The sequence below is a fragment of the Neofelis nebulosa genome, chromosome 13 (assembly GCF_028018385.1).
Source record: "Neofelis nebulosa isolate mNeoNeb1 chromosome 13, mNeoNeb1.pri, whole genome shotgun sequence".
NCBI classification, from domain to species: domain Eukaryota; kingdom Metazoa; phylum Chordata; class Mammalia; order Carnivora; family Felidae; genus Neofelis; species Neofelis nebulosa.
Window position 1 is genome coordinate 9,632,184 of NC_080794.1, and position 72,089 is coordinate 9,704,272.

The window sequence follows — 72,089 nt, forward strand, 5'->3', positions numbered from 1 at the left end:
CTATTGACCAAGAACAGTCCCAGGTTCTCCACCAGACCCTTGGACTTGTGCCTACAGGGGAAGCAGCTATACAAAGACAATGGTTTTCGCTAGTCCTCTTTGCAATCTTTTCCACTGTGTCCCGTCTAAAGTGGCTGGACCTGGTTGGTTTCTCAGATTTTCTCATTATTCAACTACTGAAAGCCAAAATAAAGGGCAAATCTTGAAAGCAGCAAGGGAAAAACGTAACACTACAAACGGGAACCATGAGCAAATTAGTGGCTTATTCTTCATAAGAAGCCATGGATATTAGGTTAGAGAAGAACAACTATAAAATACTAAAAGGGGGGGCGGTGCCTGAGTGGCTCCGTTAGTAGAGCAATCAACTTCAACTCAGGTTATGATCTCATGGTTCATGAGTTCGAGCCCCACGTTGGGCTCTGGGCTGAGCGCTCAGAGCCTGAAGCCTGCTTCAGATTCTGTGTCTCATTCTCTCTCCGCCCCTCCCCCTCTTGCACTTTGTCTCTCTTTCTCTCAAAAATAAATAACCATTACTTTATTTTTAATGGTTTAAGAAAAAACAATAAAAGAGGGGCACCTGGCTGGCTCAGTCAGTAGAGTGTACAACTCTCAGGGTCATGAGTTCAAGCCCCACATTGGGCATGTACCCTCCTTAAAATTAATTAATTAATTAATTTTTAATGCTAAAAGAAATACCCAGAATTCTATATTTTAATGAAAATATTCTTCAAAAATTAAGGCAAAATAAACATTTTTTTCAGATAAAAGAAACCTGACAAAATTCTTTGCCAGCAGATCTGTTTCATATGAGATGATAAAAGAAGTTCTTCAAGATGGGGGCGCCTGGGTGGCTCAGTCAGTTGAGCATTGACTTCAGCTCCGGTTATGATCTCCAGGTTTGTGGGTTCGAGCCCCACATCAAGCCCCACATCAATCTTTAAGTCAGGCTTTGCAATAACAGCACAAAGCTTGCTTTGGATTCCGTGTCTGCTTCTTTCTCTGCCCCTCCCTCTCTCATGCTGTCTCTCATGTTCTCTCTCTCTCTCTTTCTCTCTCTCTCTCTCAAAAATAAATAAACATTAAAAAGAGAAGTTCTTTAGAATGAATGGAAATTATAGCAGACAAAAACTCAGATGCATAGAATAAGCCAAAGCATACTAAAAATGGCAAATGTCAAAGTAAACAAAAAAGTGAAAAAAAAATTTATTCTTCTTCAGTTCTGTATAAATCATATAACTGATCAAGAAAAAAATATAACATTTTCTTGTATTGTTTATAATCAATGTGGATATAACACATATAACAATTAAAACATGAAAAATAGGGGATAGTCATGGCAATATACAATTACAAGGTTTCCTATGTTTTGTATGAACTGGTATAGTATTATTCAGAGTATTATTAAAATATAATATCAATAAATTTGACAATATAGATACAATGGACGCATTCCTCAAAAGGAAAAACTTATCAAAACTGAATTTAAAAGAGAGAGAAAACCTAGCTGCCATCAAGTCACAAAGAAGACAAATTTGGGGGAAAACCAAAGAAACTCAAAACTCATTTGGGAGGGGGAGGGGCCAAGATGGTGGAGCAGCATGGAAATTTTTTTGGTGTCTCACATCCATGAAATACAGCCAGATCTACACTAAAACCTCCTGCACACCTAAAAAACTGATCGGAGGATTAAACACAACAATCTTCACAACCTGAACCACAGAACTCAGCAGGTACATGGCGTGGAGAGGTGAACTAGGGGAAAGAGAAGCCACAGAAAGCAGGGAGCTCTTTTTGCTAGCGGAGAGAGGACAGAGATGGGGGATAGTACGGGAAAAGCACTGGAGAGAAAGTGGAAAAGTGGAAACAGCCGTAGGGACTGAACAAAAAAAGGAGAAAGGAGAGGGTTTAAATTCCATTAAGACTTTATAAACGGGGAGAGTGCAGAGTCTGAAATGCTGCAGCCTGATACCTGGCGGTGCTCTGATGGGAAGGGCAAATTCCCAGGAGCAGAGAGTGAGGTCCGGGGATCCTTGGGCCACAAGAGGAGAGGCAGTTCCCCTGCTGGGAGGACATTAGGTAAAGGCTGTGCAGCCACCCCACAGGCCAAGGTCCCAATGGACCCCAAAGAACAACCACATTCCCTGGTACTGGAACAAGGATATTAAGGGTGAGGCCTGGTGCCAGATGTGTGTTATGATTTTCCCTAATCCCTGAAATGCTGCTGCTACATGATCATATGAACTTTTTCTGGAGTGGTCTAGCACCCAGCCATAGTCTCTGCACATCAGCAGCAGCATGGTTCCGCAAACATTCCTAGGTGCAGCTGGCACCCAGCCATTGCTTGGTGAAACCCTCCCCCAGAAGGTCTGAGTGGGTCAAAGCCGCAGTCCCTTAGAAGTGAGTCCCTTTCCCTTTTTTCTCTAATCTATAAAGCTCCTTTCAACAACCAAACCAAAACACCTAGGATTTCACATAGTTTATTTGATTTTGTGTGTGTGTTGTTTTTAACTTTTTAATTTTATTTTTTTTTACCTCATTAATTCCTTTTCTCCCTTCAAAATGATGAAACGAAGGAATTCACCCCAAAACAAAGAGCAGGAAGAAATGACAGCCAGGGACTTAATCAACACAGATACAAGCAAGATGTCTGAACCAGAATTTAGAATCACGATAATAACAATACTACCAGGGGTTGAAAATAAATTAAAATCGGAGTGCCTGGATGGCTCAGACAATTGAGCGTCCAACTTTGTCTCAGGTCATGATCTCATGGTTTGAGCCCCACATCAGGTTCTGTGCTGACAGCTCAGAGTCTGGAGCATGCTTCAGATTCATGTCTCCCTATCTTCCCCTCCCCTACTCATGTTCTGTCTCTCTTCAAAAATAGATAAACATTAAAAAATTAAAGAAAATAGAATAGAATCCCTTCCTGCAGAAATAAAAGAAGTAAAAGCTAGTCAGGATGAAATAAAAAATACTATAACCAAGCTGCAATCTCTAATGGTGGCCATGGCTGCAAGGATGGATGAGGCAGAGCAGCAAATCAGCAATATAGAGGACAAGCTTATGAAGAGTAATGAAGCAGAAAAAAAGAGGGAGACTAAGGCAAAAGAGTAAGATTTAAGAATTACAGAAATCAGTGACTTATTAAAAAGGAACAATATCAGAATCATAAGGGTCCCAGAAGATGAAGGTAGAGAAAAAGGAGTAGAAAGGTTATGTGAGCAAGTCATAGCGGAAAACTTTCTTAATGTGGGGAAAGACACAGACATCAAAATCCAGGAAGCACAGAGGACTCCCATTAGATTCAACAAAAACCGACCTTAAACAAGGCATCTCATAGTCAAATTCACAAAATACTCAGGTAAGAAAAGAATCATGAAGGAAACAAGGGAAAAAAAAGTCCTTAACCTACAAGGGAAGACAGATCAGGTTTGCATCAGACCTATCCACAGAAACTGAGCAAGCCAGAAAGGAGTGGCAGGATATATTCAATCTGCTGAATTGGAAAAAATATGCATCCAAGAATTCTTTATCCTGCAAGGCTGTCATTCAAAATGGGAGAGATAAAAAGTTTCTCAGACAAACAAAAATTAAAGGAGTTTGTGACCACTAAACCAGCCCTGCAAGAAATTTTAAGGGGGACTCTATGAGGGGAGAAAAGACAAAAGGAAAAATAAAAAGACCAAAAGCAACAATGAATAGAAAGGACCAGAGAACACCACCAGAAGCTCCAAATCTACAAGCAACAAAATGGAAATAAATTCATATTTCAGTACTCACTCTAAAAGACAATGGACTCAATGTTCCAATCAAAAGACACAGGGTAACAGAATGGATAAGAAAACAAGATCCACCTATATGCTGTTTACAAGAAACCCACTTGAGACCTAAAGACACCTTCAGATTGAAAGTAAGGGGATGGAGAATCGTCTATCATCCTAATGGTCAACAAAAGAAAGCCAAAGTAGCCATACTTATATCAGATAACCTAGACTTTAAAATAAAGGTTGTAACAAAAGGTGAAGAAGGGCATTATATCATAATTAAAGTGGCCAACCACCAAGAAGACCTAACAATTGTAAACATTTATGCTCCAAATGTGAGAGCACCCAAATATATAAATCAATTAATCATAAACATAAAGAAACTCATTGATAATAATACCATAATAGTAGGGGACTTCAATACCTCACTTACAACAATGGACAGATCATCTAATCAGAAAATCAACAAGGAAACAATGGCTTTGAATGACACACTGGACCAGATGGATTTAACAGATATATTCAGAACATTACATCCTAAAGCAGTGGAATATACATTCTTCTCCAGTGTACATGTAACATTCTCCAAAATGGACCACATACTGGGACACAAATCAGCCCTCAACAAGTACAAAAAGATCAAGATCATACTTTCACACTGCAACGTTATGAAACTTGAGATGAACCACAATAAAAAATTTGGAAAGCTAACAAATACTTGGAGACTAAAGACCATCCTACTAAAGAATGAATGGACTAACCAAGAAGTTAAAGAGGAAATGTAAAAAGTACTTGGAAGCTGATGAAAATGATAACACCACAACCCCAAACCTCTGGGATGCAGCAAAGGCGGTCATAAGAGGAGAGTATATAGCAATCCAGACCTCCTAAAGGAGGAAGAAAGGTCTCAGATATATAACCTAACCTTATGCCTTAATGAGCTGGAAAAAGAACATCAAATAAAACCCAAAACCAGAAGAAGACAGGAAATAACAAAGATTAGAGAATAAATCAATGCTACTGAAATGAAAAAAAAAAAAATTAGAACAGATCAATGAAACCAGAAGCTGGTTCTTTGAAAGAATTAACAAAATTGATAAACCTCTAGCCAGTTGGATGAAAAAGAAAAACTTAAGGACCCAAGTAAATTAACTCAAGAATGAAAGAGGAGAGATCACAACCAACAGAGCAGAAATAAGAACAATAATAAGAGAATATTGTGAGCAATTATACACCAATAAAATGGTCAATCTGGAAGAAATGGACAAATTCGTAGAAATACGTAAACTACCAAAACTGAAAAGGGAAGAAACAGAAAATGTGAACAGACCCATAACCAGTAAGGAAATTGAATTAGCAATCAAAAATCTCCCAAAAAACAATAGTCCAAGGCCAGATGGCTTTCCCCCTAAGGTCATGAACAAGACAGGGATGTCCGCTCTCACCACTGTTATTCAACATAGTATTGGAAGTCTTAGCCTCAGCAATCAGACAACCCAAAGAAATAAAAGGCATCCAAATCGGCCATGAGTAGGTCAAACTTTCACTTTTCGCAGATGACACGATACTCTATGTGGAAAACCCAAAAGATTCCACGAAAAAAACAGCTAGAACTGATCCATGAGTTCGGCAAAGTTGCAGAATATAAAATCAATGAACAGAAATCAGTTGCATTCCTATACACCAATAATGAAGCAACAGAAAGAGAAATCAAGGAATCTATCCCATTTACAAATGCACCAAAAACCATAAAGTACCTAGGAATAAATACAACTAAAGAGGTAAAAAATCTATGCACTGAAAATTATAGAAAGCTTATGAAAGAAATTGAAGAAGACACAGAAAAATGGAAAAATATTCCATGCTCCTGGATAGGAAGAACAAATATTGTTAAAATGTTGATACTACCCAAAGAAATCTACATATTCAATGCAATTCCTATGAAAATGACAACAGGATTCTTCACAGAGCTAGAACAAACAATCCTAAAATTTATATGGGACCAGAAAAGACACCAAATAACCAAAGCGATCTTGAAAAAGAAAAAAATTAATCAAGAGGCATCACAATCCCAGACTTCAATATGTATGACAAAGCTGTAATCATCAAGACAGTATGGTACTGGCACAAGAACACTCAGATCAATGGAACAGAACAGAGAACCCAGAAATGGACCCACAAACGTATGGCTAACTAATCTTTGACAAAGCAGGAAAGAATATCTAACGGAATAAAGACAGTCTCTTCAGCAAGCGGTGCTGAGAAACTGAACAGTGACAGGCAAAAAATGAACCTGGACCACTTTCTTATACCCTACACAAAAAAAAACTCAAAATCAATGAAAGACCTAAACATAAGACAGGAAGCCATCAAAATCCTTGAGGAAAAAGCAGGCAAAAACCTTTTTGATCTTGGCCGCAGCAACTTCTTACTCAACACGTCTCCAGAGGCAAGGGAAACAAAAGCAAAAATGAACTAATGGGGCCTCATTAAATAAAAAGTTTCTGCACAGCGAAGGAAACAATCAGCAAAACTAAAAGGCAACTGACAGAATGGGAGAAGATATTTGCAAATGACAGATCAGATAAAGGGTTAGTATCCAAAATCTATCAAGAACTTATCAAACTCAACACCCAAATCATCATCATCATCATCATCATCATCATCCAGTGAAGAAATGGACAAAAGACATAGACACAAAAGATACAAACTTCTCCAATGAAGACATCCAGATGGCCAATCGACACATGAAAAAATGCTCAACATCACTCATTATCAGGGAAATACAAATTAAAACCACAGTGAGATACCACCTGACACCTATCAGAATGGCTAACACTAACAACTCAGGCAACAACAGATGTTGGTGAGGATGTGGAGAAAGAGGATCTCTTTTGCATTGCTGGTGGAAATACAAACTGGTGCAGACACTCTGGAAAACAGTATGGAGGTTCCTCAAAAAGCTAAAAATAGAACTACCCTAGGAACCAGCAATTGCACTACTTAGATATTTATCCAAGGGATACAGGGATGCTGTTTCGAAGGGACACATGCACCCCAATGTTTATAGCAGCACTATCAACAATAGCCAAAGTATGGAAAGAGCCCAAAAGTCCATCAATGGATGAATGGATAAAAAAGATGTGGTATATATACACAATGGAATCAAAAGGAATGAAATCTTGCCATTTTCAACTACGTGGATGGAACTAGAAGGGTACTATGCTAATTGAAATTAGTCAGTGAGAGAAAGACAAATACATGACTTCACTCATATCAGGACTTTAGATACAAAACAGATGAACACACAGGAAGAGAAGAAAAACTAATATAAAAACAGGGAGGGGGACAAAACATAAGAGACTTTTAAATATGGAGAACAAACAGAGGGTTACTGGAGAGGTTGTGGGAGGGGCGATGGGCTAAATGGGTAAAGGGCATTAAGGAATCTACTCCTGAAATCATTGTTGCACTATATGCTAACTAACTTGGATGTAAATTTAAAAAATTTTTAAAAAACAGAAAACCTATAAAGGTTTCTATTAATACAAAAATATGCAATCCAAAATATTATACCTTCCTCAAAGAAAATTTGGTTATGGCTATATTGTTGTGTTCTCCCAAATATTTTAGGCAGAATTATTACTATTTTAGCAGAAACTTTCAGAAAATAGAAGAAGGAATGGTTCACATCTCATTTTAGGAGGCCATTATTACCATGATACCAAACCAATCAAAGATGGAAAGAAGAGGGGCTCCTGGGTGGCTCAGTCGGTTAAGCATATGACTTCGGCTCAGGTCATGATCTCACGGTCCATGAGTTCCAGCCCAGAGTCAGACTCTGTGCTGACAGTTCAGTGTCTGGAGCCTGCTTTCGATTCTATGTCTCCCTCTCTCTCTCTGCCCCTCCACCTCTCAAAACTAAACATTAAAAAAAATTGGGGGGGGGGGTCAATGGGTGGCGCAGTCAGTTAAGTGGCCGACTTTGGCTCAAGTCATGATCTCACAGCTAGTGAGTTCAAGCCCCACACTGGGCTCTGTGTTGACAGCTCAGAGCCTGGACCCCATTTCGGATTCTGTGTCTCTCTCTATTTCTGCTCCTCCCCCCTCATGCTCTCTTTCTCCTTCAAAGTAAATAAACATTAAAAACATTTTTTAAATTTTAATATAATAGAAAGAAAGCTACAGATAATTTTCCTCATGAAGATAGGTAAAAAATATTTAACAAAATTTTAGTAAAATGAATTCCACAATATAAAAATAACAATAGATTATGACCACATAAGGCTTCTTTCAGAAACTAAAGTCTTTATAACCATTAAAATAATCAAATGTAATGGAATAAATGTTAATGGAATAAAGAGAAAAAAATACATAATCACTGCAATAGATATTCCAGGATCAACTCAAGAATATCTGCTTTCAACACTTCTATTCAATATTGTTCTGAAGTCCCTAAACAATGCAGTAAGAAAATAAAGAGAAAAAAAAAGAAAGAGAAAGACATTCCATAAACATTTGGAAGGAAAAGTAAAACTCTTAACTTGAAGTGACATGCTCAAATGGGTAGAAGTTCTTAATTACCAAAAAAATAATAATAATTATTAGAATTAAAATGTAAGCTGGGCAACTTCACAGAATACAAGATAAATATACAAACATAATTAGTATTCATATACAGTAGCAATGAACAATTAGAAAATAAAAACAATTCCATTTATAATAACATCAAAATATTTGAGAAATTATTGAAAAATGCAAGATCAATATACTAAAAAATACAAAATATTGCATGTTTAGGGAAATTCAAGATAGTAAAAATGGAAATTCTCCCCAAACCAATCCATAGAGTCCATGTATAGTTACACCTTGGATTGTGAATAACTTGTTCTGCAACATTTTCACCTCAATAAAATTGGAGAAAATATTTATGGTATCTGACAAAGGGCTTAAACCCACAATATAAAGAATTTTTACAAGGTGATATGAAGCCAAGATAAAATTTAAATACTGCCCCAAAAAATTTTTCAGGAAATTCATTCAAGTATCTTCAAATGGCCAAGAAACATAATGTGTGCTCAGCCTCTTAGACATTGGGAAAATGCAAATATTATGCCATACAATTATATTCCTCTAAGAATAGATACAGTCTGAAAAAAGATGAAGGAAAAGGAGAAGAAAGTACATACCATTTTAGGTGACAATGTAGTAAAAGTATGACTCTTTGTATATTACTGGTGGTATATTGATGTATTCACTTTGGAAAGCTATCTGAGAGTGACTAAATAAAGCTAAATACATACAACGCCTAAGACCCAGCAATTCCACCCCTCGGGATACATCTGAAAGGTAGGCACTTGCATTTACCAGAAGACAAACACAAAAATGTTCAGGTAAAGACTCACTGTAAAAATAAAAGAACTAGACACAAACAAAAATGCTCATCAACAGTTGAGTGAGAAAGTAGCCTGTAGTGTAATCAGACACTGGATTTCTATAAAACATAGACAATGAATATTCTTCAACTATATGCAATGAATTGGAGTGAAAGAGTTGAGTGAAAGAATCCAAACCAAAAAAAAAAAAAAAAAAAAAAAAAGGAGTACATGGTGCATAATTCTATTCCTAAAAATATCGGAAAAACAGGCAAAACTATTCAATGCTATTAGAAATCAGGACAGTAGCTGCTATTGGCAGAAAAAGTCACTGGACGAAAGGAGAGTTTGTGCTTTGTTTCTTTATCTCTATGCTATTTATAAAGATGTGAGCAGTTTGTGAAAATTTTGTTAACCTGTACACTACTGGAATGTTTACTATGTTTTAAGAAAAGTTGCTTTTAAAGGAAGGATGCCTGGACGTCTGGGTGGCTCAGTCGGTTAAGCGTCTGACTTTCTGACTTTGGCTCAGGTCATGATCTCGAGGTTTGTGGGTTCGAGCCCCATGTCAGGCTTGGTGCTGACAGCTCAGAGCCTGGAGCCTGCTTCCGATTCTGTGTGTGTATGTGTGTGTGTGTCTCTCTCTCTGCTCCTCCCCCACTTGTGCTCTGTCTCTCTCTCTCTCAAAAATAAATAAACATTAAAAAAAATTAAAGAAAGCAACCCAAGAAAAAGAAAGAAGTATATGATTATTAAAAGCATGACATCTTGTTTCCGATTTTGTGTCTCCCTCTCTCTCTGCCCCTCCCCCGTTCATGCTATGTCTCTCTCTGTCCCAAAAATAAAAAAATAAAAAAAAATAAAAAAAAGGGGCGCCTGGGTGGCGCAGTCGGTTAAGCGTCCGACTTCAGCCAGGTCACGATCTCGCGGTCCGTGAGTTCGAGCCCCGCGTCAGGCTCTGGGCTGATAGCTCGGAGCCTGGAGCCTGTTTCCGATTCTGTGTCTCCCTCTCTCTCTGCCCCTCCCCCGTTCATGCTATGTCTCTCTCTGTCCCAAAAATTAAAAAAAAATAAAAATAAAAATAAAAAAATAAAAGCATGACATCAAAGTCCTGAAGGACTGGGGCACCTGGGTGGCTCAGTCGGTTAAGCGTCCCTAAGTGTCCTGCTTCAGCTCAGGTCATGATCTCACTGCTCATGGGTTCGAGCCCTGCATGGGGTTCTGTGCTGACAGATCAGAACCTGGAGCCTGCTTTGGATTCTGTGTCTCCCTCTCTCTCTGCCCCTCCCCTGCTCATGCTCTCTCACTCTCTCAGAAATAAATAAACATTGAAAAACAATAAAAAAAAGCCTGAAGGACTGATGATGGGACAGAGAACAGGAAGCTAGCCAGAGAAACATTATTTATGGAGGTATGAAAATCAGTTTTCTATATACTCACCCCAACTTCCTCAGAGATGCATTATCTAGTTGAATAGCTTTTGGTTTGGTTTTATTAAGTTGGTCCTAAAAACAAAAAGATTTCTGGATCTTTTCACTGCAAATATTCAAGATGCCCACAGTACTATCACAGGGCTGACATTGTAAGTTACTACAGGGAGGACTTTCCCTGGATATCCCAGTATCATCATGTGAAATGCAAACAAATACTGTTTATCTGTTTCTTTTGTGCAAGGTGTTTTCAACTGCTTATGATATTTTTTCAAATTGGAGTTTACTTTCTGTAACAGGCTGACAAATCCTGGAGGAAAGGTCTCAAACAGTATGGCTTTCAACAATTCAGAAAGAGATATAAGACACCCTAATATAGTAAAAAAACAAAGAAAAAATTCTCCTTTAGATTGAGTCATCTGCTTGATGGTATGGAGAAAACTCAGGATCTTATTCATGAAAAGTTAAAGATCATTGCAAATGAATGAAAGGGACAGGGAAAATATATAAGCATGAAAAACATACTGAAAACATATTAATCGGATACAATGGTCCCTATAAATAGAACAAAGCCAAATGGTTTCTCCCCTGTGTAATTGATAGAGCATACCTTCCACACAAATGGGAATTCCATAAATTTTTGTCTACTTTAAAGTTGATGAATAGGATAAAATATTAAAAAATAGGCAATCAGAGTAAAAATAAAATGGTGATGCTATTTCTGTCAAAGTAAAATGTCTTCCCATTTGCATGTGAATTGCAGGTGATAAAAAAATGGAAATTCACCAAAAAGAAAAACAAAACAAAACAAAACAAAACAAAAAACCAAAAAGCAAAAAAGACTTGGCTTGATGTCCATTATTTGCACAAGCATGGTTCCCATTTTATTTGCAACTATCCTTCCTGTTAAACTATTCAAACACTTGCCAGCTGATAAAAAATTTAATTTGAACACATAAGTACCTACAATTCCTGTACTAATGTCTTTGGCAAACTTGCTCATATTATTCCCTCCACTTCCACCCATCACTCACTATCCAGTATTTTGAAGCGTCTTTCAGAAACAAAAATGGTCTGTGAAATATTTTCAGAAATATTTTCCCCATCAAAAGCTCTTCCCCATCAGAAATTTAGCAATTAAGTCTTTGGAAATTAAAAAAAAATACTCTAAAATAAAGGAACACACACAAGAGTTCACTAATTTTTTTCCCATGACAGTGATAGAATTTTTGAGAACTTAAAATTCAAGATAAGCCCCCTCAGTTCAACTTTATCAATTTAAACAAGTGACCAGCAGAGATAAATCAACTTCTCAAATCACATAATAAGCCGGTTTCAGAGGCGGCCCTGGAACCCCAGTCTCCTGATTGTGTCATTCATGATTCATTTACTCTTCCACACTTTGTCTCTTTAGGAGTGCTCCTTCCAATCGTGAGTGATAGCGGCTTCCAAGGACCACGCTGCCTATGCATTGCTACAAGAAAATGAATGTAATTTTTCCAAAACTCGCGGTGCCCTGGATCCAACCTTGCCAGCTATGAAAAACAAATTACTCTCCCCAGGCTTTGCCTTCATGACATTAACTAGAATCACTGTGTGTTTCTTTTCATCGTGATTCTTGGAAGGTCAGTCTCCTTTCTTGTAAATAATTCTTTAAATACGAGAGTTCTATATCTCCAGTTTGTCAACCCACTCCATCATGCCTTCAGTAGTATAGTTGTGAGTGTCTATGAAACCCTGTTTTTATTCCCTAAGAAGTAGCCCTACTCTAAGCTGAGTACAAAAGCTGACAGGAGGGTAGAGGTTAAGTGCTGGTGTTTGAGTTTAGGCTCATTGAACAAGAAAGCCATCTACTGGATGAAACATTGCATTTGAGATCCATTCCCTTCTTGCCAGTGAGTGACGGTCCCCTGCAGTGGCTCTCTTTGCCTCCTTTCTTCCCCGGATAAGTGAGATTCGGTAATAACGTTTGAGACCAGAATAGCAAAGAGTAAAGAAGCGAGCAGTTCCTTTCACATACTTCGCATTTATCAAAGATACAGGGTAGCTGGCATACATAGTAAAATTTCTGGACTCCTTCCACCTGAGATGAGCAGAAAGAAATAACAAGTAAGTGCCGTGTTCAGCCTCAACTTTTTAATCTCTTCTCCAGACACCTGGGGCACCCCTTATCTATGTCTCCAACTCTCAGACTACCTTTCCGTTGACGGTGGCTCTTCCTCTACTCGTCTCCTAAGTATAGATACGGCTCACTGTGCTCTCCTAAACAGTCCCATGATGTGAAGACCAATAGAATTATGTCACCACCATGCTCAAGGATTATTGAAAGTCTCCTCGCTATAAAATACAGAACAAAGTCCTTGGCATGGCATTCAAAGCCATCTACCAACTGGCCCCAACCTCCTTCTGTCTGCCAACATACCCTCAACCCCCCATGGAAATTCACATTATTTTACAACTATTTCAAACACCTCCGTGACACTATCCCTTTTCTTTTATTAAATTATTTTTAAGCTTATTTATGTATTTAGAGAGCAACAGAGAGAGAGAGTGCGAGCGCAAAAGAGCCAAGAGGAGGAGGGGCAGAGAGAGGGGGAGAAAGAGAGAATCCCAAGCAGGCTCCACATTGTCAGTTCAGAGTCCAACATGGGGCTCGAACTCACAAATCCTGAGTTCATGACCTGAGCCAAATTCAAGAGTTGGACGCTTAACTGACTGAGCCACCCAGGCACTCCTCCTTTTACTAAATTCTAACTGTAACCTTTGCCAGCTTTGTAACATATAAATTCCATGTCCTTTAAGAAACTTTCCGAAACCTCCCTAGTTCAAGTATTTTTAATTTCTATTTGAATTGCTTCCATTATGCCTCTCAGATCATTTCACAGAAGCTGTGTGCTTTTTCTCTTCCAGCGTGTGTTTTTCAAGCTTCTGAATCTTATTTAACTTTATGCTTCATGAGTACCACAGGCAATGCTCTTCATAAATAGTACACACACACTATGGCAGCTAGAGAAGTATGTATGTCACATGAAATTGAGAAGTCAATAAAATAAGGCCTTGTCTGGAGCGCCTGGGTGTCTCAGTCGGTTGAGTGTCTGACTCTTGGTTTGGGTTTAGGTCATCATCTCACAGCTCGTGAGTTTGAGCCCCATGTCCCTCATCAGATTCTGCACTGACCGTGCGGAGTCTGCTTGGGATTCTCTCTCCCTCTTTCTCTGCCCCTCCCCCGCACTCTCTCTCTCTCTCTCTCGCTCTCTCTCTCTCTCATAAAGAAAGAAAGAAAGAAAGAAAGAAAGAAACAAACAAACAAACAAACAAATACAAGGCCTCATCTGACTTAGCAATAAATTTTATTCTAGCATGAAATTTGAGATCAGTTTTCTTCAGAAATGAAGAAAATTAGTGTTTCAGTGTTTCATTAGGAAAATGGACATTACAGCAGTTATTTCAAGAAGGAAGGCATCCAATACAGAAAACTAACAGCTCTCAAAACAGCTTTGAATGGGGTGCCTGGGTGGCTGAGTTGGGTAAACATCCAACTCTTAGTTTGGGATCAGGTCATGATTTCGAGGTTCATGAGTTCAAACCCCGTGTAGGTTTCTGCACTGATAGCAGGGAGCCTGCTTGGGATTCTCTCGCTCTTCCTCTTTCCTCCTCCCTTGCTCATGCTCTCTCTTTCTCTCAAAATAAATAAAACTAAAAAAAAAAATTTGGAGACCTAGCAACCAAGGTCAGGAAAAATCTACTGATGTTTAGGAAATCAGAAACTGCAGGAGACAACCGTCAGTGAATTCAGCTGCCCACCACCCTGCACGTGTGGCTCACTGGGGGATGCCTTGGATCACTGGAAATGCCTCTTGGCTTCGAAAGCCAAGGCCCACACTCCTGCCCCAACCTGCCAGGAGGCATCATGCCTTCTGTTTGTTTTCCACCTCCCAAATCTCATACAAGTGACTCTAATTGATGCCTCCGAGTGCTGGCAGAGGTTCTGAGAAATGGAGTTACCAGGATTCTAGGCCCTATTATGTAAGCGGCAATATTGAAAAGGAAAAGGATTGTTAAATATTTAATGGCTAATTGGGCACACAAAGACCCAGAGGTCACCATGAGTCAGGACTGTTTTTCTGAGCTGTGGAATTTGATACAAACATACATGACTAAGTGAGAGAATTATGTGCAAGTGCCCAGAACTTTAACCCAGTTGAGCTAAATGAGTTGACCCAGGATGTCACAGTCTAGTTATTTAGCTGACAGAGACCCAATTAAAGACTCAAAAAGCAATAAATTATGTATTTCTTGAAATGTGTCTTATTGCAAATCATATGTGATACCATTTAAAAAGAGAGGAAATAGGATTAATTGATAAGAAGGAAAAATGTACTTTCATTATTTTCATGTGGAAGAAAGATTGTTTTGACCACAACAGTGATCTCAATATTTGAAGGGTCTGAAAAAGTTGCCAAATCAGTAGTGAAAACTACTACTTCCGTGTGGAAAAAAAATAGCGCCTTGACATGAACTCGACCAGAAAGCTACCAATGTTCTGTAAATGGCTAGAAAGAAACCAGCACTTCCCGCGTTTCTTCCTTTCATGCAACCACAGGACGTTTACGTTTTTTTAATGCAGCAACTTCTGCAACATTAAAATTCTGTCCATTTTCACTCATTTCTTTAGTTTGTCTTTTTATTTCTCTGTTCTTCAATAGTTGCATATGAGTGTGTTTCAGGAACAAAGAAAACCCCGATTATAAGAAGAGCTTCATGAAATCCACAGCTGTGAAGTTAGGCACAAGTAACATCTGAAGCATATATTGTCAACATATAGATAGGATGGCGCGTTTTTAGGAAACCTCCCTCTTGCCAAATAGAACAGGGACAATAGGGGTGTAGAAGAGAGAAAAAGTGAGAGCATATACATGGTATATATAATTCTGTAAAATCTTATGAGACGTTTTGGATGTATTGCTAAGAGCTGTGCGACATTTGACAAATTGTATAATCTCTCTGTTCCTCCATTTTGTTTGTTCTTTATGTTTCTTTTTTTTTTTAATGTTTATTTATTTTTGATAGAGAGGGAGACAGAGCGCAAGTGGGGGAGGGCAGATAGAGAGGGAGACACAGAATCCGAAGCAGGCTCCAGGCTCTGAGCTGTCAGCACAGAGCCCGATATGGGGCTCGAACTCACAAACCGTGAGACCATGATCTGACCCGAGGTCAGACACTTAACCGACTGAGCCACCCAGGCTCCCCTGTTCTTTATGGTTCTTTAACCATATCCCGCGTTGCCTAGAGTCCGCTCAGGCATTTCTCTGAATGGGAGCACCCCAAAGTGTGAAGCCTGTCACCTTCACTCTGGTTCAACCTGAGCAACCATTCTCTCCGGGAAGTCTGCATCAAATTGCTCTTGAGCTGAGGATTGCTAAACTGAAGAACAATTTGAGATCCACTGGTTTAGTGAACTACAAAAGGCGATGCCCTAGGAATGTGATGTTTCTTTTTGTCAGGTGGCGTTCGATGAAACCTTTCAAGGGATATAAACATCGCTCTATTTTAAAAGGTGTCCAGAAGGGGCACTTGGGTGGGTCACTCAGCTGAGTATCCAACTCTTGATTTGGGCCCAGGTCATGATCTCAGGGTCATGGGATCAAGCCCCACTCAGGCTCCACACTGAGCATGGAGCCTGCTTGGGATTTCTTTCTATCCCTCTGCTCCTCCCCCGCTAATTTATTTTCTTAAATAAATAAATAAATAAATAAATAAATAGCTGTCCAGAAAGGAAGAATTCATCATGGCTTTCATGCTATATTCCTCAGCCTCACTTTCATCATAAAATGTCTCCTCTTTGGGGAATTTAGTTCAGCTTCACCAGTAATCAAAGAAGTAAACTAATGCCCATATAAAAGACCAATTTTCGTCTGTCAGATGAGAAAAAAACTTAAAAGGAGTAATTTTTTTTAAGAATGTGTATAAACAACAATTTCTTATATTTCCAAAGAGGTTGTAAATTGGGACAGACTCGTGGGAAAGAAAGTAAATTGGTAATGTATGTCAAAAGCATAATGTGTTTCTGTGCCTTGAATCCATAATGTCGCGTCCACAAATGAAGCCTAAAAAATAATCCAATGAAAACATTATTTGTCTATCCAGGTATACTTTCTGCACTATTCTACAGTAAGTATATCAGAACCAATATAGACTAGGGGTGTTATATTAACTGTGCTACATACATGCATATATTGATATAACATGTAGGCATTAAATACAGGTTTTTAAGAATTGTTAATGACATAAGGGACTTTTTTGTGATATAAGGTTAATTGTAAGAAAACAAAATGCTTAGCAGAAATACTACAATATGTTAACAGTGGCTAACTAAAGGTGGTGAATATTTTCCACTTACAAGATTCCACTTGTAAGATTTTCCACGTATTGATAAGGTCTGTATTTTCCAAAGAATAAACATTAAGTTTGTCATAAACAAAGACTATTTACATAGAAAGTTGAGCATTGTTATATGCAGTGGAATTGCAGAACAAAAATGCTTGGCCTCTTAGAGGTAACATTTCATGCAATAAATGTATTTTAGGTTGTGTCCATTCTCGCTAGTCCAAGTGCAGATCACTGCTGGTATTCTTTACATTATCTTAATTTCAGTATGGTGCAAATCATTTTTTCCTTTTAGCAATCTATTATTTTACATGGATGTTGATATCTCATCGCATAATGTTGACTAATGTTGATTCAGTTTCCCAAGATCTAAGTTTAATGACTTCAAGTGTTCGCTGAGCTACTGTCAAAGATAAACCAAGCCGGACACCAGTTAAAGTGATAAGGACAGATTCTAATCAGTAGTAACTATTGCAATGGGGAAAAGAGTGCATCCTGCACTGAATTTCACTTTGATTTGTAGAGATGACGGGAGCAGAGAGGAGGGCAAGTGGGTGCTCAGTAGAATCTGGGAAGTGACGAATCACCAAGGATTGCTTAGTGTAGACGCAGTTCTGCCAGCTGTGTCTGCTAGCTGGTTAGGATTCCATCAACCCACAGTGATTGGGAGACAGAAGACATATCCTTCCTGATTATTATATTTGAAAGGATGGCTTTCAGATCCTTGAGAAAGACACTCCTAAATGGTAGTAGATACATATACATCTCAAAGAGTCAAATGAAGGATTCCCACTTGCCAGCCCTTTCGACTAAATGCTTCAAGAATGTATGACCAGGGATGTATTCTCAGGTGTTGGCCAGAATGGCCCATTCTTCTACTGGTCCTGAGCTTTGTCAGGCCAACTTCAAGGTGGCTGGGGTCATTCTAGGGATGTGACCTCGAGCTATTGGAAACTATGTTGGGCAGAGTTTAGATTTTGTAGAGAAAAGAGCTCAGAGAAGCCTGGCTGGAATTTGGTCAAAGACAGAATCACTGTCAGTACCAACATCTTTCAAGCAGAAGCCTCAAGTACATCACATAAGAAAGAAGAAAGTTCTGGGGCACCTGGGTGGCTCAGTTGGTTAAGCGTCTGACTCTTGGTTTTGGCTCAGGTGATAATCTCACGGTTCGTGAGTTCGAGCCCCGCGTTGGGCTCTGTGCTGACAGCTCAGAGCCTGGAGCCTGCTTCAGATTCTGTGTCTCCCTCTCTCTCTGCCCCTCCCCCGCTCGTGCTCTGTCTCTCTCAAAAATAAACATTAAAAAAAGAAAGAAGAAAGTTCTTGCAATTTATTTATGTTTTAAGTTTATTTATTTATTTTGAGAGAGAAAGAGAGAGAGCAAGCAGGGCAGGGGCAGAGAGAGAGGAGAGAGAGAATCAAAAGCAGTCTGCACTATCAGCAGACCATGAGACCATGACCTGAGCTGAAATCAAGAGACTGATGCTTAAATGGCTGAGCCACCCAGGCACCCCAAGTTCTTGCAATTTAGAAAGTCCTCCCATGTACTTATCTACTTACCCTTATACCCAGAGGCAGTTTTTGTTTTAGCTCCCAATGATCAGAAGTATCTGCTAGTTGAGTACTTTTGAGAGTTTGGGTATGATCTATGTAAGTGATTATCACCCTTTGTCTTTACCAGAGAAGCCCAGATAAAATACTTGAAGCAATCAATACTACGCATTAATTAACTGCATACTACAAATTCAGCTATGCAATATTTATATATAAAAAGTGGTTTTGGGAAAAAGGAAAAAAGTTTTAACTCACATCCCAATGCATAATTCATCCATTATTACTGAATTCAACAATAATTTATTGAGAGTCGGTTTATAGCAAGCAATGTGTTTCATAATTCATTCACTACTCATCTCAATAAGCTCTTCTCAGTGGCTAAGACAGTGATTGAAAATGAGTGTTTCCACGTAGGATTTTTCAGGAGTCTCAGTAGTGGAGCAGGCTTCATCCTGAACTTCAGTATGAATGTTCCATACTAAGCTTGGGAACCATAGCTGTATTTTCAAAAAGGTACATTAGAAACTGACCAAAGACATGTATAATTTAATAACTCTCCAGAAGTAAGATCACCTCAAAGGAAACATCTACTACTGTGTTGAGAAGAAATGTCTTTGGAGTCAGGTAAACCAGGGTTTGATTCCTTAATTGTTCTCTAGCTGTGTGATCTTGGACAAGTTACTAGGCATCTCTGGGACCTCCATTTCATCTGTAAATTAAGGATAATTCTTACCACATAGTATGTTGCTCTAAGGTTAGATGAGATAATGTGAATACAACTTGTGATACATAATAAACTGTCAATAATAATTGTTATGTAGAGTCTTTTATTTTTCATGCTTCGGAGATATTCTGGGTTCATGTCTAGACCACCACAATAAAGCAATACTGCAATTAAGTGAGTCAAATGAATTTTTTAGTTTCTCAGCGCATATAAAAGTTACATTTAAACATACTGTAGCCTTTTAAGTGTGCAAAAGAATTATCGCAATAATTCACAAAGCAATGAACATATCTTAATTTTAAAAAATAATTTATTGCTAAAAAATAAAAATGATTATTGCAATAATTCATAAAGTAATGAATGTGTCTTAAATTTTAAAAAGTAATTTATTGCAAACAATACTAATTATTATCTGAGATTTCAGGGAGCTGTAATCTTTTTGCTGGTAGAGGGTCCTGCGTCCATGTCGATGGCCGCTACTGATCAGGGCGGTGGTGGCTGAAGGTTGGGGTGGCTGTGCCAATTTCATAAAATAAGGCACCAATAAAGTTTGCCACATCTATCGACTCAATGATTTCTCTGTACCATGGGATGCTGTTTGGTAGCATTTGACCCACAGTAGAACTTCTTTCAAAGTTGGAATCCATCCTCTCAAACCCTGCCGCTGCTTTATCAACTAAGTTTATGTCACGTTCTAAATCCTTCATTGTCATTTCAATAATGTCCACACCACCTTCACCAGAACTAGGGTCCAGCTCAAGAAATCACTTTCTTTGCTCATCCGTAAGAAGCAACTCCTCATCTGTTACAGTTTTATCCTGACATCACTGTAATTCAAATATAGTAATAACGAAACACTTTGAAATATTGTGATAATTACCAAGCTGTGATGCAGAGACACAAAGGGAGCAAACACCGTTGGAAAAATGGCACCAGTAGCCTTGCTCGGCTACAGGGTCGCTACAAACCTTCAATTTGTAACAAACATAAGATCTGCAAAACGTCATAAGGTGAAGGTAATAAAAAAGACATGCATGCAACTGGACTTCTGTGGGGTCCATGAAGTGGAAGCATATAATGAAGCAGAACAGACAGAACAACTGAACAATCAACATAAATATACAAAAACACACTAATGTGCTAAGTGTTCAAATGGAAAACAAAATAGGACAGGATAATAGTTAATTTAAATCTAATGTCACCTAGAGAAATTCCAGTTAAGATAAGAGAAAACATAACATTTGAATTTAGTCTCAAAGAATAAATACATGTTTTCTAGGTAAATTAGAAGATAAATTTATATGTAAGAAGCGTCATGTACAAAAACAGAAGGATAAAGAGCATGATCTGGGGAAAGATGGCATCAGTGTCATTGAGGTACAGTCTTGGTGAGAGGTGGAAGGGGTTGGGAGATTAAAGCTTCATTTGGGACATATTATGCGGGTGTTGACGTGGAGTTGTCAATGTTTCTTTCAGATAACCCTACCCAGATGAAGAATTATTGTATGCACATCTGTGTTTTAGGATAATGGCTGGGAGGCTCAGACTTTCCTCCATAAGGCGTACAAATCCTACTTTTTCTCTCAATAGACACACATTTTTAACAAGTTCATGAGTTACAAAAAGACAGGGAGAGCTTTCGTTTTGCAAGTAGCAATGATGAAGAAGAATGTTTTAAGTTGTTGGCCTTGAGGTTTAAAATACCCAGCCCTCCTTTTGGGCCTAGAAAAAGGACAAGCCCCCTCTCTTAAATGTCCCACCCAGTTGATTTCCTAACACACGCACAGGGACTTTTCGACCTTTCCGAGTGTAAAAATTCATTATGATAAATGGCTTTGTAAACTTATTATACAGTGGAGATTGCCTCAATGGTCATCAAAAAGCTACTGAAAAATTGATTTTTAAATTATCAACTGTGAGAAGATAATGCTACGCACCCTTCAGGCCTATTAGTCATTTTGCAAATGTAGCTTCATCAAAAAGACTGATTTAATATCTAATAATATGATACCACTGAGAACGAGTGAGCAAGGTGACAAGTCTCGTGATGTCCCAAATCAAATCCTTGGTATATCTGTCAGCCACACCAAACCTGATTGTACTGCTGTTGCTTTTATTTCTGTTAATAGGACCATTATCCTTCTAGATATTCAAGCTTTAAACCTCAAAACTGTGTTTCAATTAAATTCCTCTCTCCCTTATCCCTTCAAAATCTGGTTGGTCACAAAGCTGTTATAGGTTAAAAAACACTATGTCTAAGATATCTCTGATTATATATATATAAGCATATATATATATATATATAAGCATATATATATATATGCATATATATATATGCTTATATATATATATATAAGCATATATATATATATATATGCATATATATATATATATATATAAGCATATATATATATATATATATGCATATATATATATATATGCTTGCCACCTGGTTTAAATCCTATTACCTATCTGGACTATTCCAGTAACTTGTAACTTGTACTCTTGCCTTTAGGCTCTCTCGGTTGGAGCCAAGCCACACACCATTGCCATAGGAACTTTACTCCCTTCTCTCCCAGATCAAACACTCGGAAGGGACTCCCCTTTGCCTACAAGATAACTCATTAGCATAACATAGCAGACTGTCCAAAAACTGTTTTCCAACTGCCTTTCAGTAAACCTTTTCGTTCACTGTCTATTCCTCCCTAAATAGGACCCTGCCATTGGTCTATTACCAGCATCATTTTGAGATTTTTTGTGTTTACATTATGCCTATTAATAGGTCGTGATACTGCTTCCATCCTGAAAAGCTATAAATTTGCTCCAAAATATTGCTGCATTTCGTGTGTTCTAGCTTGCATTACACACACGCATATACACACATATGTAAATTTATGCTGTGTTCTCCATAATACCACTTTAAAGCTTTGTTCATAGGATCCAGTAGGAGGACACGGGGATTACTTTAAGGGAAGGTGGAGGCCTGGAGAGGACTAACGATAGCCTATCTCTTAGCACACCCACCCATTACTTCAATTCAATAGCTAGGATTTTATTTGTTTTATTTAATAAAGTATCATATAGTATTCAATTTTATTTTTTAGTTTCCACTCTTTCTTGTTTCAAAGTATAAGGGATTTCCTACACTGACCTCCTAAATATCCACATGGACAGAATCTCTCAGGATTCTCCAGAGTCAAACTTCATCAGAAAGGAGGTAGCTCTCCCCAAAACTCCGAATCCACTGTCCAAGTAGACAACAGATGGCTTTGACCCAACACCTCTAGACTGAGACCCTCACACTTCAGGCCTCTGACCACCAGCCTATTTATTTAGTCTTTTCACCACTGTCTTTCTGTCACCTTTTCCCCCTCTCTCTCGCATTAAAGTTTTTGATTGCTAGAATGAAGTTCTGCAAGTTTCTTCTCCTAACCCCGGTTGTGTAGGCAAATCTAGAGAAGGCACACAAATGCATGGATATCAAACCTGACTCATCTATAGACTCCAGAAGGGCTGGGATATATTGTCCTGGCTGACTGCAGCTGGGACAGAATCTGGTCTGAGAGGCATGATCCTAAGCCTTCTAATAATTGTCATGCCCGTGCTTGTTTTTACCACAGTTCACTGTGTTTTCTCCTGATTCCTAAATGCTTTTGCACGGCTACTCACTCAACCAGTGACTGGAATTCCACTTACAATGACAAAAGTGGCAAGGAGTCCTGACAGCAGTCGCACCCAGTTAGTCTGAGATCACAATGGACCCAAGAGAGGTAGCTATTTCAGAGGTCAGATTAGAGCAACAGTCTCCCTGTTGACCCAGAGGACAGCCCATAGGACAGCCTGAAAGACTAAGAATTTCTACTGTGGCACTAGCATTATTTTGACCCCCGGAGCTTTTTCTTCCCATCATTTCTAGAAATGAATTTAGCCCCTGTTACATTTCCTATTCCACCTTACACCTAAACCGTCCAACCAGCAACTGCCAACTGCAAGAGTGATTCTTCCCTCTTCCAAATACCATTTTGATCTACTATTCCTAAAACGAGCTGCATTTCAGGTTATGCCTCTGGCTAACGCTCTGTAAAAACTCCACCTTTCTTTCCCAAGGTAAAACACTACTTCAGAGCTCTCATGCCAAATTACTACAAATACAGGCTTATGTTTAACATGGCCTGGTTAATCTTCTCCTACATTATCTTGCTCAAATCCAATAAGAAAGAACTGGTAGGGCCCCAACTCACACTCAAGCTTTCTGCTGACCAGCAGATTCCTTTCACTGATACAAAACACTGAGTCAAGATCACGACTGTTATATGAACACAGAAAAGATAGAGAGATTTTTTTTCTCCTGGTGATATGCTACGGGGGGATGCTTAGAAAAAGACAAAAATTGGGCCTGACACTCTGGACACAAACAGTAAATGAGATATCCTTCTTAAAGGTGCGTATGAAACAAATGGGAAGAAGGACAACTTTTAGCAAGCAAGCTATGGAAATTTCACATCAGCCGATTCCTATTTACACTCACAGAGGATGAACACTATCCCCTCACTGAAACCCTTCATTTAAGAATTCTGCCTCTTTGTTTTTCCATGTGTAGAGAGAAGGAAGAACTCTGCCTTAGCATCCAGAATCAGTCAAAACAATGCTGACATTTCATTTCTTCAGGGATCGACAATTTATGCTCAAAGCCATGGAAATAAAGGTTAGAACACTCTTGCAGCTTGCCGGGAGGGCCGCTTGCTACTCAGAGCAGGAGCTCAGGGGAAGCTGCTGTCTAGAATCTTCTGTCATCTGACCCCTTCCCTATGACCCCACCATAAGCAAGTAATAAAAAATACCAACTGTACAGCTCAGGGCGCTGTGGACAACTACAAGTTTCCTACCCTCAGGAAAACTGCAGGATAAACATAAGTGTGGTGGAAGAGGTGTTCCTTGTATTAATAGATGCATTGCTTTTCATGTGATAAAAACTTTGATTTTCTGGCTTTGGGTCGCCTCGTATTATGAATAAAGAACCAAAGCACAGCACAGTTCGGAGAAGTAGGAAGTACTACATTGAGGAGACTATACAGGATGCAGTTGGAAAGAAAGCACCTTCAGAAGAGAGGAGAATGATGCCTAAGCCTTGGCGGACTGTAAGGAACAGTTAGGCACAGCAGTTTTTCACAGTCGGAGAGGAGTAACACCTCTGGAACGGTGAGACGCACAAAAGGATAAATACTATTTATCGCCTCTGCTTGAAACTATGGGGCACCTGGGTGGCTCAGTCGGATAAGCGTCTGATTCTTGATTTCACCTCAGGTCATGATCTCACCCTTCGTGAGTTTGAGCCCCGCCGTGGGCTCTGTGTTGACTGCGTGGAGACTGCTTGGGATTCTGTCTCTCCCTCTCTCTCTCTCTCTGCCCCTCCCCCTCTTGTGTACATGCTCTCTCTCTCTCAAAATAATAAATAAATGAACTTAAAAAAAAAAAAAAAGAAACTACAGATTGGTAAGCAGCCATATTGGCTGTTGCACTGGCCAATCCCCCTCCTCAGCATCAAGACACTCATTCTTCAGCTGGTGAGTCCCTCTCTGGGTAAGGGCCTCGGGCCAAAGGGAGCTGCCTTGCTCAAGGTAATAACTCCGTCCAGGGACACTGAGCACAGGGCATCCGTTGATTGGTGCCTTTATTTTAGCAGCGCCGAGTTTTAGGTGAAGGTATTTGGACATGTTGATCTCTTTTGCTCCACCTGCATCATTAAAGAGTATTTTACCTGGGTATACATTTCTAGATTAAACATATAATTCTGTTTTCCTTGAATGTCAAGTCTGCTAATACTATAGTTGCTGTGAATCTGAAGATAATTCTTTTTTCTGGTAGCTTTTAAGAATTTTCTATTTTTATCCTTGATATTGTAATATTTCACCGCATTATGTCCATGTGTGGGTCTGTTTTATCTACCCCACACGGCACTTGCATTAGCCAGTTACTGTACAAAAAAGACCCGGTGGTTTTCAAACATCACTCACAGACACTCATGCAGCTACAGCTCGTCTGGGGGTTAACTGACCTAATGGGACTTGGCAAGATGTAGCGCCCACTACAGTCTGGACCAAGATATAATACTCTCACAATATATAACAGTCCACATATGGCAGGCTGAAGCCAGTCGTGCGATCAAATACAGAGTCAAGAAGTAGAGAGGTAGACTTTTCTCCTAAGCGGAGGGGCTATACAGCACGACAAAGGGAAGGTTTCAATAAGGGGACTAGAATTCATTCCACCATAATCCTGTAGGTTATTCCCAAGCTGAAAACCCTCCTGCCCACTTCAGTATAAATATTCTCAGACTTCATCCTTTAGAGTATCATTTCCACTCCCTCTCTTTTCGTCCTCTGTAGCTTTCTTTAGAAATCTGTTGCAGACTGTCGAATTATACTCCAAGCCCCAATTTTATTTTTCATGACTTTTCTATTGACTCCATATCCCTTTTCTATACCTGAAAAGAAAATGAAATTCCATGAAGTATTTTTTCCTACTTTCTGGATATATAAAATTAACAGTTTTACTTCAATTGCATTGCTCATACAATAATATATTCTCAATCTACAGAAGTCTTGTGAGGTACATAAAGTTAAATCATCTTCCAGCTTCCCCTGCCTCTACCCGGACTCTGAATGCTAATTCCCAATTAGAGTATATTTAGAGTATATTCATCTTTATGTATTTAGAGTTTGCTAGAATAATGTATATATACATGAACACATAGAAATACATTTTTGTTTTATGAAAGCCTTTTTTTTTTACACATGTAAATTATAAAGTACATATCTTGGGGGGGCAGATCCAAGAATTGGACAGGCGCCCCCATGCAAGTGAAGGGCTCTGCTTCTTTTTTTTTTTTTTTAACATTTATTTTGTTTTTGAGAGAGAGAGAGGACAAGCAGGGGAGGAGCAAGAGAGAGGGAGGGAGACACAGAATCTGAAGCAGGCTCCAGGCTCTGAGCTGTCACCACACAGCCCAACATGGGGCTTGAACCCCCACACACACAAACCACGAGATCATGACCTGAGCCAAAGTTGGTGCTCAGCCGACTGAGCCATCCACACGTCTCTGAAGTGCTTGCTTCTTACGCTTCCTCGGCTCTGTGGTAAACCTACCTGTCTATAAATACAGCGACTTCCTCTTTTGCACTGAAACATTTACATGGGATATATTTTCACTGCAAAATAATATACAGCTCACATAATTTATTTAAAATATTGCATATTACTTTTCTGTTAAGTCGTCATATTGTAGCTTTAGTAAAATTTTTGCCAGCCTTGTTGTTAACAGGTAAATATTTCTCTGGGATGCACAGGAAGAACCCTAGTCTTTATATGAAAGATATACATATTTTCAATCTGAGCATATATTGTGAAAATATCTTCCAAAGAGACTGCTATAATTTACACACTTTTTCGACAAGGGGTAATATTGATAATTTTGCCCACTTTTAAACATTGCATTCGCCAGCATATCTTTTTTTGTTTTTAATGTTTTATTTATTTTTGAGAGAGAGAAAGAGTATGAATGGGAGAGGGGCAGAGAGAGAGGGGGACAGAATCTGAAGCAAGTTCCAGCCTCTGAGCTGTCAGAACAGAGCCCGTTGCAGGGCTCGAACTTGTGAACTGTGAGGTCATGAGCTGAGCTGAAGTCAGACATTTAACCCACTGAGCCACCCAGGCATCCCCCATTCCTTGGCATATCTTAACGCTGTGTATTCTATATTGATGAATTTGAATTTTTAAAATGTGTTTTTCTTTGTTAAAGAAGATAAAACTCTTGGGGGATGAGATGAAGAATAAAAATAAAATATATATCATTTAATGAACTTGAAAAACAAAACATTGAATGAGACAAGCCCCATTCTACTACATCAAAGACAATATGAAACAATGGAACCATTTATACATACACTTGGAATAATCTGGCATTACCTACTGACCTGATGATGAACGTGATCATAATTTTTCCAAAACAGTCCTAATTTACCTATTGTTCTAGCATCCTGTTCCAGTTAGTACTAATGGTCTAGAGTACTGACCAGAGGATTATTCACCATCATTGCCCTTGCCAGCCACTTGGCTTACCAGCCAGCTGTTCCTATACCAGCATGCAGTCTGCAACATGTAAAAGCGATCAGGCCACCAATTAGTGGGTCAGTGGAAATGAAAGAAGTTATAGTTAAAATAGATATGAACTATACATAAAAAAGAGGCTGAGCCATCCTGCCAGGGAATTTCTAAGTAATCATCTGAATGCTTTTGCTACGGTACGTTTGGCATTTATCATAAACTGTACATCTATAAACTACTTTATTCGGTTGTCTGATGATATGCTTTTTATTTTGAAATAACCCCTTTTAGAATAAATGGCTCAAGAATCAAAAGTTACATATAAAATGCAAGTAATGTAAACTGAAAAGTGAACTATGGGATTTTCATTTCTTAGAAAGCTGAAATGTACAAACATTTTATAAACTGTTTACAGTATTTATGATTTCCTTACATGTTAAAGTGATGCTGTTATCAGTATTTTTTTAAAAAACGATATAAGATAATCCTGTGGAAGGATAATCAATATCCACTTTAAAACTTAGTAAATTCAGAGGCACCTGGATGGCTCAGTCAGTTGAGCATCCAACTTTGGCTCAGGGGACGATCTCACGGTTCCTGAGTTCAAACCCTGTGTCGGGCTCTATGCTGACAGCTCAGAGCCTGTAGCCTGCTTCAGATTCTGTGTCTCGGTCCCTCTCTGCCCCTCCCTGGCTCATGTTCTCTCTCTCTGTCTCTCTCTCAAAAATAAATACACATTAGAAAAGATTTTTTAATAAATAAATATATAAATGAATGAATGAATAAAATATGTAAGTTAGTACATTTAACACAACTACCCCCAAAATGATGATTTATCATACAAACCTGAGGAAGGTGCATTTACAGGTAAAACACATACGCCTGTGAAGCATAACCCTTCATTCAGATCAAATGGCTAAACACTTAAATAAACTTTTTCTATATCAAGGAGTTATGGTGAGTAATTACAAAATTAATTGGCACCTGTTAATGTGATGATTCCAGAAGTTTCATCAGATACTTCAAATAGAAACCAGTTAATTCCCATAGTATATTTATCATTGAATTTAAGGAGTCAAAGTGTTCAGAAATTCATTCTGACAATGGTAAAACATTCAACTTTATAATAAATCCTTTTGTGAGTTTATTAAAAGTTTAGCACTGATTTCGCCTGGGTGGCAAAATCAGTTGAGCATCCAATTCCTACTTTTGGCTCAGATCATGATCTCACAGTTCGAGGATTCGAGCCCAAGCTGGGTTCCGTGTGGTGAGCATGGAGCCTGCTTGAGATTCTCTCTCTCCCTCTCTCTCTCTGCCCCTTCCCCACTTTCTTTCTCTCTCTCAAAATAAATAAGTAAATATTAAAAAAAAAAAAAGTTTAAAGATAAAACTGCTTTATGGTGATAACAGAAATACAAATTTTGATGGAACGAACATTTGTATCATGGTAAACACAAAATTCTTGCAAAATTAACAAGCCTGGATAGCATAAATGTTCTCGGATCTGTGATGCATACAAAATTCATAACTGCATCTAAACAAATTGTAATATCCCAATGCCCTAGACAGAAGCTGTGGTTGTCAAATTTTACAACATACGTGATTTGAGTAAATTAACTATAAAGTCTTTATAATATACTTGATGTTGAAAACCAAAAAAATCGTTTGACACCACAGTATGCACCACACAGTTATTTTAGAAATGTCTGAGACTTTGAAGAGTTAGTTGGTAAATCAACCTAGGTATACTACCATGAACTTTTTTTGTAAACAGGTCCTCTGAAGTTAGGGAGCCTTGTTTTTCTAACGCGAGTAAAAGTATTCAATTAAATTATTTAATAAATTTAGTATCAAGAATCTTGGAAACTTTTGCTGAATTAGTTATTGAAAACAAAGTGTACAGACAACCCCTAATTTATGATAGTTTGGCTTATAATTTTTTGACTTTGTGATGGTGTGAAAGTGATATGCATTCAATAAAAAACATACTTCAAATTTTGAATTTTGATCCTTTCCCCAGTGAGTGACATGTGGCATGATACCCTTTCGTGATGCCGAGTGATGACATCTGGCAGGCAGCCACACCATCACGAGGGTGATCGACTGTTACACTTGACCATTGCGTACCCATAGAGCCGTTCTGTTCTTCACTTTCAGTACAATATTTAATATGTCATGTGAGATACACATCACTTGATTATAATACCAGCTTTGTGTTAGATATTTAGGCCAACTGTAGACTAATGTAAGTGTTCTGAGTGTGTTTAAGGTAGGCTGGGCTAAGCTATGATGTTTGGTTAGTTAGGTGTATTAAATGCATTTTTGACTCATGATATTTTCAACTTGTGGGTTTATCAGAATATAATCCCATCGTAAGTCAAGGAAGATCTACACAAACAAAAACACATAGTAAGGTCAAGAGAGAAAATGAATAAATGAAACAAAGAGCATCTACCTATTCATAAAATCTCATTTTTAAATTATATAATTCATTTCTATAAAATATTGCCTTGCAGGAGGAAATGTTTCATGGAGTTTCTACTTTTAACAGGATACATATGTATCTTTTTTACTAGAAAGGAATGAAATTAAGGCCTATAATTTTGTAACATAAACAGTGTGAGGGTTTTTTTCCTAATCAAACTATTTGGAAAAAGGAAAAGATTCTTAGTAGAGCACCAAAAACAATATCTGTGAAATATTTAGTGTAGAATATTGAAATTTTCCAATACAAAATATCCTCCAGTCACCAAAAGTTGTTCTGAGTTTAGATTTATGTTAGTCCTTTCAGATAGAATATCTTGTATCACTTATACAGAAGAGTGTAAAATTTAGATTCATTAACTAAATTAACTAATTATTAATCATCAATTATACAGAAGAATGAAAAATTTAGATTTATAAATAAAATTTCAAGGAACACATAGCAATTGTGGAAGAAATCTGAAAATATTAAGACTACATTAAAAAATACATTCAACATGCAAATGTGACTGATTAATGAACTTTTTAATATTATTTTACCTAAATAGAAGATTATTTTGCAAAATTCATTTAAGTGCTTAAATATAAATATAAAGGCATTTTTCAATTTTATTCATTCTACACAGATATTATCCTTATTCTTCAGAACTAATTTGTTTCTAAAAACCATTTAAGACAGGACTATTTAATGAGTCAACTAATGTACTATAACCAATCTGTCAGTGAATAAATGTCACAAAACTTAAAATTATACAATATTATTTGTTTTAGAACACCTTTAACTTTCCAAGTGTCCCAGTGTCTATAATAACTTACATAGTAATACTGCCTATGACTGAGTAATGTCATTCTTATTATTTACCCAGAAGAATTCATGCACAGAAACACCAAGTGATAGATTCAAAGACGTTCACAGCTACATTATGAGGTTAAAATAAAAAACAATCCAATTGCTTGAATTGTATGATATATAGGAAAGTTGTTTGGAGAGTAAATCCTAAGAGTTCTCAACACAGGTGAAACTTTTTTTTTCCTTTTTTCTTTTATTCTTTCTGTCTGTTAAATTGTATCCAGACGAGATGTTGAATGTTGGCTGAATCATCTCACAATATGTGTAAATTTAGTCATCATGCTATAAACTTATACAGTGATGTGTGTCAGTCATTTCTCAGTAAAACTCGGGGTAGGGGGAATCCAATTGCTCAAAACTAGAAGGATGAATATAGTTTGTTATAGATTGCTATACTACTAATGAAAATAAAACAATGAAACAACAGTGAATCATACCGACATAAAACTGAGGAGAGGGAGACATGCCTAAGGGGATACATACTCTATGAACACACTCGCAAAACATCCCAAACATATTAAACTGTCATTATTAGCCAGATATTCACAGGAGGCGAAACTCTAAAGAAATTTCAAAGGTGTTGTTACTTATAAGGAGAAGAAAGAATCAAGGCTTCAGGGATTCTACAAATATTCTCTTTCTTGATCCTGATGGAGTTTAGACAAATGTTTCCCTTATAATAACTCATAAAGCCTACATTTGGATTTCATTTGTTTTACTGTGTGTCAATTTTTCATTTAAAAAAGGTATACAGACAAACATTCTGAAAAACATTTAAAAAATTTTTATTCGGTAGCCTCCTTCTGGAGTAGTTGTACTTTTGAAATACAAAGCTGAATTATAAAACATAGCTACATCAAGGTGATTTTCCTAATCTGAGTGAGCATGTGTGTGTATGTATGAGTTGTGTTTATTTGTATGTGTTTGTAGGTGTGTGTGTGTGTGTGTGTGTGTGTGTGTGTGTGTGTGTCTGTGTGTGTGTGTGTCTACATGTGCATTTGCATGAGACTGGTTTGTATGCTTTGGGGTAAGGTAAGGATACATTTTTTGGCATGGGATAATATGATTATCACAGAAAGATTAAGATGAACTAAGAATTTGAAACTGGAAACCCCAAACAGAAAATTTCAAGTAAATGGAATAAAAGAAATAAATATATTGCTTTCATCAAGTTTGGTGGTGTAAAATACATACTTTAATATTAGCTTATTCCCAGATTTTTGTTTTCCCAGTGTGTGGTTCATGCAACTATAATGACTTTGTGAAAATAGAGCCCTCAGCTACTAGAGAAAGAGCTCCACCTGTTATTCTCTGATTATTCTCATTCCGTACTGCTTTTCACTGCCTCCTTATGAGTATTATCCCCAAACAAAAACAAGAAACACCTGCTGTATTATACACAATTTTCAATCAATTCATCAGTAGTGTTAGCATAAAAGAAAGAAATCAAGCAAATTATTAGCCTGTTTGGGAACTGGGAGAACAGATTTAAAGGATGTGAGTATTTTCCTTTTGAAATAATTTGCTTTCTTCGCCTTTTGTAATTATGGAGCACCAAATTCTTTTTGCCTTGCCAGTTACAATTTTCATCATTGTCTTTTATAATATTTATTGAAAAAGTCCCTGAATATTGGGCACCACCAAATATAAAGACACACACACACACACACACACACACACACACACACCATCCCATATACACAGATAACATGGCCAGCATTTTCTACAAGATTCAAGTTTCATTATAATCATTCTGCCATTCCCTCAAATTCTGGATTCACTTGCTTAACCCATTCAACCTTTAATTTTGAGTTTGAAAATTTCTGATGTGATCTTTCTAGTCATATGGGATATTTACCATAATAGTCTAAGTTAGTAGTACCTCTATTCCCTTGTACAACACAATAGATCCATAAAAGGGCACAAGTTTGGGGCGCCTGGGTGGGTCAGTTGGTTGAGCGACCGACTTCGGCTCAGGTCATGATCTCATGGTTTCTGAGTTCGAGCCCCACATTAGGCTCTGTGCTGATAGCTAGGAGCCTGCAGCCTGCTTCAGATTCTGTGTCTCCCTCTCTCTCTGCCCCTTCCCCACTCATGCTCTGTCTCTCTCTGTCTCAGAAATAAATAAACATTAAAAAAAATTTTTTTAAAAAAGGACACAAGTTTGGGTAGCAGGTAAAGGGAGTTCACTGGAGGAATGTAAGCAATCTGATGAATGAAGACCACGATGACCTGACCAATGGCTGAGAACAAAGAGATAACTTTTCACTTCCCCATATCTGTGAGAACAAGTCCCGATGAATTCCCTAAGGTTGGTGTTTTTCCTCTGTGAAACAGATGGGAGAAATACAGTGATAGGAGTATGGTCTGCTTTTTTATTTGAAAAGTGAATTTGCTACACTTAGGGAAATTATGGGTTTGATGCTCAGGACTGTGGCCACTGAGGCCCCAGTGCAGATACAAATTAATGTCTTGTCACAGTCTGAGGCATGGCTAATGGACTGACCTGGCCTGAGGGCCCAGAGAAGTAAGAATGCACATGTATTAATGGAAAAAGAGAGCAAATGTGAAGCAATATGGAATCCAATGTTCTGACCTTATACTTGAAAAGAAGAAGGTATTGAAGTGGCAGCAGTTCTGGTGAAGTCATGACAAAAGAACACTTTGAGTGACCCTATTGTTTATGCATGATCCCAAAGAATGAACCTCTAGCCTCAGTCCACAAGAGGTACAGCAGTCAAGGGAGCAGTCAGATGTGGCTGGTGTCTAATCCTTGAACCAACAGGTCCCGGATCACCCATCATACAAAGGCTCATCTATCTCACTGAGAAAAAACATCAGCCTTCAGGAAATTAGCCAGGCCTTGCTCTCTCTGTCATATAGAGGTGAGAAGTTGTCTGTTTTCTCTCCAGTTTTGGTTGGTTCACAGTCCTCATTCACTTATTTAACAAATGTATATTTAGAAATGACCATACATAGGCTTTGATTTAGGTATTCAATTGCAGATGAAACAGACATATTCTTTGTTAGAGTTTACTGTCTAGAGGAAGAAAGAAATAACATACAAGAGGGTGCCTCAGTGGCTCAGTCGATTAAGCTCAGGTCATGGTCTCACAGTTCATAAGTTTGAGCCCTGCATCAGGCTCTGTGCTGACAGCTCAGAGTCTGGAGCTTGCTTCAGATTCTGTGTCTCCCTCTCTCTTGGCCCTCCCCCACTCACTGTGCATGCTTTCTCTCTCTCAAAAATAAATAAACATTAATTTTTTTTAAAAAAAGGAAATAACATACAAGTAAACAATCAAACAAAAATATGAAATGATAATCTGAGAATGATAGTACAGTAGAGTCGAATTAGGCATTTTAACAATATAAATTATTCCAATTCATGAGTATGGTATATCTTTCCATTTTCTGTGTCATCTTCAATTTCTTTCATCAATGTCTTATAGTTACAGGGTACAGGTCCTTCACCTCCTTGCTAAAATTTATTCCTAGGCATCTTATTCTTTTTGATACAATTGTAAGAGGGGTTGTTTATTTAATTTCTCTTTCTGCTAGTTCACGCAACAGATTTCTGTACATAATTAATAATTAATTGAAGTCTTCAACTTTACTGAACTCACTGGTTAGTTCTAATAGTTTTTTTGGTTGAATGAAAAGAAGTTTTCGTTTGAATGTTATTAATTTTTCAAAGATTCTCTTAATTTGTTATGCTTCTTTATATAGTCTAGAGAATCCCACACTCCCCTAAGATTAATTTTCTGATAAAATTTTTAAATTCTGTTCTTTACATTTGTCTTTAACCTATCTGGAATTTACTTTTGTGAATTGTATGAAATAAAGATCCCACTAAATAATTCTCTTTTTAATTTTTTTAATGTTTATTTATTTTTTGAGAGAGACAGAGACAAAATGCGAGTGGGTTAGGGGCAGAGAAAGAGGGAGACACAGGATCCAAAGCAGGCTCCAGGCTCCGAGCCATCAGCATAGAGCCCAATGCGGGGCTCAAACTCACGAGCTGTGAGATCATGACCTGAGCCAAAGTCGATCGCTCAACCAACTGAGCCACCCAAGCACCCCATAAATAATTCTTTTTTATAGGAATTTTTATGTTTATTTATTTTTGAGAGACAGAACATGAATCGGGGAGGGACAGAGAGAGGGGGAAACCCAAAATCTGAAGCAGTCTCCAGGCTCTTAGCTGTCAGCACAGAGCCTGACGTGGGTATCAAACTATAAACTGTGAGATCATGACCTGAGCCAAAGTCAGATGCTTAACCGACTGAGCCATCCAGGTGGCCCCCCATTAAATAATTCTTTTAGAATGCTATTCTTTTTTCCCCCCGAGTATTATTCTTGAACAGTCTGCCCAGTAATTATTGATTTGCAATATCATCTCATTCATATGTGTCCGTGAATCTGATTTTGGGTTTTTTTCCGTTCCATTTTCACTTTTCTTATCATTTAACCGAAAGCAGACTGCCTTAATTGCTACAAATACACACACACACACACACCAAGTACAGATGCTCCCCCTACTCACTGTTAAATATACATTTTAGAATCAGCTTTTCAAATTGAAAAAAAAATGTATATATAATTCTCATTCTTGTTGGAATTACACAGAACTGATGTAATGTTTTCAGAAACATTGACAAAGTTATGACACCTAATGAGCATTTTATGTCTCTTCAGTCCATTTCAATCTTATTTATCATCTTTCTTTTTTTTAAATATTTTTATTTATTTTTTTTCCAACTTTTTTTTTTATTTTTTTTATTTTTGGGACAGAGAGAGACAGAGCATGAACAGGGGAGGGGCAGAGAGAGAGGGAGACACAGAATCGGAAACAGGCTCCAGGCTCCGAGCCATCAGCCCAGAGCCCGATGCGGGGCTCGAACTCACGGACCGCGAGATCGTGACCTGGCTGAAGTCGGACGCTTAACCGACTACGCCACCCAGGCGCCCCTTTTATTTATTTTTGAGAGAGAGACTGCAAGCAGAGGAGTGGCAGAGAGGAGGCAGACAGAGGATCTGAAGCAGGCTTTTAGCTGACAGCACTGGGCCCAATGTGGGGCTCGAACTCATGAACTGCAAGATCGTGACCTGAGCCAAAGTCGGACACGCAACCGACTGAACCACCCAGGTGCGTCTTATTTACTATCTTTCATCGAAGCTTCCCAATTTTCTCCATAAAGCTTTACATAACTTTGTCATATATATTCATAGGTACTTATAGTTTTTACTATGCAAAATCGACTTTTTGTTGAGTACTGTTTACAAGCTTCTAATAGCATTCAGGTATAATCTTTGGTACTTTCGGATTCTTCTGTCCTTGCTCTGCTAGGTAAAATTTTTCTTTGGAGAAACGAAGGAGAAACGAAGTTCATTATTTAATATTGCCATTCCTTTCAGTATATTTGCTATTTTACTAATGGTATGTAAGTCCTGCAGAGTTTCTCTTGGAAGTCTTCTCACATCTGTTCCTTCTTCATGCCCATCCAGCCTGCACACAGTAGTACTTTCTTACCCCAGGCCCCCATTACATCAAGACTGAGTTTCCAGAATGTCTTCTCAAATCTATCTATTGTCTACTGCTCAACAAACCCTAATCTAGCCCATACAGAATTTCTTAATGAATAAAATGGGCCTAATTCCCTAATTTAAAAAAATGTTCAATGGGTAAAATTCACATCCTATTAGATTTTCCCTCTCATTTAACCTCCTCAAGAAGAGCTTCTACAATTTATACTTATAATCTGTTTCTGTCTCTGTATTCTTCTCTCCCATCAAGCCAGCGGGCATCTTCACCACCTCTGGCTCCTGCTCCAACATGCCACATTCGTTCATATCTCTGAATGCTTCTGTCTTAAGCATTTGTCCCTGCCCATACTTCCCATATGAAAAAAAAACCTCTTACCTTCGAAATCCAAGTTAAGCCCCATTTTGATTTGAGGTTTTCTCCTGTTATACAACCCACATTCATAGCTCACTATTCTGAATTCCTTAGTAATGATTCTACACATGCTTATGTTATCAGAAGAGTACATAATGTGCTGTTTTCATGTTTTTATGTTTCATCTATCAACAGTAATGGATTGAATTTGTAACATGGTCAGATACTGTTTCTGCAACCAAACCTCTTTGGTATGTTTCAAATGGGACTTTTGCATCCCAAAAGTAAATGCATCAACCTAAAAAATAGTAGCTGCTCAGTGAATACTTGTTTATTAATTTCCCTTATTTACTGTTCAATTCCTGCAATAGAGTAACTGTGCACATATTAAACATATAATGTACATATTTACGTGCATTATGTACCTCCCCTGAAGGCAAAGTGAGTAAGCATTTTTTCTCTCTCTAATTTAGGATGTTTTATAAAAATTATAGGGTTTCTATGGAAAAATATGTATATGGTACAGTGAAAATGCCAGAAACTTAATACAGATTTTGTCTGATTTGCCTATCTTTATTAATATGGCTTGCCTTATTCCAAATCAACGTAACAGAGTAAGAATTCAGAATAAATCCAGAATAAAGCATCAGCACTTTGGTGTTAACATTAAGTGAGCTAGCTATGTTAACACTTCCTTACAAGTATACATTACTTATTTCTTTCTCATAAGCCTATTAATAAAGGGGATATATGCCTATGACTGTCAAACACCTTATTTATAAAAGAGAATATTTTAGGTTAGCATCTTACAGGTAACTAACCATTTATAAGGTACCATTTCTACAGCTCACCAATTAGGAATCAATTAATTTGCTCCCACCCACCTCCTTTCAAGACTGCAGTATTTCTAACTTCATCTACAGCTTGATCTCTTTGAACTTGAAGTGTGAAAGGTTGACGTGACTAGAGCCATTTTAAAATAGAATCGGAGCAGCCACTGCAGAGAAACCGCTGTGCTCACCTTTGTTTGAACTGGGTCAAAACCTTTGGACTGAGCAAAATGGCAGTTGTTTTAAGCGATTGCTTGAGAAGTCAAAATGAGACAAGGGACATTCTGGTCACAAGACTGATGGTTGTGGAGTTTCGAAAGATAAAATCAGTAGTCAATGCCTAACCCAGAGTTAACTTGTTACCATCCAGAGAAACGTCTTTTTCCTTTTCTCTTTTCTTCAACTTCTGTGATTGCACCCCCCCCCCCTTTCTTTAACTCATAAAACACCCTTGCCTCCACCCTAGAAGCAGGAGCACTATTTGGGTAACCACCTGAATCTGAGCTCCCTAAATTTCCATACTTCAACTGCAAATAAACACTCATTTGTCTCTCATTGTGGCTTTTTATTTTCAGGTTTACCAAGTAAAGATTGGAAGCAGCCATTAATGATACAACACTCAGAACAAACTCCCTAAATGAATGATTTTGTAATTCCAAATACAGAAGTCTATAGTTTTTTTTTTTTAATGTTTATTTATTTTTGAGACAGAGAAAGAGAGAGAGTGGTGGAGGGGCAGAAAGAGAGAGGGAGACACAGAATCCGAAGCAGGCTCCAGGCTCTGAGCTGTCGGCACAGAGCCCTACTCTGGGATCGAACCCACGAACTGTGAGATCATGACATGAGCCGAAGTCAGACACTTAATCCACTGAGCCACCCAAGCGCCCATAGAAGTTTGTAATTAAATTGAATGACAAATATTTGAACAAATGAAGGTAAAATAATCCATTTCTTCCATACATTTTATTTCAGGGAAGTAGAATATGCTAAAAAGGATGTTTCCAATTATAGGTCCTATTATTCCAGGAAATATGGGTATAGATAGCTAATTAAGCTCAGAAAAATACCCTTACAAGTACCGAGAATTTAAAAACTATCAGTTCTCTCAATAGCTTCCTGTAATCTAAGCTTATTTTCTTCCAGAATGTCAATACTGTGATATTTCATCTTTTTTTTCTTGCCAGTAAATAATTTCTTTTACTATTATGGATAGTAAACATCTCCTGCCATTTTCCTCCTGCCTTTCAAAACAATAAGCCATCTAAAAAAGACATAAAAACTATAATAAATCACCTTTGAGAAATTCTGACAGAAACAAAGTTTGAGCAATTGCTTAACTAAAAGCTTCATCAGAGTTTTCTGCCTGTGGATGATGCTGTGTAAGCATCCTTGAAGTCTCCCCTCCCACTGCCATCATATCTAAGTTAGAGTCTCCCAAAGAGCCCAAGCAGCTGTAGAAGCTCTTCATTGGAGGTTTGAGCTTTGAAGAAACTGATGAGAGTCTGAGGAGCCATTTTGATCAAGGAGGAACTCTCACAGACTATGTGGTAATGAGAGATCCAAGTGCCCCAGAGGCTTTGGATTTGTCAGCTACGCCATTGTGGAGGAGGTGGATACAGCCATGAATGCAAGGCCACCCAAGGTAGATGGAAGAGCTGTGGAACCAAAGAAGGCTCTCTCAAGAGAAGACTCTCAAAGACCCAGTGTCCACTTAACCGTGGAAAAGATGTTTGTTGGTGGCATTAAAGAAGACACTGAAGAACATCATCTAAAATGTTATTTTGACATATGGGAAAACTGACACTGTTGAAATCGTAAGTGACCAAGGCAGCAGCAAGAAGAAAGGCTTTTCTTTTGTACTATTTGATGTCCATGACTCCACAGACAAGACTGCCATTCAAAAATACCACACTGTGGATGACCACAACTGTGAAGTAAGGAGAGCTCTATCTAAGCAGGACATGACCGCTGCTTCATCCCGGCAAAGAGGTTGAAGTGGTTCTGGAAACTTGGATGGTGCTCATGGTGGTGGTTTTGGTGAGTAGGACAGCTGTGGTCTAAGAGGAAACTTGAGAGGGCAGGGTGGCTTTGGTGGCAGTTGAGGTGGTGGTGGATATGGTGGCAATGGGGATGGCTATACCAGATTTGGTAATGCTGGAAGCACCTCTGGAGGTGGCAGAGGCTATAATGATTTTGGCAATGACAGCAATCACTCTTCAAACTTTGGACCCATGAAAAGAGGAGATTTTGGAGGCAGAGGTTCCGGCCCCTTGGGTGGTGGAGGCCAATACTTTGCCAAACCACAAAACCAAGGTGGCTGTGGCGGTTCCAGCAGCAGTAGCAGCTATGTCAGAAGCCGCAGGTTTTAATTACTGCCAGGAAACAAAACTTAGCAGGAGAGGAGAGCCAGAGAAGTGACAGGGAAGCTACAGCTTACAACAGGTCTGTGGGCCCAGCCGAACATAGTGGTGGCGAGGCCTAGCTGCTACAAAGAAGACATGTCTTAGACAGTACTCCTGTATACGGGCACAAAACTCGAGGACTGTATTTGTGACTAACTGTATATAACAGGACATTTTAGTTTCTATTCTGTGGAAAGTGTAAAGCTTTCCAACAAAGGGTTTTAATATAGATTTATTTTTGCACCCATGGTATTAGTTGCTAAATGTAATAGTCTAATCAGGATATGAATAGATTGTGTCTTTTTACATAAATAAATAAATAAATAAATAATAAAGTTTTATCAGAGATTTTAATTTTTTTTTTATTTTTTTTAACGTTTACTTTATTTTTGAGACAGAGAGAGGCAGAGCATGAACAGGGGAGGGGCAGAGAGAGAGGGAGACACAGAATCTGAAACAGGCTCCAGGCTCCGAGCTGTCAGCACAGAGCCCAACGCGGGGCTCGAACTCACGGATCGTGAGATCATGACCTGAGCCGAAGTCAGACGCTTAACTGACCGAGCCACCCAGGCGCCCCAGAGATTTTAATATTTTAATATGCCTTATGAATTTCAGAAGGGACAACACTCTGTACAGGACTTCCTGGAAATCTATAAACATGGAACTGAAGGACAGAAAATTTTCCACCCCAAGATATGGCTCTTTGGCATACTGATTATTTTAAGCTGGTTATTGTTTTCTAAGTGAGCTCTACATCCAACCTGGGGCTTGAACTCATGATCCTGAGATAAAGAGCTGCATGTTCTACCTACTGACCAGCTAGGCGCCCCTTAAGCTGGTTATTTTTAAGAAACTGCAGACACAAGAGAAGCTCTGAAAACTGAGAAGTCACACTTTTGTTAAAAGAAAAATACATTTATAAGAGAAATCTCCAGTTGTAAGGATGTCTCCCCCACTATACCTGGAAAAGGGAATGACTCAGTGTATAGAAATTTATCTATGGAGAAGGCAATGACTTCAATCTATGCAACAACCTTACCATTGTTGACTATGCTTTTCCTGGTAGCCTCCCATAACTAACACCCCACCTCCAATGTCTTCTTTTGTCTTTAGCTGACAAATTTAAGTACGTTGGTATTTAAGGTGATGGCTTTGGTCAGTTTGAGCTGTTACTCATTTCCTGTGTCTCTTTCATGTATACAGGAAATATACATATCATTGAAGTTTTGTTTTCCACCTGTTGATCTGTCTCATGCCAATTTAATTATTAGATCAAAGAACCTAGAAAGGTAGAGGAAAAAAATTTCCCCAACAGAACTGTTCCTTTTTCAACTTTACCATAGGACTGAAGACATGTTTCAAAAATCTTGTTATAGTGGAAATATTATGAGTTTTCAGATTTCTGGAGACTACGTTTACATCCCAATCCCTCCCAGTCCTGCCTCTGTTAATTAAATCTTTGAGCCTTGATATCATCATTTGTAAATAGGAAATACTATTGAACAAATAAGGCCATTGTATAAATGCCATAAGCTAACTTGGTTGACTCATTTCAACATTTACTTAGGTCCTAAACAAAGGCCAGTACTTGGTTAAGAACTAGAGGAAAAGAGATAATTAAGATGTAACCCCTGACCTCAAGGAGTTCACTATTTTCAAAATCACTGAGCATTTACTACTATGGGAATTCTATGTGGCCACATTCCTCTTGGTTTCTTATTTTCTACATCCTTCTCTGTACCTTTCCATCACTTTTTTGTGGATGCCAACTCCAAACTATTAGCAGTTTAGCTCTCCATTTCCCCAAAGCAAGTATCCTTGAACATCCAAAGACCATAGATGGAAAACAAAAGGCAATATAGTTTAGGTACCTATACTGAAAAATACAAAGGTTAGAAAAATGTTGGACATAAGAGATTTTTCTTTTCCTTGAACAGACTCCAGATCATATTCTTTAGTCATCCAGTCTTGACATAAGTAAAGTGAAGCAATTGCAATGTATTTTCTTAAATGTCCGAGATCATCTGGAGGTGTTTATTACTATTATTTCTTCCATTTTCACTTAGTTATTCCTATTTTAAATAAAAGCTTTCTCAGGCAATAATATACATACAAATGTCCCTTCCCTTTAAAAACCAGCAGCTGTTCTTTTTTTTTTTTTTAATGTTTACTTATTTGTTTTGAAAGAAAGAGAGAGAGAGAGAGTGAGGAAGGGGCAGAGAGAGTGGGAGAGAGATAGTTCCAAGCAGGCTCCAGTCTCAGTGCAGAGCCCTCATGCGGGGCTCAATCTCATGACCATGAGATTATCACCAGAACTGAAATCAAGAGTCAACGCTCAACTGACTGAGCCATCCTGGCACCCCTAAGCAGTTGTCCTGATGAATATAGCAGTACATTCAGGGGCGCCTGGGTGGCGCAGTCGGTTAAGCGTCTGACTTCAGCCAGGTCACGATCTCGCGGTCCGTGAGTTCAAGCCCCGCGTCAGGCTCTGGGCTGATGGCTCGGAGCCTGGAGCCTGTTTCCGATTCTGTGTCTCCCTCTCTCTCTGCCCCTCCCCCGTTCATGCTCTGTCTCTGTCTGTCCCAAAAATAAATAAAAAACATTGAAAAAAAAATTAAAAAAAAAAAAAAAAGAAAAAAAATATAGCAGTACATTCAAATGAAGAAAGAAAAATACATATAAAACTGCAAATTCACAAAAAGGACATATTCATATGAATATTAAATGTTTCTTAAGTATTAGATTAAGATGTGCTTAGCTAAAGAAATCATAATTTATTCCAAATCAAAATACATGTTTGAGTAGCTAGTATATCAAAGCAATAAAGGCAGTTGCAAAAAATAAAAATGAAGTTACAACATCAGCATTAAAATAATTTAAATTTTATACTAAAGATAAACAATTGGGTATTTATTGAACCACTGCTGTGCGTTTAGCATTGTTATGGGTCTTTTTGGTTTTGCTTTGTTTTGGATGGAGGAAAAAGATTAGAAACTGAAGGTTCAGATCAGAATTTGCAGAAAGATAAAAAAAACATTTTTTTTTGTTTTTTGGCAGGCCAATGTTTACTTCTACCTGTTAGACAGCAATAATCATAGAACACTTCAAATATATATCCCAAGGGGAAAAAATTCACTCAGCTATTATGCAAGTTTGGGTTGATTTTTGTTTTCAAAGTTGATTGGTTATTATAACTGGCTGTAATAGAGGCAAATATGTTTTAAATTATGATTTCCCAGAAAAACAATAAAATCAGGTAAAATGAGACACACTAAATAGTGAGTATCAAAGTTAAATTTTCAAATCTGGTCTGAGCTGGCACAAAAATATTTCTAATAGTGTTTCCCTTCTGCCACTCCTTCATAGTCTGCTTTGAATTAGAGCACCCATGCCTTTATCCCATTTCATAAAAATCCAGAAACGAGGATATATGGAAGAATAAGGATTATATGGGCAAGATTGGATTCTTGAATCAACAAAGGACTTAGAAAATAAGGGTTTTTTTTTAACATTTCATGAATAATTTTATTCCCAACTCTTTAAAAATCTTGTAATGTCATTTTGTCTCATGTTATAATTTTTCATCTTGCAAAGAGAAAAATATTATTACTCATTTCTTTCTATGGGGTAATAAATGGAAGGCAAATCTCTCCTCTATCCTGTTAATGTTAATGACCAGAGCCTATGAAATAAATTGACAAAAGACAGATTAACAGAATAAAAGGCACTCAAATTTCGTTGATGTTAATGTTTTTTTTATGCAAGGGGATTTCACAGAAAAGAAGTGAAAATCCAAAGAGGTGGTTAGACCTGAGAGCTTACATACCATTTTAACAAAGGGCGATAAATTCTGGAGAAGTAACTAGATAAAGGAAAGGGGGGTTGGGGGTTCCTATGGAAAATACACTGTGGGAGGGTAAGTATATGGTGAAACTAATGTCAAATAAGGGTGACTTTATGAAGCTTTGTTTGTGCAGAATCATTTCACTGTTTTGTGTCTTCTCTATGGCCATAAAAGTCCTTTGGAGAAGGGATTTATGACAGTCTTCATTCCTCAGAAATTTCTGTTTCTCATCAGATAAGGGAAGCTCTGAGAAGACTCCTTTCTGAGCCTGTTAATTCTCAATTGCCATCAGCTCAAAATAATTCACATTCCGAAGTGGCATATTTAAGGCATATTCAGATCCCCTTCAGTAACACATTTCAAATGGCAGCTCAGACAAAAGAATTGTCACTATACCTTCACTGTTTCTGGTACCAGAGACTAAAGTCAATTAACTATTGATCATGGACAGTAGTCGGGGGTCATCCCCAGTCAGGATTCCAGCTGTAGTTTTGTTTCCTGGGAGAGCTTCAGCTCTAGGTAGAGAGCCAGATTCTCTCAGGCATTTGGAAGATTCCGACTACCTTTGGCAATTCTAGGGGTTCCCTCCTTTACTAGTTTCACTTATATTTTCAAGGATCTTACAATGAACAAATGTACCCACCTATGCATAACATAAGCTCACAATTTCTGACAATGCTTTATTTTTTTAAAGTTTATTTATTTTTGAGAGAGAGAGAGAGCAAGTGGAGGAGGGGCAGAGAGAGAGGAAGACTCAGAATCCCAAGCAGGCTCCAGGCTCGGACCCACCAACTGTGAGATCATGACCTGAGCTGAAGTCGGACACTTAACCGACTGTGCCACCCAGGAGCCCCTGAAAATTCATTATTTCTGATGTAAATATCCAGGGAAAGAAACCTACTCTCTCTCTCATTTCATACACCTATGTGATGCTGTGCATTGCAGAATATGATCCGTTAATCAAATCAGTTACAGTGTAAAAATCAGAGCTTAAGAGCTTCCCTTTGTCTTTCATCTTCACATCTTGCTTAAATGCCAAATGCCTCTTACTAGCAAAATCCAAGTGGAATACTGCTGGAAAGTAATTCAAAGAAAAACAGTTCCCAGAGCTTACCTCCCTTTAGCAAAGGGGAGACTTCAAAAAGGTAAGAGTAATAAATACATTCTGGCATGTTATACACAGGAATGGTTTAAAGTTTTCTGAACATTTCACAAATACTATCAAGTAGCTTCCTTGACATTTTTTTGTGCTACTCAGCAAAACAGCAGAGTTGTTTACCTTCAGATTATTTTACCTTCTTCTATGGAACCTTTTATTTTCTTAATTGTACAATCACCAAAATAAGTTTTCCAGAGTTAAGTTCTTACTAAGAAGATGAGTAAAATGGCGAAAGCATTCTGTACATTTACCCGAAAAGAATATTATATCTTTTGACCCAGGAAATGAGGCTTATGTGCCAAAACAATTAGAGGAAGTTTTCAGAGTAGGCTAAATATAGCAAGTAACTAAATACTAAATCCAACGTACCCCACCTTAGGCAGCAGGTAAACCAGAGGAACCATCTTCTAGGTCATCCTGCTCCAAACTTTCCCTAATGTTGGGGCTCTTGGGTGACTCAGTGGGTTAAGTGTCAGACTCTTGATTTTGGACTCTTGGTTTCTGTTCAGGTCATAATTTCACAGTTTGTGAGTTTGAGCCCATCTTGGGCTCCACGCTGACAGCACAGAGCCTTCTTGGGATTCTCTCTTTCCCTCTCTTTCTGCCCCTCTGCCGCTTGAGCGCGTGCGCGCTCTCTCTCTCTCTCTCTGTCTCTTTCTCTTTCTCTCAAAATAAATAAATAAACATTAAAAAAAACCTTTCCTAATCTTGGCATCAAGATTGGTGTTAAGTGTCACCTATGCCCCCAAAATATTCACGTCAAAATTTGCTAAAACACTGCCTGCTATGAGACTATGAATTTACAAATAAGAATAATTCCATAAATGACTATTCTGTCACTGTGGGCTATCGCGTATGTGTCCTATGAACAAATGTGAAAACCGAAACACAGTCTGGGAGCCTAGTTCCCGATTACCTTCAGGCTGAAGGTGTCTTACTCATCGCACTCAAACTAAAAATGATAAAAGACCAAACTGCACTCACATCTTTTTTGTGTGTATGAATGAAAAGTAAACTACTGGGGCGCCTGGGTGGCGCAGTCGGTTAAGCGTCCGACTTCAGCCAGGTCACGATCTCGCGGTCCGTGAGTTCGAGCCCCACGTCAGGCTCTGGGCTGATGGCTCGGAGCCTGGAGCCTGTTTCCGATTCTGTGTCTCCCTCTCTCTCTGCCCCTCCCCCGTTCATGCTCTGTCTCTCTCTGTCCCAAAAAAATAAATAAAAAACGTTGAAAAAAAAAATTAAAAAAAAAAAAAAAAAGAAAAGAAAAGTAAACTACAGGTCCCAGGCCAGGCCATGGTGTATATTTTACTTATCCGTGTAGATAAGTGCACTGTACATGTTCTGCAATATGGCATAGAATACAAAGCAGTATACACATTTAAGAAATACCATTTGTGTTATCTTAAAGCAAAAGCTATGGGAGCAGATGGACAATTGCCTTGGATGAGAGAGAAGATCAAGTATAGGGTGAATTGTCAGAGTCTGACTGCGGGAGCAACACTGCAGAACAGATGCAAATCTTACTTTTGGTAATGACTTTTCTACTCACCCTGCATTTTTTTTTTTGATGTTTCTTTTTTAAATCTTTTAATGTTTATTTATTTTTGGGAGAGAGAGAGAGAGAGAGAGAGAGAGAGAGAGAGAGAAACAGAGTGCAAGCAGGGGAGGGGCAGAAAGAGAGGGAGACATAGAATCCTAAGCAGGCTCCAGGCTCTGAGCTGTCAGCACAGAGCTCGACGTGGGGCTCGAACTCACGGGCTGTGAGATCATGACCTGAGCGAAGTCGGACGCTTAATTGACTGAGCCATCCAGGTGCCCCTCACCCTCAATTTCTGAGTTTGAGATTAGATTACTGCTTACAATTTAAGAATAGAACGTTCAATCAAGTCTCCAATGAATTCAGATGGGTAATGAAAGTGTTGCTAAGTGAATGGGGTATAAATAGAAATAAGAATATGGGTATTTATTCAGCACAGAGAGTGTATTATGTATTTGTTGGAAGTTACAACTTTTTTGGTCAAAAGCTGTCCTTAGCCACTTTTATCTATGGCGTATTTGGCAGACAAGGTTACCAGCTGTTCTTCACGACAGGCCAGGTTAATGATTTTTTCTCCGTTGTGTAACAACAGAAACGGAGATGGGTCATATACACCCTGGAACAAGCACAGAATAGTGTGTTATTTTAAATATTTTGGAGGCTACATATGTATGCCTGTAGTATAAACTATCAAATGAAGCTAAGTAATAATTATCCCCTAATTTGGAAGATCCAAGAATCAAGCTAGGTATGTTGAGTGTTATCAGAATGTCAGTATTTGAGATTTGGGGATCAACTTAATTGAATTAGTTGTGAGGGCTCTACAAATTCACTTTACTATATCGATGTGATTGCATGACAATATATAACTTTAAAGTAAAACTGTAATCATGAATCAGGTAAGTATTGTCTATGCTGTTCTTCCAACCCAAATGTGATGGCTATTTAGTAAATCTCTTATCCATATTTCTGGTTTCAGATCAGTCACATGAAGAGCTTGAGAGGCATGAGTCCCATTTTCACAAAAAGAAAATAAACTAAACAAAGTTAATGGCTTTTCTTAAACCCATCAGAGAATTGAGGTCATATGGAAAATATTCTCCCAGAATTCTGAGAGAGCAGGAAGATTCCTTATGTGCCCCAGATCAGAGAATCACAGACCCGATCAGCTTAACTGGAGCAGAAATCCAGACACAGGTAGGAACACTAAAATGGTAATACTCGCAAACAACCAAAGCCTGAATGTGGACCAGCTTAAGGGCAAAAAAATCCCAAAGGCTTTAGTTTTATGTGGGTTATGCCTCCAGGAGCCCCACAGAATTCTCATGGTGAAGAGGCAAGAAAGCCCCTCATGGCTCTGGTAGGGAGAAGCAGCCATTCAAAAATATGCCCAGAATGTTTTCCATGAGGACAGCTTGCTCTTCAATAAATAAATAAATACCTTAGTTCACCTAGAATTAAGGGCAATGTACCCACCTGGTGGCCCCTCTAGGCTTCCTGTCTCACCCAGAGTGGGAAAGGAAAACAAAAGCCAAGATACACTTAGGAAAGTCATATCCCAGGCACACAAGCTACTAAGAGACTGAGATTTAATCAAAAGAGGACAGGATACTTCCCATCCCCTACTTCTTACCACCACATCAAAGACTCCGGGATAAAAACAGCGGATGCAGCTGAATGAATGGCAAGGCACAACGTTAGGAAGTTCTTGGGGGAAATCAAAGACAACATAAAAGACAAAGATACTAGAGGCATCTGAAGACCCTGGAAACTGCATCAATAGCAAATATTACACACCATCCAACTCCTGGCTCAATTAATGTAAGACTTCACATTCACTGACCTCATTCTTTTTTTAAGTTTACTTATTCACTTTGGAGAGAGACAGAAAAAGCACAAGTTGGGGGGCAGCAGCAAAGAGAGAGGGAGAGAGAGAAAATCCCAAGCAGGGTCCACACTGTCAGTGTGGAACCAGACATGGGGCTCAAACCCACGAACTAGGAGATCATGACCTGAGCCGAAGTTGATGCTTAACTGACTAAGCCACCCAGACACCCCTCATTGACCTCCTTCTTATTACTCAATATGTTATGTCCATTTTCAATAAAATTACAAGACATTTTAATAAGCAACAAAAATGCAATCTAATGAGACAAAGCATTAGATCCAGACTCATATATGACATGAAAGTTGGAATTATCATTTTAAAATAACTATAATTACTATAAGAATTCTACTGGAAAAAGTAGATAACATACAATAATAGATAGGTAATATAAGCAAAAAGATAGAAACTCTAAGAAAGGATAAACAGAAAGGCTAAAGTAAAAATACTAACAGAAGTGAAGGATGCCTTTGATGTGTTCATCAAGAGTATTAGTGAACTTGGGGCACCTGGGTGGCTCAGTTGGTTGGGCTTCTCATGTTGGCTCAGATCATGATACCACATTTCTTGGGTTTGAGCCCCTCATAAGGCTCTGTGCTGACAGCTCAGAGCCTGGAGCCTGTTTCAGATTCTGTGCCTCCCTCTCTCTCTACCCCTCTCCTGCTCTCATTCTCTCTCTCAAGAATAAATAAACATTAAAATTTTTTTAAAAAGAGTATTAGTGAACTTAAAGATATAGAAACTTCACACACTGAAATACAAAGAGAAAACAAATGGAAAAAAAGAAAATAAACACCCTGGAACTATGAGAAAATTTCAAAAGGTATAATACCCATGTAATCGGGGTACCAAAGGAACAGAAAATAGAGCGGAAGAAATATATGAAGTAATAAACAGCTTAAAAATTTCCAAAATTAATGACATACACCTATCTACAGATCTAGGAAGCTCAGAATACAAAATAAGATACAAACAAAAACAAAAACAAACAAAAACATCTACACCTAGTCATGCACTATTCAAAGTATAGAAAACCAAAAGCAAAGAGAAAGTTTTGAAATAAGCTACAGGCAAACCATACTTCATCTACAAGAAAAAAATAAGACATATTGCCCACTCTTCATCAAAAACCGTGCAAACAAGAGAAGAATGGAGTGACATATTGAGTGTTCAAAGCAACATCCACCAATCTAGAATTCTACATATCCAAAAAGTTACACTTCAAATGTGAAAGAAAAATAAATGTCATCCAGGTCAGAAACTGGGATCTACATAAAAAAGAAAAATAGTCAGAAGAAGGATACAGTAGTCAAATAAAATATTTGTGCATTCTTAATTGATATAGTAGGTAACTTTCTGCTCAAGATAATGATAATGGTGATGTACTGTGTGGATAAGTGAAATGAACTGTAGCAATATTACAAGGAATGGGAGGAAAGCATTGGAAATACTGTGTTATAAGTGATCTGCACTATCTATGAAGTGGTATAACAGAATTTGAAAGTGGATTTAGATTAGTTGTTAGTGTATACTGTAAGCTATAAGGCAATCTATAATTTAAAAAATCAAAAAGAGATATAATATGCAAAGGGGGAGAGAAAATAAGGTCATATAATTACTCAACTAAATGGGGTGCCTGGGTGGTTCAGTTGGTTAAGCGTCCAACTCTAGATTTTGGCTCAGGTCATGATCTCATAGCTCCTGAGTTTGAGCTCCACATTGGGCTCTGCACAGATAATGTGGAGCCTGCTTGGGATTCTATCTCCTCTCTCTGTCCCTCCCCCACTTGCTCTCTGTATCTTTCTCAAAAAAAAATAAATAAAAATAAACTTAAAAAAATGAATGAATGAATAAATGAATGAATGAACATATTCAAAGCTAGAGAAGGCATGAAAAGAAAAGGTTTTTTTCATATTAAATATAACTTATTGTCAAATTGGTTTCCATACAATACACACTGCTCATCCTAACAGATGTCCTCCTCAATGCCCATCACCCACTTTCCCCTCTCCCCCACCCCCCATCAACCCTCAGTTTGTTCTCAGTATTTAAGAGTCTCTTATGGTTTGCCTCTCTCCCTCTCTGTAATTTTTCTCCTTCCCCTCCCCCATGGTCTTCTGTTAAGTTTCTCAAGATCCACATATGAGTGAAAACATATGGTATCTGTCTTTCTCTGCCTGACTTATTTCACTTAGCATAATACTCTCCAGTTCCATCCGCATTGCTGCAAATGGCCAGATTTCATTCTTTGTCATTGCCAACTAGTATTCCATTGTATATATAAACCATTTCTTCTTTATCCATTCGTCACTTGATGGACCTTTAGGCTCTTTCCATCATTTGGCTGTTTTTTGTTGAAAGTGTTGCTATAAACATTGGGGTACAAGTGCCCCTATGCATCAGCACTCCTGTATCCCTTGGGTAAATTCCTAACAGTGCTATTGCTGAGTCATAGGGTAGATCTATTTTTAATTTTTTGAGGAACCTCCACACTGTTTTCCAGAGCGGCTGCACCAGTTTGCATTCCCACCAACAGTGCAAGAGGGTTCCCATTTCTCCACATCCTCGCCAGCATCTATAGTCTCTTGATTTGTTCATTTTAGCCACTCCGACCAGCGTGAGGTGGTATCTCAGTGTGTTTTTGATTTGTATTTCCCTGATGAGGAGTGACGTTGAGCCTCTTTTCGTGTGTATGTTGACCATCTGGATGATTTTTTTTTTTTCAACGTTTTTTATTTATTTTTGGGACAGAGAGAGACAGAGCATGAACGGGGGAGGTGCAGAGAGAGGGAGACACAGAATCGGAAACAGGCTCCAGGCTCCGAGCCATCAGCCCAGAGCCTGACGCGGGGCTCAAACTCACGGACCGCGAGATCGTGACCTGGCTGAAGTCGGACGCTTAACCGACTGCGCCACCCAGGCGCCCCTGGATGATTTTTTTAAAAAGAAACAAAGAGGGGTGCCTGGCTGGCTCAGTCAGTAGAGCATGCGACTCTTGATTTCAGGAGTTATAAATTCGAGCGTCATGTTGGGTGGAGAGGTTACTTAAAAATAAAATCTTAAAAAAATAAACAAAGAAGTACAACAAATAGAAAACAGTTACAAATGTGATATAAATAATTGTGACAAACACATGATATAAATAAGTGATTGGATACATAAATAAAAGGAAGAAAAGAGACAAATTTCCATTGTAGAATTCTGCATTATATAGATACTCTTTCTTCAGAGGGAGAGCACAACCACTCCCCCACCTCGTTAAGTATTATCAAAAAACAAAATTCAGCTGAATATATTTTAAAGATCTTATTGGCTTTATTCAATAATTCATGAATTGGGCAGCATCCCATATTGCAGATAGAAAAAAGCTCCAAAGAACTGTACAAAATAAGAGATGTTTACAGGCAGAAGGAGGCTAGATAAAGAAGTTACCAGTAAAGCAAAAATAAACTATTGGGCCTATATCAAAATAAAAGGCTTCTGCACAGCAAAGGAAACAATCCATAAAACTAAAAGGCAATGTACGAAACTGGAGAAGATATTTGCAAATGATATATCTGATAAAGGGTTAGTATCCAAAATATATAAAGAACTTACAAAACTCAATACCCTCAAAACAAATCATCCAATTAATGGGCAGAAGACATGAACAGATATTTCTCCAAAGAAGACATCCAGATGGCCAACAGACACATGAAAAGATGCTCATCATCACTTACCATCAAGAAAATGCAAATCAAAGCTAAAATGAAATATCATCTCATTCTGACGCCTCTCAGAATGGCTAAAATCAAAAACACAAGAAACAATAGGTGTTGCCAAGAAACACACCTGTGTTCTTCACACCTGTGTAGAAAAAGAAACCCTCATGCACTGTTGGTGGGAATGCAAACTGGTACAGTCACTCTGGAAAACGGTAATAGTTTCCTGAAAAAGGTAAAGATAGAACTACCTTATGATCCAGCAATTGTACTACTAGGTGTTTACCCAAAGATACAAAAATACTAATTCAAAGAGATACATGCACCTCAATGTTCATAGCAGAATTATTTTACAATAGCCAAGGTATGGAAGCAGCCCAAGTGTCCACTGATCAATGAATGGATAAAGAAGATGTGGTGTATATGTATATGTATATGTATATGTATATGTATATATGCATTTATGTATGTGTGTATATATATATATATATATACACATGTACAATTAAACGTTAAAAAAGAATGAGATATTGCCATTTGCAATGACATAGGTGGAGCTAGAAAGTGTAATGCTAAGTGAAATGAGACAGTCAGAAAAGCACAAATACCATATGACTTCACTCGTAATATGGAGTTTAAGAAGCAAAACAAATTGGGCAAAGGGGAAAAGAGAGGAAAAAAAAAAACAAGAACAAACTCTTAACTATAGAGCACACACTAGTGGTTGGTTACCAGAGGAGGGGGGGGGTGGGGGGGGGATGGGTGAAAATAAGTGATGGGGATTAAGGAGTGTATTTGTTGTGATGGGCACTAGGTGATTAAAACAAAAAGTTAAAAAAATAAAAATTAATTAACTAATTAATTTTTTGAAAAAAGGTATTTCTACTCAGAGTTGATTGCCTCAGGCAAGGTTACCTTTCTTTGAGGGACAACAGGAATCTATCCGGCATATAACCCTATTAGTTTTGACCAGGTAATTCCAGATTGATTATTTAGGATTACATTCCTCGAAGAGGCTAATAGTGCAATTATGTTAGATACATTAAGTCCTGATTCGGAACATGGGCTTAGCGTAAACCACTCCATTTGAGGTCTGTTATCTCTTTTTTAACAGTATGAACCACACACAGTAACTTCCTTCTTATATACAAAAGTGTATATGAAAAAGGGAGGAAAATACAAACTTTACAGTGGAGAAAACTAACAAAAACTACGTCAGCCAGATGGTCAAGGTCAATACCAAGAGAGATAGCACATACCCTTGATCTGATATTAACATGGTACCTGGCCTCTGTGGTCTTTCTCCTAAAAACCCATAATCCCAGTCTAATCATGAAGCAAATATCAATCCAAATATAGGGAAATCCTACAAAATACATAACTAGTACTCCTCAAAACTATCATGGTTGAAAAAAAGAAAAGAAAAAAAAGAAATTTTGAGACACTATCCCAACCAAGAAGAGACCAAGGAGACAAGAAAACTGAATACAGTGCAGTATCTTGAAATGGGACCCTGGAACAGAAAACGACATTAGCTAAAAATGAGGTATCTGAATAAACTATGATTAATAAGAATGTACCAATATCTATCTATTAACGGTAACAAATGTATCATACAAACATAAGGTGTTAATTGTAGGGGAAAGTGGATGCCAGGCTTGTGGGTATATGGGAATTCTAATACTACCGTATCAATTTTTCTGTAAATTAAAAACAAAATTAAAAATAAAGCACTCTGAAGGGCACCTGCATGGCTCAGTCAGTTAAGCGTCAGACTCTGTATTTCGGCTCAGGTCAGGATCTCTCAGTTCGTGAGGTCGAGCCCCACATCAGCAGGGGCTGTCAGCACTGAGCCTGCTTGGGATTCTCTCTTTTTTTTCTCTGTCTCTCTCTCTCTCTCCTTCTGTCTCCTACTCACACGTGTGCTCTCTCTCTCTCTCTCCCTCAAAATAAATAAAGATTTTTTTTAAAAAAATAATAATGTTCTAAAAATTAAATATATTATTTAAAAACTCCTCATTACAGAGGCGCCTGGATGGCTCAGTCGGTTAAGCATCTAACTCTTGATTTTGGTTCAGGTCGTGATCTCACAGTTTGTGAGTTCAAGCCCCACAATGGGCTCAGAGCCTGGAGCCTACTTCAAATTCTGTATTTCCCTCTCTCTCTCTCTGCCCCTCCCCTGCTCATGCTTGCTTGCTCTCTCTCTCCCTCTCTCTCAAAAATAAATACATAAACAAACAAACAAACAAACAAACAAAAAAAGAGTAGAGGAAATCTCTGATCCTTTCTATGTCTGTTGCAATTGCCTAGCTAAATATGCAAATGCCTTTATTTAACCAAACCTATGCAACTGAATAAAACTATTTATACTACGGTGTAGATTTGATACTCAAGGCATACAAAAATAACATGATGCCACAAAGTATGTGTATATCTCCCAATGGCATAGAGAGGATATATATCAATATGCAGTTTGTTACTCCACCTATAGACTCACACATAGTGTAACTATGCATTCCAGAACTCATCTGCTCCATTTGCTAGCACACAGCAATCCAGGAAGAGTGGTCAACGAAGTTATTCACATTAAAATGTTGTCAATTCCCAGCTATCACTCTGAGGATATGTTAGTCAACATTTCTAGAAATAGAACTGGCAGTTTCTATGCCTTCCTCAAGAGATAAATTGAGCATCTAATAAAAGTTCATTAGGCATTAATTTTCTGCCCATGTTGAAGAAACACTCTTGTAAATTCACTAATTCCTACACACCAAGGAGGGACAACAACAACTACCTACTTAATACACTATCATCTTTCTAGGATGATTATAGCAATAAAAATAATCCACTTCCACTTTTAAAGTTTGTTCTGTTATAAAATATGTAAAGAATAGTAGCAAATTTTATATTATCTGCAGGCAGGCAATTTTAAAAATATTTATTATTGTGCTTGCATTGTAAGAAAAATCAGAGCTTTAAACAAAATCTAGCAGGTCTCTTCTCTTGCCCTCTCACTCACTCATTTCGAATGGCTTGTGGCATCTTTTGAATGTTTTTTGCCCATTTTGAAAAATAAATCAATCTAAGGAGTATCTAGTCCTTTTAGGACATGGCTGGCCTTCTCTCACATTCACACAAAAGAGAAATAAATAAACAAACAAACCTCCTTGCCTATGAGGCCACCTGGTAACAAAAGAAACGGTCACCGTTCCTCAGACCTTGCCTGAAAACATCCTTTCTGCTCCTTCTGCCGCTCGCTATCAAGATACAATAGCAGCTACGGGTTTCTGAATCTTTTGTTAATGCTCAGGGCACATGAAGGTAGACGCTTGCCCTTTAAAAAGCAGGAACAAAAATCAAGTAAACCAAAAGAAAATATTAATAGTAATATTAACAGGCTAACTTCAGTTTTTATCTCTAGATAGAGCAATTGCATGGGATTTATTTCTGTATTTCTCTGTAGGATCATGAGAGCAATAACACATCACAGTGTGTGTGTGTGTGTGTGTGTGTGTGTGTGTGTGTGTGTGTGTGGCTTATTCCCATGGTAAATACAATTCTTCTTTCTGATCCCATGTACAAAATCTCACTAAATATTTGAGCTCTACTGACAGAGTTTGTTCAGCGAGGGTTAAGACCCTTTGCTATGTATGACTTTACTTTAAAAAGATGACAACTGGGGCGCCTGGGTGGCGCAGTCGGTTAAGCGTCCGACTTCAGCCAGGTCACGATCTCGCGGTCCGTGAGTTCAAGCCCCGCGTCAGGCTCTGGGCTGATGGCTCGGAGCCTGGAGCGTGTTTCGGATTCTGTGTCTCCCTCTCTCTCTGCCCCTCCCCTGTTCATGCTCTGTCTCTCTCTGTCCCAAAAAAAAAAAAAAAAAAAAAAAAAAAGATGACAACTGACAGTGTGGAGCCTGCTTGGGATTCTCTCTCTCCCTCACTCTCTGCCCCTCCCTGGCTCTCTCTCTCTCTCTCTCTCTCTCTCTCTCTCTCTCTCCAAATAAGTCAGGTTTGAATATAAAGTTCCCTGGACACCCACAAGAGTTCTTTATATGAATGTCTTCCACAAAGGTGTCAGTCTTATGACTAAAAGAAGTCAGACATAAGTGCACAGCTGGTCTTTTGTTTTTCACTTGACTTATTGATCTTTTTAAAAAAAAATTTTAATGTTTATTTATTTTTTGAAGGAGAGAGACAGAACATGAGTGGGGGAGGGTCCGAGAGAGAGGGAGACACAGAATCAGAAGCAGGCTCCAGGCTCTGAGCTGTCAGCACAGAGCCCCACGTGGGGCTCGAACTCACGATCTGTGAGATCATGACCTGAGTGAAGTCGGTCACCCAACAGACTGAGCCACGCAGGCACCTGACTTATTAACCTTTATATAACTGGACTCATTCCTATTCTTTTAAGTCTATTTATTTATTTTGGCGGGGGGGGGGAGAGAATCAGCAGGGGAGGGACAGAGAGAGGGGGACAGAGGATCCCAAGCAGGCTCTGTGCTGACAGCAGTGACCCCATCATGGGGTTTGAACTCATGAACCATGAGATCATGACCTGAGCCGAAGTCAGATGTGTAACCAACTGAGCCACCCAGGGGCCCCTCATTCATATTCTTCTTAAATAATAGCTTTATTGAGACTATAAGATAGGGTAAGTGAATTATAACTTACATATTATAAAATTCATCCTCTTAAAGGTCACAATTCAACAGTTTTTAGTATATTCCCAGAGTTGTTCCATCACTACTACCTCGTTTTAGAACAATTTCTATCCCAAAAAACTCCATTTTCATTAACAGTCACTCTCTTTGCAGCCCCTGGAAACCACTAATCTACCTTCTGACTCCATGAATTTATCTCTTCCAGACATGACATTTCACATCGCTCCTTGTCTGTTACCCACTTACATAGATTTTTCTCAACACTAGTCACATGGCATGTTTCACTTGGGCTTTTTTTTTTTTTTTTTTTTAACGTTTATTTATTTTTGAGACAGAGAGAGACAGAGCATGAACAGGGGAGGGGCAGAAAGAGAGGGAGACACAGAATCTGAAACAGGCTCCAGGCCCTGAGCTGTCAGCACAGAGCCCGACGCGGGGCTTGAACTCACGGACCGCGAGTTCGTGACCGGAGCCGAAGTCAGCCGCTTAACCGCCTGAGCCACACAGGCGCCCCTCACTTGGGCTTTTAAATCAGAGTTATATCTCTATAGAGAAATTATATGTTAAAAATCTCTTCTTTTCCTTTTTTTTATTATTTGAGGTATAACTGACATATAACATTGTATTAATTTCAGGTGTACAACATAATGATTTCATATTTTATATATTGCTAAATGGTCATCACAATAAATCTAGTTAACATCTGTCACAACACATAATCACACAATTATTTTTCCTCTTGTGATGAGGATTTTTTAGATGAGCTCTCTTAGCAAACTTGAAAGATGCAATTCAGTATTATTAACAACAGTCACCGTGCTGTACATTATAGCCCCCGGACTCATTTATTTTATAACTGGACGTTTATAAATTTTGACCCCCTTCACCCATTTTCCCATACCCCCACCCTCTGCTTCTGGCAACCACCAATCTGTTCTCTGAATCTTTTTTTTTTAATTTTTAGGAGAAGAATTCTTTACTCATTTTTCAAAGAATAATATATTATGAAATGATTAAGCTCTTTAATTCATTTCAAGAAATATTTATTGAGACATTTAACCAGTATGTCTCCAACTGTGGAGTTCGCATGACCTAAACAGAATCACCTGGGCACTTTATAAAGATGGAGAAATTGGGGATCCACCTCACCCCTACTGAATTAGTTCGAGGGGACAAAGGAGGCTTCACCCCAATAGGGCCTCTGGGTTATTCTTATGCACATTAACATTTGTCAATCGGAGGTCTGCCCTGACTAAGGTCTGGAGATAAGATGGTGATTTAGATACAGTATTTGAGGGGCGCCTGGGTGGCTTGATTGGTTAAGCATCCTACTTTTGATTTTAGCTAAGGTTATGATCTCACAGTTTGTGAGATTGAGCCCCGCTTCGGGATCTGTGCTCACAGCACAGAGCCTGCTTGGTATTCTCTCTCTCCTTCACTCTCTCTTTCAAAATAAATAAATAAACTTATGGAAAAAGACCTAGTATTTGATATGAGGTGATTCCAACCCATTTAATCTATACATTTTGCCAATGATATTTTAGTAAAATTATACAAATGTACTGATATGAAAAGGAGCACTAAAAAATTCCCAGTGACCAGCGACTTCCTACTTCTTACAGAATACTCCACAAATACTATTTTTTTAACTATTAAGTGTAGCATATGCTGTGACACATATACGTTTTCCATATTTGATCTTGCATTAAAAATACTCATGTTAGCATGAATTCATCCACTTATTTATTCATTAAATGTATATGTATTGAGTTATTCCTATGTGTCATACAATGTCAGAGCCAGTAAACAAAATACATAAAGTCTTCAAACTTTATGTCAAAAGGAAGAGGGTGTGAACACAAGACACAGTCACAGGAAAGAACACTGGGTAGGAAAGGCTCCATGGAAGGAGAAAAATGAACTGGTTCTGAGGATGTCTAGGATCCTCTGGGAACCACAAGACAGAGGCTATTTATACAGTGGAAGATACATAAATAAAAGTGTATATAGCACCAAACCATGTTATTTTATTCAAGTTAAATCAAGTTTGATTCAAGTTATATCCAAGGTATAAATACCTCTTTGGAGTCAAGTATCTGCTGGTACCTGGACTATATAAGAGAGACGTGACCAAAATAACTGATACGTGACTATCTTATATTTGGGCCATAGAAGAACCTGAAGTGGAGATACCCAAGGAGAGACTCAACATAGTATACCCTAGTGAAAACAGCTCTGTGCATTCCAAGGGAAAATGTGTCCATCTGCTGGTATGAGTTGGTCTTCTCAATCTTAAACTGCTGAGAAGCCACAAGGCTGTCTCAATCCCTTTTCCAGATAAAAGAGGGAGAAGAGATAGAAGAACAAAAAGTCAACTCTGCATGTTGTAATGGGGGATTGAGAACTTGCTGCTGCTCACCTACTAGACCGTAAGTAAAGAATCCTGTTAATTCTGCCACTAATGTGACTATTTCCTCTGGAGGTGCCCTGGAAGGTAAATCAGAACATCAGGAAGCATGGAAAGAACAATACTAACACATCTAATACAGCCAAGCAAGCAGAGAGAGAGAGAGAGAAAACAAGCCTAGATTAAGCACCCCAAAAATATGAAAATAAAACTACTAAATGAGACAGGTCAGATCATGAATAGTGAGCATTTAAAGAGTTTCAATCATGGTACAGAATACTTTATAGAAATATAAAACTAAAAATGTTTAATAGATGTTGGAAAATAGGACAGCTACTGGTGAGATCAGAATTGGTGACCTAGATTATACAGTGTAAGAAGTATCTTAAAGCACAGAGTCAAAAATATAAAGAGACAGAAAACCATACTGGGAACATGAGAATTTGGAGGAGAGAGCTGACAGAATTACACATGAATTTTCTAGAGTTCTGGAGGGAGGGACAGAAACAGAAGACAGGAAATGAAATAAAATAAACATGTATTTTTTTCACTTTAGCTGAATAAAGAGCCAAGCCTTCAGATTAAAATTATTCATTAGACAACCCAGGCAAAGTTAATGATTAAAAAGAAATGTTTGGAAGAATTCCAGAACTTCAAAGAAAAGGAGAAAACACTTACAAGCTTCCAGAGAGAAGAAACACATTGCCTAAAAATGAAAGTGGATCTGACCAGCCATAGGCAAGTTTTCTGCCACACTGGCAACAACAAAGCAGCAGAAGACCACCCACAGAATATTGAGAAGTGAGAATTACAGCCTGATCATTCCATTCCTAGTCAAGACACTAATCCCTGACAGGGAAAAAAGAAAGATATATGTGGATATGCTACCCTACAGGAAATATACTATTTTTCTTCCTCAACTAACCAGCAAAACTGTATCAAGGAAAAGCCTCAAGAGATGGGAAGGTAAAGGGGGGACCAGGAGAGGACAGGAGGGATGGATCTCATATTTCATACACATATAACTGAAGTGAATGCAATCAAATGATCACAAGGATGCTCACGATTAAAGAGAAATCCTTGAAATCCAATGAATGTAAATTATCGAAATTCAAGAGAACTGACATCGAAAGGAAATGTTTAAAAGGAATCTGGGATTGGGGTGCCTAGGTGGCTCAGTTGGTTAAGCATCCTTCTCCATCTCAGCTCAGGTCATGATCTCACAGTTCATGATCCCCCGATTAAGCTTGAGACTCTCTCTCTCTCTCTCTCTCTCTCTCTCTCTCTCTCGCTCCCTGCCCCTCCCCCGCTGTCTCTAAATATACATAAATAAATAAATAAATACTTAAAAAAAAAAAGAAGAGGTGTTAATAACATTGTTGGCCAAACTTGGCTGGACAGCAGGTACAGACGTCAGGACTCCCTGTGGCTACACTTCTGGGACCCAGGGAGCTATTCCAGCTGCCATTTCCCTGAGCTAGCTCAACAGATGGGAAAGGTCAAGGCCATGATACATTTTGAAAATGGTATCTGTGGTATTTCAAAAGCTGTCACAGAGAAGTAAATAGATATCCTTTCCCTTAATGCTCCCACCCAACTAGGGTCAAGGCCAAGCCTCTGAAGGAAGGAATTCTGTGAGTTTAGTCGCAGCCAGACATGCCTCCCAGTAGCTTTTGACCTTTGGCCAATTACATGACAGTAAAAACAACAGCAGCAACAACAAATGTATTGATTTTACTTGAAAGGAACCTGAGGCTCCAGGAGATTAAGTGACATCTGACAGATATGCTTGGAGCCAGTTTCCAGAGACTGCATTTACTTCTTAACTTCTCTGAGCCTCAGTTTCCTTGGAGCAAAGTGGGACTACAAACCCTCCCCCACAGGAGTGTTCCATGGAGTATGTGTTGTAATGCATAAAGTCAGTGTTCAATAAAGTCACCTTCTGGAAAGCCTGCGTGGCTCAGTCTGTTGAGCACCCAACTCTTGGTTTTGGCTCAGGTCATGATCTCCCAATTTCATTTATTGAAGAGACTGTCCTTTCCCCAATGTATAATCTTGCCTCCTGTGTCATAAATTAATTGATCGTATATGTGTGGGTTTATGTGTTGGGTCTCTATTCTGTTCCACTGATCTATGTGTCTGTTTTTATGCTAATATTACACTGTTTGGATTACTACAGCTTTGCAATATATTTGAAATCAGGAAATGTGATGCCTCCAGGTTAGTTCTTCTTTCTCAAGATTGCTTTCGCTGTTTAGGGTCTTTTGTGGTTTCATACAACTTTCAAGATTTTTTTGTTCTATTTCTGTGTGAAAAATGCTAGTTGAATTGTGATAAGGCTTGCTTTCGGTGGTATGGACATTGTAACAATATCAATTCTTCCAATCCATGAGCATGAAATACCTTTTCATTTACTTGCACTTTCTTCAATTTCCTTCATCAGTGACTTAGTTTTCAAGGTACAGGTCTTTCACCTCCTTGGTTAAATTTATTCCTAGGTGTTTTATTCTTTTGGGTGCAACTGTAAACGGGACTGATTTCTTAACTCCTCTTTCTTTCTTTTTTTTTTTTAACGTTTATTCATTTTAGAGACAGAGAGAGACAGAGCATGAATGGGGGAAGGTCAGAGAGAGAGGGAGACACAGAATCCGAAACAGGCTCCAGGCTCTGAACTGTCAGCCCAGAGCCCAACGCGGGGCTCGAACTCACGGACCACGAGATCATGACCTGAGCCGAAGTCGGTCGCCCAACCGACTGAGCCACCCAGGCGCCCCTTAACTCCTCTTTCTGATGCTTCATTATTAGTGTAAGAAACACAACTTACTTTAGCATATTGATTTTGTATCCTGCAACTTTACTGAATTTATTACTTCTAACAGGTGTTGGGTTTTGTTTTTTTTTTGATGGAATCTTTAGGGTTTTTAAAAAATATATAATATGATTTCATCTGCAAATAAAAACAGTTTCACTTCTTCCTCTCTGTTTTGGAAGCCTTTTTGTTAGTTTGTTTTTCTTGCTTAATTGCTCTGGCTAGGACTGCCAATACTAAGTTGAATTAAATTGTCAAGAATGGTCATCCTTGTCCTATTCCTGATCTTAGAGTAAAAGCTTTCAGATAAGTTATATATTTTTTAATTCTTTTAATGTTTATTTATTTTGAGAGAGAGAGAAACACAGCGTAAGCAGGGGTGGGACAGAAAGAGGGAGACACAATCCAAAGCAGGATCCAGGCTCTCAGCCATCAGCACAGAGCCCAATGAGGGGCTTGAACCCACGAAAGGTGAGATCATGAACTGAGCCAAAGTCAGATGCTTGACCGACTGAGCCACCCAGCTGCCCCCAGATAAATTATATTATTAATGCAATATTTTCAAAGAAACAAAATGATAAACTATGGTAGATGGGCAGGCACCTGTTTTTTTGTTTGTTTGTTTTTTGTACATAAAGTTTTAACTTCTCATTTTAAGTGGAATTCTTGGTTTCACTCTTATACCAGCAAGCACATAAAAGAGTTCTAGAATATTTTCATAACTTCACTGATACATCAATAAGATGTTCATGCTCCTAGGATTTTATATTTTTCTTTGAATGTCCTATTCAGGTCATCATTATTCAGCCTCAGAAAGAAATTCAGAAAATATGACATTACACAAAATTTACAGAAAAAGCTTTCGCTAAGATCTTGGATCTATTCTCTAAAGTTACATAAGGAAGCTATATAAAATAAAGCTATATAACAACATTCTTTTACCAGAGAAGTGTTTTATAATGTATTATTCAACCTTAGGAATTGCAAAGGGAAGTGAGTGAGACCCTCACGGCTTTCCTTGTCCCATAGATGCTGGATTCAATCATGGAGTGTTTACAACACATGTGGGAGCGCCACTGTTAATTCGCATGATTTGCACTCTCCTCCCTACTATGCTTAATCTAAAACAAGAGATATTTATAGAAATTGTGTGCACATCAAAATGGTGGCATCCTGCCGTACTCAGCAACATTTATTCGGTTTTGAATGCTATTTAACGTATTTACCAAAAGAACAAATTTTCCTCATAAGGCTAACTGGAGGGGTGCCTGGGTGGTTCAGTTGGCTGAGTGTCTGGCTTCATTTCAGGTCATGATCTTGCAGTACATGGGTTCAAGCCCTGCTATGGGCTCTGTGCTGACATCTCAGAGCCTGAAGCCTGCTTCAGATTCTGTGTCTCCCTCTCTCTCTGCCCTCCCCCCGCTGGAGCTCTGTCTCTCTCTCTCTCTCTCTCACACACACATTAAAAAAACAAATAGGGGCGCCTGGGTGGCTCAGTCGGTTAAGCGTCCGACTTCAGCTCAGGTCACGATATCGCTGTCCGTGAGTTCGAGCCCTGCGTCGGGCTCTGGGCTGATGGCTCAGAGCCTGGAGCCTGCTTACGATTCTGTGTCTCACTCTCTCTCTGTCCCTCCCCCGTTCATGCTCTGTCTCTCTGTCTCAAAAATAAATAAAAAACGTTAAAAAAAATTTAAAAAAAAACAAATAAAAATAAATAAAAAATAAAAAGGATCTGGGATTGAAAATATAGAATGCCAATTAAAACTCTGCATTAGAGTGTGGTAAAGGAGAGAGAGAGAAAAGAAAACAAAACAAGAAAGTCTTTTTCAGATTGCAGTGAGAAAGGAGAGTAAGGAAATAAGTATGTTCTGAAAATCTCAGCTTGTGGAGAAGGGTTCTAGACAGCAGGGGGTAAAGTCCTCACGAGGGCAGGACTGGTGACTTGTCCCCAAGCATAGTAGTGAAACATGAGCACGGTGGTGACAGCCCAGCCAGAGATGAAACTACTGATTAAATAAAGGCTCCAAGAAAAAGAAATACCGCTTGTTTGATTCTTTTAAAAAAAGCATTTAAAGGGGGCGCCTGGGTGGCGCAGTCGGTTAAGCGTCCGACTTCAGCCAGGTCACGATCTCGCGGTCCGTGAGTTCGAGCCCCGCGTCAGGCTCTGGGCTGATGGCTCGGAGCCTGGAGCCTGTTTCCGATTCTGTGTCTCTCTCTCTCTCTCTGCCCCTCCCCCGTTCATGTTCTGTCTCTCTCTGTCCCAAAAATAAATAAAAAACGTTGAAAAAAAAATTAAAAAAAAAAAAATAAATAAAGCATTTAAGGATAAAGAGAAAATAAACTGCATAGAAACAGACCTCTTATAGTACAAATAAATAAAAAGGAGGAAAACAATTGAATAAGTAATCAACAACATGCACCCCATGCAAGATATTTATTAGACAGAAATTATAAATCAATAGATTTAATTTAATTTCTAATTTTTAATTTCTAATTTTCTAATTTTTAATTTCTAATAATTTAATTAATTTCTAATCAATAGATTAGAAATCAACAACATGAACACCCATGCAAGATATTTATTAGACAGAAAGAAATATAGATCCCATTCCTATCAGAAACCAATGAAATTGGAAATAAATTACAAAAACCATACTAACATAATATTACCTACTTAGAAATTAAGCATAATAGTCCACGATAACTCTTGGATCAAAATAGAAAATGCACACCCTTTGGAAAGGTGTGGAAAGAATACATCATGCCAAATCCCATACAGTCTAGCAAAACTAAGTGGAAAAATGGTATTGCCTTAAATGCTTTAATTATTAAAGAAAACAATTATAAAGAAAGTAATTGATAGCTGAAATTTCTCGTGATGAAAACACAATTTTAATACTTTATTTTGAATCTAACTCAACCTATCTTTTAAGATTCATGGTTTTCACTCATTTTGATATCCAAATTTAATCTGTCCCATCAATTGAATAATTTCAATAGAAGTCTTCTCTTAAAGCAAAAGAAAAAACTACTAGAAAATACTCAACACTGTAGGTTATTGGGTGAAAACTGAAACATTCATTAAAATATTAAAATAAGAGCATGTGAAATTACTGGATAATTTGGTGAATTTTTAAAACCTGTAATAATCAGCTTGGGCTATTATACCAAAACACCACGGACTAGATGGCTAAAACAATGAGAATCTGGGGTGCCTGGGTGGCTCACTCAGTTAAGTAACCAACTCTTGATTTCGGTTCAGGTCATGATCTCATGGTTCATGAGTTCAGTCCCCAAGTCAGGCTCTGTGCTGACAGCACAGCCTGCTTGGTATTTTCTTCTCTCTTTCTCTCTCTCTCCCTCTCTGTCTCTCTCTCTCTCTCTCTCTCTGTCTGTCTGTCTCTCTCTCAATAAATAAATACAAAATAAACTTTAATTTTTTTTTTAATAAAAATAAACAGGAATCTATTTCTCACAGTTCTGGTAAGATGGGAAGTTCAAGGTCAGTATGCCACCCAATCTATCCCCAGTGAGGGCTCTCTTCCTGACTTGAAGACAGCTGCCTTCTCCTTGTATCCTTCCATACATGGCAGAAAGAAATAGGGAGTTTGGTCTCTTTACCTTCTTATGAAAACCTTAATCCCATCACGATTGCTCCATCCTCATAGCCTCATCTAAACTTAATTATCTCCTAAAGGTCCTACTTCAGATTACATCACATTGGGGGTTAGGGCCTCAACATGTGAATGGGACACAGTTCAATCCATAGCAATACCCATCACAGATTTTGTATTTTCCTTGTCCTAGAACTTCTTCTATTCAGTTTGAAATTAATCCGGTGTCATAGCCAAGCACAACAATTTTGCAATATACTTCACTGTTATTATAAATGTTTATGTGCACAGCAAGTTAGCAATCATTTTATTAGTTAAGGAGTAATTTTGAACTTGTTTGCTGCACATAGCCTAAGAAGGACTTTGACACCTAGGCGGTCATAGAGTACACTCTGTAAGTACACTCTTTCTTCAAAAGCTTTCTAAAAACAGTGCGCAAACTAAACACAGCCAGCTGCTGCAAGTATCCATTAAACATTAACTGTTCCAGGAAAAATTATCACAATCCATGCTTTACACATAAGAAGCTATCTCTGAGATTATCACGGTAATACTTAACTATACTGCTAACAATGGGAGAGAGCTTAACAGCTAGTAAACTTGCCACTCTAGGTATTACAAAGGGAAGTTAATGTAGTTGAAAGGAGAGCAGTAAAACAACCAGGGCATCATAAAAGCAAGGTAAACAAAATCACATGGTAGTAACTAACTAACATGATGCATGTAAATCTTTAGAATTATTCATTGCTTGAAATCCTTTTTATAAGGATGATATGAATCCTTTATATGAAATGATTTCATAGAATCCTTTACATGAAATTGCCTTTTTCTGTTCTGTGGAAATATACAAAGCCCATCCAAATGAGAACAAAAGGCTTTGTCCAGAGCTTGCTGTAACAAGAGTCAGTCACCACCACTTGTGCCTGGCAGAGACTCAGAGGCACACAGAAGAGTGAGATAGCTTTACAGCTGGGGAAAAAATGGAAGGTTTCAGGTCTGCTCTGATTGGGGGCTGTTGGCATGTGGAAACTGGGGACAGGCTCGTTAGAAGTAAGGCATTCTAAGTGAATGGTTAGGGAAGCATATCTGGCTTTCTTTGGTTGGGCATAAGTTAGAGGTGGGAACAAAAATTAGGGAAGCTGGCAGTTATTGATTACTTCCATTTTGGACTGATTGCTACAGAGGTTGTGGTTTGGCTCCCTGCTCTGGTTGCTGTGGATTGCGGATGAGAGCTCTATTTTTACATGTGGTCTGGCTGTTGTCCATTTGTATTCAGTCTCTCCGTTTCCATCCTGATAAATGTCTGACAAATATTGCCCCAATAGAATTTGAATTCATAATGGTTTTGGGCAGTGAAAGAAGAAATAGACAAGTCTTATTTCTAAGAAAATGCAAATCAATCTGCTAATCTCTCATTTTATTTTTTTAAATTTTTTAAAATTCTTTTTTTAATGTTTATTTTTGAGAGAGAGACACAGAGAGAGAGAGAGAGAGAGAGATTGAAAGAATGAGCAGGGGAGGGGCAGAGACAGAGGGAGTCACAGAATCTGAAACAGGCTCCAGGCTCTGAGCTGTCAGCACAAGAGCCAGGTGCGGGGCTCGAACTCATGAACCATGAGATCATGACCTGGGCTGGAAGTCGGTCGCTTAACCGACTGAGCCACCCGGGGGCCCCTGATCATCTCTCATTTTAGACACATTGTTTTACAACTGGTTTCTTCTATTTACTATTACTTTTTATGCTCTCTCCTATATTAACTAAATTGTTTTTCAGGCATATGATTTTAAGCCCATGAAAATACATATGTATGGCTAAAATAGCCCTGTTACGTTTTAAATCATGTATGTAAGTTGTGAAAATGTCTCAGAATATGTATCAACTTGTCATTTTACCATTGTTACAAAAAATGTCTTAAGTGCTAAAATACGTGGTATCTATTGATAGGGAATGTACTGTACGTGCAGCTTTTAGGTTCAGTTGAATAAGGCTTTCAGTCTCCTCAGGCATTCGTATCAATGCAGATATTCGTGTCGACTACCTGTGGTCAAAAGGCCAATGTCAGCTTCAGGGTAATAAAAGCCACCACCACCATAACAACAATTATTATTACCATTTATCAAACTACTACTGCCTGCCAGGATTTCTGTATATATTCACATTTAAGTTTGCTTAATCTTTGCAACAGTTTAAATGCAAAATAGAATGCTAAATTCTACTGACTCATTTTTCGCTCAAGAAACATTTACTGAGCCTCTCTGAGGCCCAAGGACACTGGCCAAAGTGGACAAGTCAGGGGTCAAATCCAACCCCGTCGGCATCCACTTTCCATGTTCTCATTCAAATATGTCCAGTCTTCTTTGTGAGCTGAGATGTATTCCAAAGAAATAAATCTCTTGAATTTTAAGCTCTAAATTACGGACAAGAATGTCCTTGATAAGTTTTTCTATCACTAAAATTAAGTGCATAGAGCATAAAACATAAAACATAAAAAGAAGATTCCAAAAAGTAAAATTTTACACACGGTCTTTAATATATTCTTCTAAAGAGATGTTTTGTAATTATTTTTTTCCATTTGGCAAATAGTAATCATGACATACTGATTAAAGATGTTAAGTGGCTGTTCATATGAGATATGATGATGAATAGAAGATAGGAGTCCATAGAGCAATAACAAATATATTCATCCGATGCTAATTTTAGGTGTTAACTTGATGGGGCCATAAGATGCCTAGACATTTGGTCAAACATCATTCTGGGGCTTTCTGTGAGGGTGTTTCTGGATGAGATTCACATGTATCAGGAGACAGAGTAAAGCAGGTCGCCCTCTGTAATGTGAGCAGGTGTCATTCAATCAGGTGAAGACCTGGACAGAACAAAAATGCTGAGTAAGCAGGAACCTCTCCTGCCTGAATGCTTGAGAAAGAACACTGATCTCTTTCCTCCTTTGAACTTGAATTGAATACTGACTTTTCTTGAGTCTCCAGTCTATTGGTTTTCAAACAGGAACTTACACCATCAAAACTCAGGTATGTTGTCAGGCCTTTGGACTCAGGCCTTCTTGGGTCCCCAGTTTCCCATTTCTTTATAATAAATTAATGTCTTTCTTTTTTTTTTTTTTAACGTTTATTTATTTTTGAGACAGAGAGAGACAGAGCATGAACAGGGGAGGGGCAGAGAGAGAGAGAGGGAGACACAGAATCAGAAGCAGGCTCCAGGCTCTGAGCCATCAGCCCAGAGCCTGACACGGGGCTCGAACACATGGACAGTGAGATCGTGACCTGAGCTGAAGTCGGATGCTTAACTGACTGAGCCACCCAGGCGCCCCTAAATTAATGTCTTCCTACAGATGAAAGGAAAGACAGAAGACAGACAAATAAATAGATATGTAGATAGACAGAAGATAGATAGATAGATAGACAGACAGATAGACAAATATGTTTATATACATATGCATATATTCTATGCATCCTATTGGTTTTATTTCTCTGAAGGACCCTGACTGAAGTAAACCATCTTAATTATCTGCCGGTGGCAGAGAAAAAAAAACCCACAATTTTTATAGATGGCAAATAAAAGTTACTTATTAGGAAAAAATATTTGTAAATAAACCATGCATTTTGGAGGTATTTTCAATTCGCAGATCTATCATAAAGAAATAATTAGAAAAAAACACAAAAATGTATTTACACAAAGACCTCTTGGGAAAAAATCAAAATACATAATTTAGATATACAATGATAGAAAAATGGTAGAAAAATGGGATGCCTGGGTAGCTCATTCGGTTGAGCGTCTGACTTCGGCTCAGGTCATGATCTCACAGTTTGTGAGTTTGAGCCCCACGTCAGGCTCTGTGCTGACGGCTCAGAGCCTGGAGCCTGCCTTGGATTCTGTGTCTCCCTCTCTCTCTGCCCCTCCCCTGCTCATGCTCTGAAAAATCTCTCTCTCTCTCTCTCAAAAATAAATAAATGTTGAAAAAAATTTTTTAAGAAAAATGGTAGAAAAAAATTTAGAATAGCCAAGAAGCAAAATATTATACAATTATAATTATCATGTTTTAAAAATCAAATTATATCTTAACATTTGGATAACTGTTATGTTGTTTCTAATTCTTTGTATTGTAGTAGGTTTTTTGGTTGATTGGTTGTTGGTTTGCTTTTTAATGGCCACAGTCTTTTGTAGCAACTTTTTCAAGAATTGTGCTCTATTTCACTTCCTTTTGAATATAGGGTTGGTCATGTGAAAAAATTTTGGAAATATATAGAAGCATATATGCAGTATATTATAATTTATGCACATTTTAAACCATTTAAAATAATACTGTGCCTTGTTCAAAGACAAATTTATAGATAGTAAAATTATTAAATCACAGATAGGAAGGATAATCAACCAATTGATGATCATGCTTTCTTCTCATAATGAAGGGAGGTAACAAGATTGAGAAGAGGCATTGTAAAAGGATTTTCAACCATTTTATTTAATTACACCCATATAACTTTTAAATATAAAAAATAAATATAGATAAATATTATTTTTAAGAGATGGATACAAATGTTTGTTATATCATTTATGTGTTTGAAATGTCTCCTTTATTTTTTTAATTATTAATTTATTTTTTGACACAGAGAAAGAGAGAAAGAGACAGAGCACAAGTGGGGAAGGGGCAGAGAGAGAGGGAGACACAGAATCCGAAGCAGGCTCCAGGCTCTGAGCTGTCAGCACAGAGCCTGACGAAGGGCTCAAACCCACAAACTGCGAGATCATGACCTAAGCTGAAGTCAGACGCTTAACCAACTGAGCCACCCAGGAGCCCCTGAAGTATGTCTTCTTTAAATAAAAAAATACAATAAAGTTACCTGAAAGCCTAATAGAAATAGGAAAAAAAAATGTGTAAGATGAACACTTGCAAATGATAATATGAAACATCAACTGTTTCTTAGGCACCATTTTAACCAGTGAGGATGTGTAATGGAAAAAATTACATTCAAAATAAATATAAAATTCAAAGTTCGTAGGAATTTTTTTAATAGGAAATATGCACCACATATAACAATATAGAAATATGTGCCTGAACAGGTGGAAGGAAATTTTTCAGATGCTAATTCTTCAAAGAAATAATTTTGTATAATTTCAACTAAACCTCAAGAAGTTTAATCTGGACTCCCAGGGAGAGTGCAAAATCTGTGAAATCATAAATGGCCAAATAGCTAAGATATTTAATAAGAAGAGGTAAGAAGGACCTTAAAACAATAGGTTACTTATGCAAAAATATTAGTAAAACTTCAATGGATCGTGTTTCTGGAGAGATAGAACTCAGGGTTCTTATTTATAAGAATTTATATTTATACTCTTGTTTATTCTTATTTATCTGAATTGAGTACATAATTGCCTTTCCATTGCAAAGAGCTGAGAATGAAGTCAATCAAAAATAGTGTAGAATCAATTGGGGGGAAAAATCAGTTCTCTGGGATCTCCAGCAAACATCTGAACACAGAAGAGCTGGATTCTGAATCCTCTCCCTGTGTTGCTGCCACCATGGTGCCCAATACAAATACAAAAGATGCGAGAAGGAAGTGGAGACAGACCTGCGGCCACAGCGCCTGCTGGAAGATTATCACTGGGCCACAGGATCCCTGGAGGAACCAGCACCAGCTCTCCAAACAAGGAGCTACCTTTTCATTTTTGCTTAAACATGAGCAATCAGTACACAACACTGGGCATGTGAGGAAAAGAGCAGCCAGAAATGATAACTTCGCACTCGAAAATGAGAACAAAAACTATGAAAGAAAACAGAATTCGTGAAAGGAATTAGAGAGGTCTTTGCAAATATCTAATTAGTATTCTCAGCCAGATTCACGAGAATGGCAGCGATAAGAACAAGAGCAAGTTGCAAAGAGAGGCAATCAGATTGCAGGAAGAGCTCTTAGAAATGGAAAGCGTGAATGAAAAAATCCATAACCCCATAATAACTCAAGAACAAAATGCAAGCTCTAGAAACTCAATTTGTGAAGATCAACTGTATTAAAACTATGGAAAAGTGAGAAGATCCAACACATACAAGGTAAAATATGTGCTTGGTAAATCTAGGCACGCCAACACACTTTAAATAAAAGAAAAAAATATGGAAATTAATAATCAAATTATGTATGACAAATTTCCATAGCTGATGAAAACACTTTGGGAAAACACACAAACACACACACATATCCTACTAGAACTTTTGACTTCCTATGAGTGTCCAGATACACACATGGTACACATGCACAAAACATAGCACCAAGATAAACAAAAACAGCAAACAAACAAACAAAAAACCCAGGTTTACAAAGGAAAGAGAACCACAACGGCTTTGTGGTTCTTATCTGCAATACCACAGTCAGTGTTAACTGAATTAGGAAAAACCATTGCAAACCTCTCAAACTAGAGTTCAACGGGGAAAACAAAAGCAGGAGAAGCAGGTTAAGTTAGAGAATATTAAGCACATTCCCATTTTTTTTAACGTATATGTATGCAGTGTCAAACAAAAACGTGGAAAATTTGACGTGTTAGCTGTTTTAACATGACGCTATCATGACACGTATTAACATTCATGGAGTCTGAAAGGGTGTTCTGGAACCAATGTGAATGGGGGGGGGGATTGCATTTCCCCACCAACACCAAGCGGTGTTCTGACACC

At 38.2% G+C, this 72,089-nt stretch overlaps 1 pseudogene; it reads left to right on the forward strand.

The window, feature by feature from the left end:
- The first annotated feature begins 20,123 nt into the window (after window positions 1–20,123).
- On the forward strand, window positions 20,124–39,917 carry LOC131493658 (heterogeneous nuclear ribonucleoprotein A1-like; annotated as a pseudogene).
- Window positions 39,918–72,089: the final 32,172 nt, after the last annotated feature.